Below are 71,826 nucleotides of genomic sequence, written 5' to 3' on the forward strand. Positions count from 1 at the left end.
GACTTTGTGCCTATTAATAGTCATGACTACAGTGATGTAGAGGTTGTAAACAATTCAGATGAAGATGACATAGCCAATTTGGTTCATGACTTAGGTGGTGGTCTAGATGATAAAGGGGATTTTGAAGTATCTGATGGTTCAGATGAAACTGATGTAGATTTAGAAGCCATCAATCAGTTAGCGATAGATAATACCCAAGAGCTATACCCAGGGTGTAAGAAGTTCTCAAAGTTGCATTTCTTAATAAGAATTCTTCACTTGAAATTGCTTGGAGGGTGGACAGATAAAAGTTTTGATATGCTACTAGATCTACTAATGGAGGCTTTCCCAGATGGCTTGGCATTGCCAAAAAAATTCAATGAAGCAAAGAAAGTAATTAGGTGTCTAGGACTCGGGTATATCAAAATTGATGCATGTGAAAATGATTGTATTTTGTTTAGGAAGGAGTATGCTAAGTATGATGCATGTCCCACATGTGAAAGGTCACGCTGGAAATCAAAAAGGATAAGTTTAAATGGAAAACGTGTACACAAGGTTCCATGCAGAGTTCTTCGTTATTTTCCAATAAAAAGAAGGCTTCAGAGGTTATTTCTGTCATCTAAGATAGCAAGTGACATGAGGTGGCATGATAAGGAGCGTATACAAGATGGATTACTAAGGCATCCTGCAGATTCACCTCTCTTGAAGGATTTTGACCAAAAGCACCCAGTGTTTGCTTCTGACAGTCGCAACATTAGACTTGCTTTAGCTATAGATGGTTTTAATCCGTTTAGGTCCATGAATGTTAGCTATAGCATTTGGCCTGTTATTCTCATCCCATATAACTTTGCACCATGGTTGTGTATGAAGCAAACGAATTTCTTTATCTCATTGCTCATTCCAGGCCGTAGATCTCCTGGTAGTGATATAGATGTTTATTTTGAGCCACTAATTGATGATCTGCTAGATATGTTTGTTGAAGGGGTGAGAACATATGATTCTGCAAAGCATGAGTATTTTCAATTACGTGCTGCAATAATATGGACCATATCTGATTATCCAGGCTTAGGGTACATTGCAGCATGTACTACATCAGGTGAAGTAGCATGTATTGAATGCCACTCATATACATGTTCTATACGATTGAAACAAGGTACAAAAAATTGTTATGTGGGACACCGTAGATTCCTGGGCCCAAATCATCCATATAGATTTGATCTAGATTCGTTTGATGGTAAAGTTGAGGACAGGCCAGCGCCTAGACCACTTTCTGGAGAGGAAGTTTTATTGCAAATAGAGAATATGCACACAATGCATGGGAAAGGTTGCCAACATAAAAAGAAAGCAAAAAAGAAGGAAGGGGAGCCTACTATCATATGGAAAAGGAGGTATATTTTTTTAGGCTTCCATATTGGTAGGATTTAATGTTACGACATAATTTAGATGTCATGCATATCGAGAAGAATGTGTGCGATAACATTGTCAACACCCTCCTAGGCATTCAACGGAAGTCCAAGGATAACTTGAAATATCGTTTGGATCTTCAGTCCCTAGGCATTCGAACTGAGCTTCATCCTATTCTAGTGGGTGACAAGTTATATTTACCACCAGCATCATATACAATGAGTGCGTCTGAGAAGACGTTATTTTGTGAGGTACTAAAAGGAGTAAAATTTCCAGATGGATATGCATCAGATATAAGAAATAATGTGGATGTGAAGGAGAAGAAGCTTGTTGGGCTAAAGAGCCATGATAACCATGTTTTGTTACAGTATTTACTCCCACTTGCTGTGAGAAGGATTTTACCAGAAATAGTTAGTGATGCACTGATTCGTGTGAGCAATTTTTTCAAGCAAATCTATTCGCCAGTTATTCGTATAAGCAATATGCATAAGCTAGAGTTAGAAATAGCTGAGACTCTAAGCATTCTTGAGACTATTCTTGCCATCCTTTTTTGATATTAGGGTACACTTAATGGTTCATCTCCCTACTCAAGTCAGAATTGCTGGCCCTGTTCAATTTCGTAATATGTACCCAGTGGAGAGGTAAATTTTAATATATTTTAGCAATAAATTAAACTTAGTTTTACTCAAAGGAAGGTTTAACATATATGCCATTTCTCCTTTATAGGTTTTTAATGAGATGTAAGGGCCATGTTCGCACTAGGAGTCACCAGAGGGGTCAATTGCAGAAAGTTATCTATTTGATGAGACTCTCACATTTTGTTCTCGCTATTTACATGGTGAAACTAGATTTAACCGGAAAAAAAAAGAAATGATGATGGCTTGGATGTTGATTTAACCAATACCACCCCTTTCTTCCATAACATAGGTCGTGGATTGGTTGGTAAGCGTAGTGTCACATTAGACCACAAAACATGGCTTCAAGCACATAGATATGTCTTGTTCAACTATGACCATATAGAGCCTTACTTGAAGTAAGTTGAACATTATATTTTATAATCAATATCATCCATTTATTTCATGATTACTAAATTATAATGTTTGTTTAGTAAACATATAGAATACCTTTACTCTGCTGGTCATCAAAATCAAAGAGCAATCAGTCGTTTACACTATGAGACTTTTCACGAGTGGTTTAAGTCACACGTAAGTATCTAGGAAAATGTTTATATAGAATATAGTTCCACATTATTTTTTTAGTGCAATAACAATCTTCAATATCATCAGGTGGAAACAACGAGTGAGGAAGTACCTGAGGAGATAACAATATTAGCTAAGGAGCCTAACATGGTTGCACATTCTTATGATAGTTATTCTATAAATGGGATAAATTTCCATACACATTCTTATGATGTGGGTAGGTCAGTGCAGTGTAGTGGTGTAGCCCTAGTTGCACATGCAACAAGTTTTGATGGGACAAACAATAATAACCCAGTATCAATGAACAAAACTTATTATGGTGTTATAAAAGACATTCTTGAGCTGAACTACCATCACCAGGGAAAAATAGTATTGTTCAAATGTGATTGGATTGATAACCGAGTACAAGACAAATGGGTCAAAATAGACAAGTTTGGGGTGACAATGGTCAACTTCAAGCATTTATTCAATACCGGTGACAAGGAATTAGATGAGCCATTTATTTTTGCATCTCTGGCAACTCAAGTTTACTATGTGCAATATCCTATTGATGTTGATTGGTTTGCTGTTTTAAAATCAAAACAACGTGACATGTATGATATATATGGAAGAAAGGCTAGCCAATAGTACAGAAATAGGTTCTTTCTTGCCAGATTTGGATGCAAACACACAAGTTAATGTATCTATTGGTGGTAGTTGTGTTAGGACTGATATAGATGGAATAATGATTGCCGAAAACCAACCTAGCAAGTAAGATATGTTTATATCTGTTTACGCAAAAATGTTTCATTTTATGTTGTAATCTCTTTGTCTTGATTATAATCTCTTTATGTCTTGATTCAGGAGGAAAGTTTGTAAGAGGAAGAGCAATGGGTAAAGAAACGGAGGTCAATGAATATGAACTACAAAGGGCTGCCAACATAAAAGAAAATGTGAAGAGGATGAGATCTCTTAATCTCCATGTACCTAGTACTATGGTTATTGGTTAATGAAGAAGCAAATGGATCACATCGAGCCAATAAGAAACATAAGGTTAATATATTTCCCTATTTAATAAGTTCATGTTTTTTACATTTAATTTAATAGTATAGTTATAGAGTTTTCAAAACCAAGCAACTTTCATGTGTTGAGATTTTCAAGTTTTGAAGAGAAATTTGGAGAAAATTGTAGATTTCCAACTTGATACAGTTTTGGTTCAGCTAAAAACAGTTTGCTTTACCTATTTCTGGACCCCTGTATGTTTTAATCTGGGGGCTTTTGGCAAAAGGTTGCTATAGTAAACTTGTAGAGTAACTATAGGAGAACAACTTTTATTAAGTGTTGAAGCTCTAAATCTATATGGAATTGGTATAAAAAGGAGCCTAAAGATGCAGTGTTCAGTTTGGAAAATCAGACTTCAATAAAAAAGCAGTGCTGCTGATTTTTCAGCCTGAAGCAGATTTGGGATACTCCATAAGGGCTAATCCATGTAGTTCTGGGCTATGAGTGTTGTACCAAAGTGGAAGCACATACTTTGGTGTGCAAGTTGGATTAAGGGTAATGCCACTAAAACCTGTTGGAACTGACAAAGATTCAATGTGCTAAATCAGAATTCAGACTTAGTCTTGTTTCAGCACATAGACATTGTGTGTTTGGCTCAACTTTGGAGCTCTCTAGTGCTTGATCCTTGGAGTATTAATGTAACACCCCGGGATCCACAAACGCCCCAGAATGCTACTAAACTACACCTCTATCATTCGTATATCAAATTTCGACAGCATCTCCTTTGAAAATTGCATAAACGGGGAAGCAACAAAGTATAAATAGATATCATGATAAGAAAACATAATCGACATTAATAATCTGCTAGCAATGAGAAGAAAACCATAACGACGTGAACTAAATTAATCAGTGCGCACAACTAGTTAGAAACAAACATCCTTTGACAAGAAGCTTCTAATTAAATCATGACTGCGCCTAAGAAGCGTTATTATGAGAGTGAAGGTGGATGTGCTGCTACTTCCCACTTCCCTGGATGAGCAACAAGCACCTGCATTGAGTAATGCAAGAGTGAGATGAAACATCTCAGCAAGCGAATTGTTTTGTCGAGATATTTAAACCACAAATTCAATTAATCAACATTTTAAAAGAATCACAATTAAGATCAGAAATATTTGTAGATATAGAACTCAGTAGTCCCAATATAACCAATACCATCTCATTTCCTCGAACAACCACAATATGTTCTATAACACTTCCCTGCGTCAACAAAACCTGCAAATATCACTTCAATGTATGCATAGGAATGCAAAGTGTAGGTACTCTGTATTCATACCTCTGAAGGTATAAAACCACATCATCTGCAAATATCACTTCAATGAATGCATATGAATGCAATGCATATGTTCTCTGCCTTGATACCTCTAAGGGTATGAAGCCGCATCATACCCATCCTCGGGCAACGTACGATGCTAAGTTGTACCGATACGGTCGGACCATAGGTCACGACCCAACTTCAGATGCAAGTGAATCATGCAATGTATACGACATGCCACATTTATCAATATACTTCACTTCCTACACATACAATACAACCGCAAATAATACTTCATTTACCTTCAGATACAATACCAACCTCAAATAATACTTCATTTACCTTCAGGGGTGTGAATTAATCTCAAGAGTCATACTCGAATCATAATCATCATCAATATATGATTGAGCATCAGTATAATGCAAGCAAGTAAAGCATCACCATAGAGTCCAATTATGAAAGAATCTGATACTTCTGAATATTAGAGTGTAGGCAATGGAAATAACAGGTCAGAACGGAAGCAACCACCGCTACATTCACTTGCCTTCATCGAAGAAGAAAAATGTACTAGTCATGATCCGGAGTGTAGCCACCGGCTAGCAGGCATAAAACTTAGTACAAAAATTTCACAAACATTTGCCAACAATCAACAAAACACTCCTACACTTGAAACCAAGACCCAGTGGAAAGACTCCCACCCTGAACCACATGCCACATAGCAGCAGCGCTGTTTGTTAATTTTGTATCTTTAAAATTAAAACAGTGGTGATATCAAACAAATACTCTAGGAGTATCTAAACAAAATACTCTACAACTTCGGTATTCAATGGATAATTAAATTCTGCCATCTATAAGTTCTAAAACATCTGACAAGATAACTGACTCAATCTGTTTTAGGCAGCAACATAGTTAACATCAAAATTCGATATCTCCCAAACTATTGAATCAAAAATTATGAAATTCTGCAGGCAGTAAGAACTTTTATCCCTCTACAAAAATCTCCAGAGTTGGAAGAGCCAATTCGGACATTTACTAGATGAAACTCACCAGTGAACAGACCCGCTCATTTTTGTCAGGCAAACAGGAACAGCCACAGTAAAACAAACATAACTGGAGTTTCACAAATAATATGAATGCACACTTTAACAATCTGGAAAACTTATGAAATTATCTACAACTTCTTTTACCAACCCACAGTTTGATTCTGTAAATAAAATTGCCTAAATCTTAAGAGAACAGATTCTGCACAGAATTATGAGACTGAAAAACTGCTATAGTAAAACTGCAATAACTTTCTGATCTGATGTCCGATTGAGGTGTTCTTCGCAGCCGCGGAAAGATCTACAAATTATCTACGACTCATATATAGACTTTTTATTTTTTGAGACCACTAAGACCACGGAAAACTGGCATGAACAGAAACTGTCAAATCTGCCATTCCGCAGAAAACTAAATTCGAGATCAAAACCTAACCCCACATCTAATCCAACCCCTAATCCTTTAATCCCCATGATCCACAACCTCCAAAAGCCAATAATTACAGGGAGGAACAAGGATTTCATCCATACCTAGGGTTTTCCGCAAGAAAATCTTCAAGAAGAGATGGAGAAGAACATCTTCTTGATCCTCTCTTCCTCTTCAATTCAACGTGCTCCTCCTCTTCTCGATCCTTGCTGTGTGGGGGATCTAGAGGTAGGAGGGAGCCATGGAGAGGGTAGGGGCGGCTGCCAATGGAGAGGAGAGCAAGAGAGGGAGGGGCGGCTGCAACCAATTGGGGAGAAGGAGAGGGGGTGGCTAGGGTTGGGGAGGAGAGGGGGGCTCCCATCCACCGGACCGAGATCAATGGCCCAAACTCGCTCTCCTTTTTGAGCTCCCGACCCCAGCGGAAAAAATGCCAAAAGATCTACTGTTTTCTGAGGAATGCATCCTGAAACTCCAAACCCCAATGCCACATAACATGAAAGAAAAGACAAAAGGAAGTTTAACTTCGTTTCAGAAAATTGGGGTATCACAAAAACCTTAATGGAAGATTAAAAATGATTTTGGAGATGCGGGGCATCGATCCCCATGCGTCTCGCATGCTAAGCGAGCGTTCTACCATCGAAACTACATACCCTGAGGTACTATTATGCTATAGCCAACATAATGAAAATGTCACATCATAAATATAAGCTCAACAGTTAGAACGGGTCGTTGTCCTGCTCCTCCTACAAACATTGCTACTTCATCGCAGCACGGCGATGGCGATACGATGTCGTCCGTGGCGATCAAGTCTCTAGACTGCACGGATGGAAACATGATGTGGTTCACGAAAAAGATTCGAGGAGAAAGAAAGATTTCTCTAGATTAATCACTGCATGCAATGCATTGCAATGACAGATTAAAAACTTAATGGAAGATTTAAAAAACATGATTTTGGAGATGCGGGGTATCGATCCCCGTGCCTCTCGCATGCTAAGCGAGCGTTCTACCATCTGAACTACATCCCCTGAGCTACTATTATGCTATAGCCAGCATAATGAAAACGTCACATCATCAATATAAGCTCAACAGTCAGAACGGACCATTCTCCTGCTCCTCCTACAAGCACTGCTACTTCATCGCAGCACGACGATGGCGATACGATGTCGTCCATGGCGATCAAGTCTCTGGACTGCACGGATGGAAACATGACGTGGTTGGCAAAAAAGATTTCTATAGATTAATCACTGCATGCAATGCAATGCAATGACGGATTAAAAACTTATTGAAAGATTAAAAAAACATGATTTTGGAGATGCGGGGTAACGATCCCTGTGCCTCTCGGATGCTAAGCGAGCGTTCTACCATTTGAACTACGTCCCCTGAGCTACTATTATGTTAGAGCTCAACAGTCAAAATAGGTCGTTGTCATGCTCCTCCTACAAGCACTGCTACTTCATCGCAGCACGACGATGGTGATATGATGTCGTCCATGGCGATCAAGTCTCAGGACTGCACGGATGGAAACATGACGTGGTTGGCAAAAAAGATTCAAGGAGAAAGAAAGTTTTCTCTAGATTAATTACTGCATGCAATGCAATGCAATAACAGATTAAAACCTTAATGGAAGATTAAAAAACTTGATTTTGGAGATGCGGGGTATCGATCCCCGTGCCTCTCGCATGCTAAGCGAGTGTTCTACCATCTGAACTACATCCCCTAAGGTACTATTATGCTATAGACAACATAATGAAAATGTCACATCATCAATATAAGCTCAATAGTTAGAATGGGTTGTTGTCTTGCTCCTCTTACAAGCACTGCTACTTCATCGCAGCACGGCGATAGCGATACGATGTCGTCCGTGGCGATCAAGTCTCTGGACTGCACAGATGGAAACATGACGTGGTTGGCGAAAAAGATTCGAGGAGAAAGAAAGATTTCTCTAGATTAATCACTGCATGCAATGCAATGCAATGCAATGACGGATTAAAAACTTAATGGAAGATTAAAAAACATGATTTTGGAGATGCGAGGTATCGATCCCCATGCCTCTCACATGCTAAGCGAGCGTTCTACCATCTGAACTACATCCCCTGAGCTACTGTTATGTTATAGCCAGCAAAATGAAAACGTCACATCATCAATACAAGCTCAACAGTTAGAACGGGTCGTTGTCCTGCTCCTCCTACAAGCACTGCTACTTCATCGCAGCACGACGATGGCGATACGATGTCGTCCATGGCGATCAAGTCTCTGGACTGCATAGATGGAAACATGACGTGATTGACAAAAAAGATTCGAGGAGAAAGAAAGTTTTCTCTAGATTAATTAATGCATGCAATGCAATGCACTAATGGATTAAAACCTGAATCGAAGATTAAAAAACATGATTTTGGGGATGCGGGGTATCGATCCCCGTGCCTCTCACATGCGAAGCGAGCGTTCTACCATCTGAACTACTATTATGCTATAGCCAGCATAATGAAAATGTCACATCATCAATATAAGCTCAACAGTTAGAACGGGTCATTGTCCTGCTCCTCCTACAAGCACTGCTACTTCATCGCAGCACGACGGTGTCGTCCATGGTGATCAAGTCTCTAGACTACACGGATGGAAACATGACGTGGTTGGCAAAAAAGATTCGTGGAGAAAGAAAGTTTTCTCTAGATTAATTACCTCATGCAATGCAATGCAATAATGGATTAAAACCTTAATGGAAGATTAAAAAACATGATTTTGGAGATGCGGGGTATCGATCCATGTGCCTCTCGCATGCTAAGCGAGCGTTCTACCATCGGAACTACATCCCATGAGCTACTATTATGCTATAGCTAGCATAATGAAAACGTCACATCATCAATATAAGCTCAACAGTCAGAACGGGTCGTTGTCCTGCTCCTCCTACAAGCATTGCTACTTCATCACAGCACGACGATGGTGATACGATGTCGTCCATGGCGATCAAGTCTCTGGACTGCACGGATGGAAACATGACGTGGTTGGCAAAAAAGATTCGAGGAGAAAGAAAGTTTTCTCTAGATTAATTACTGCATGCAATGCAATGCAATAATGGATTAAAACCTTAATGGAAGATTAAAAAACATGATTTTGGAGATGCGGGGTATCGATCCATGTGCCTCTCGCATGCTAAGCGAGCGTTCTACCATCGGAACTACATCCCATGAGCTACTATTATGCTATAGCTAGCATAATAAAAACGTCACATCATCAATATAAGCTCAACAGTCAGAACGGGTCGTTGTCCTGCTCCTCCTACAAGCATTGCTACTTCATCACAGCACGACGATGGTGATACGATGTCGTCCATGGCGATCAAGTCTCTGGACTGCACGGATGGAAACATGACGTGGTTGGCAAAAAAGATTCGAGGAGAAAGAAAGTTTTCTCTAGATTAATTACTGCATGCAATGCAATGCAATAATGGATTAAAACCTTAATGGAAGATTAAAAAAACATGATTTTGGAGATGCGGGGTATCGATCCCCGTGCCTTTCGCATGCTAAGCGAGCATTCTACCATCTGAACTACATCCCCTGAGGTACTATTATGCTATACCCAGCGCAGTAAAAACATCACATCATCAATATAAGCTCAACAGTTAGAACGGGTCGTTGTCCTGCTCCTCTTACAAGCACTGCTACCTCATCGCAGCACGGCGATGGCGATATGATGTCGTCCGTGGCGATCAAGTCTCTGGACTGCACGGATGGAAACATGACGTGGTTCGCGAAAAAGATTCGAGGAGAAAGAAATATTTCTCTAGATTAATCACTTCATGCAATGCAATGCAATGACGGATTAAAAACTTAATGGAAGATTAAAAAAACATGATTTTGGACATGCGGGGTATCGATCCCCGTGCCTCTCACATGCTAAGCAAGTGTTCTACCATCTGAACTACATCCCCTGAGCTACTATTATGCTATAGCCAGCATAATTAAAATGTCACATCATTAATATAAGCTCAACAGTCAGAACGGGTCGTTGTCCTACTCCTCCTACAAGCACTGCTACTTCATCGCAGCACGACGATGGCGATACGATGTCGTCCATGGCGATCAAATCTCTAGAATGCACGGATGGAAACATGACATGGTTGGCAAAAAAGGTTCGAGGAGAAAGAAAGTTTTCTCTAGATTAATTACTGCATGCAATGCAATGCACTAATGGATTAAAACCTTAATGGAAGATTAAAAAACATGATTTTGGAGATGCAGGGTATCGATCCCCGTGCCTCTCGCATGCTAAGCGAGCGTTCTACCATCTGAACTACATCCCCTGAGCTACTATTATGCTATAGCCAGCATAATGAAAACGTCACATCATCAATATAAGCTCAACAGTCAGAACGGGTCGTTGTCCTGCTCCTCCTACAAGCACTGCTACTTCATCGCAGCACGACGATGGCGATACGATATCATCCATGGCGATCAAGTCTCTGGACTGCACGGATGGAGACATGACGTGATTGGCAAAAAAGATTCGAGGAGAAAGAAAGATTTCTCTAGATTAATTACTGCATTCATTGCAATGCACTAATGGATTAAAAACTTAATGGAAGATTAAAAAAACATGATTTTGGAGTAGCGGGGTATCGATCCCCGTGCCTCTCGCATGCTAAGCGAGCATTCTACCATCTGAACTACATCCCCTGAGCTACTATTATGCTATAGCCAACATAATGAAAACGTCACATCATCAATATAAGCTCAACAGTCAGAACGAGTCGTTGTCCTGCTCCTCCTACAAGCACTGCTACTTCATCGTAGCACGACGATGGCAATACGATGTCGTCCATGGCGATCAAGTCTCTGGACTGCATGGATGGAAACATGACGTGGTTGGCAAAAAAGATTCAAGGAGAAAGAAAGTTTTCTCTAGATTAATTACTGCATGCAATGCAATGCACTAATGGATTAAAACCTTAATGGAAGATTAAAAAACATGATTTTGGAGATGCGGGGTATCGATCCCCGTGCCTCTCACATGCGAAGCGAGCGTTCTACCATCTGAACTACTATTATGCTATAGCCAGCATAATGCAAACGTCACATCATCAATATAAGCTCAACAGTTAGAACGGGTCGTTGTCCTGCTCCTCCTACAAGCACTGCTACTTCATCGCAGCACGACGATGTCGTCCATGGTGATCAAGTCTCTAGACTACACGGATGGAAACATGACGTGGTTGGCAAAAAAGATTCGAGGAGAAAGAAAGTTTTCTCTAGATTAATTACTTCATGCAATGCAATGCAATAATGGATTAAAACCTTAATGGAAGATTAAAAAACATGATTTTGGAGATGCGGGGTATCGATCCATGTGCCTCTCGCATGCTAAGCGAGCGTTCTACCATCGGAACTACATCCCATGAGCTACTATTATGCTATAGCTAGCATAATGAAAACGTCACATCATCAATATAAGCTCAACAGTCAGAACGGGTCGTTGTCCTGCTCCTCCTACAAGCATTGCTACTTCATCACAGCACGACGATGGTGATACGATGTCGTCCATGGCGATCAAGTCTCTGGACTGCACGGATGGAAACATGACGTGGTTGGCAAAAAAGATTCGAGGAGAAAGAAAGTTTTCTCTAGATTAATTACTGCATGCAATGCAATGCAATAATGGATTAAAACCTTAATGGAAGATTAAAAAACATGATTTTGGAGATGCGGGGTATCGATCCATGTGCCTCTCGCATGCTAAGCGAGCGTTCTACCATCGGAACTACATCCCATGAGCTACTATTATGCTATAGCTAGCATAATAAAAACGTCACATCATCAATATAAGCTCAACAGTCAGAACGGGTCGTTGTCCTGCTCCTCCTACAAGCATTGCTACTTCATCACAGCACGACGATGGTGATACGATGTCGTCCATGGCGATCAAGTCTCTGGACTGCACGGATGGAAACATGACGTGGTTGGCAAAAAAGATTCGAGGAGAAAGAAAGTTTTCTCTAGATTAATTACTGCATGCAATGCAATGCAATAATGGATTAAAACCTTAATGGAAGTTTAAAAATACATGATTTTGGAGATGCGGGGTATCGATCCCCGTGCCTTTCGCATGCTAAGCGAGCATTCTACCATCTGAACTACATCCCCTGAGGTACTATTATGCTATACCCAGCGCAGTAAAAACATCACATCATCAATATAAGCTCAACAGTTAGAACGGGTCGTTGTCCTGCTCCTCTTACAAGCACTGCTACCTCATCGCAGCACGGCGATGGCGATATGATGTCGTCCGTGGCGATCAAGTCTCTGGACTGCACGGATGGAAACATGACGTGGTTCGCGAAAAAGATTCGAGGAGAAAGAAATATTTCTCTAGATTAATCACTTCATGCAATGCAATGCAATGACAGATTAAAAACTTAATGGAAGATTAAAAAAACATGATTTTGGACATGCGGGGTATCGATCCCCGTGCCTCTCACATGCTAAGCAAGTGTTCTACCATCTGAACTACATCCCCTGAGCTACTATTATGCTATAGCCAGCATAATTAAAATGTCACATCATTAATATAAGCTCAACAGTCAGAACGGGTCGTTGTCCTACTCCTCCTACAGGCACTGCTACTTCATCGCAGCACGACGATGGCGATACGATGTCGTCCATGGCGATCAAATCTCTAGAATGCACGGATGGAAACATGACGTGGTTGGCAAAAAAGGTTCGAGGAGAAAGAAAGTTTTCTCTAGATTAATTACTGCATGCAATGCAATGCACTAATGGATTAAAACCTTAATGGAAGATTAAAAAACATCATTTTGGAGATGCGGGGTATCGATCCCCGTGCCTCTCGCATGCTAAGCGAGCGTTCTACCATCTGAACTACATCCCCTGAGCTACTATTATGCTATAGCCAGCATAATGAAAACGTCACATCATCAATATAAGCTCAACAGTCAGAACGGGTCGTTGTCCTGCTCCTCCTACAAGCACTGCTACTTCATCGCAGCACGACGATGGCGATACGATATCATCCATGGTGATCAAGTCTCTGGACTGCACGGATGGAGACATGACGTGATTGGCAAAAAAGATTCGAGGAGAAGGAAAGTTTTCTCTAGATTAATTACTGCATTCAATGCAATGCAATGCAATAACAGATTAAAAACTTAATGGAAGATTAAAAAAACATGATTTTGGAGTAGCGGGGTATCGATCCCCGTGCCTCTCGCATGCTAAGCGAGCATTCTACCATCTGAACTACATCCCCTGAGCTACTATTATGCTATAGCCAACATAATGAAAACGTCACATCATCAATATAAGCTCAACAGTCAGAACGAGTCGTTGTCCTACTCCTCCTACAAGCACTGCTACTTCATCGTAGCACGACGATGGCAATACGATGTCGTCCATGGCGATCAAGTCTCTGGAATGCATGGATGGAAACATGACGTGGTTGGCAAAAAAGATTCAAGGAGAAAGAAAGTTTTCTCTAGATTAATTACTGCATGCAATGCAATGCACTAATGGATTAAAACCTTAATGGAAGATTAAAAAACATGATTTTGGAGATGCGGGGTATCGATCCCCGTGCCTCTCGCATGCTAAGCAAGCGTTCTACCATCTGAACTACATCCCCTGAGCTACTATTATGCTATAGCCAACATAATGAAAACGTCACATCACCAATATAAGCTCAACAGTCAGAACGAGTCGTTATCCTGCTCCTCCTACAAGCACTGCTACTTCATCGCAGCACGACGATGGCGATACGATGTCGTTCATCGCGATCAAGTCTCTCGACTGCACGGATGGAAACATGATGTGGCTGGCAAAAAAGATTCGAGGAGAAAGAAATATTTCTCTAGATTAATTACTGCATGCAATGCAATGCAATGACGGATTAAAACCTTAATGGAAGATTAAAAAACATGATTTTGGAGATGCGAGGTATCGATCCTCGTGCCTCTCGCATGCTAAGCGAGCGTTCTACCTTCTGAACTACATCCCCTGAGCTACTATTATGCTATAGCTAGCATAATGAAAACAACACAACATCAATATAAGCTCAACAGTCAGAATGGGTCGTTGTCCTGGTCCTCCTACAAGCACTGCTACTAAATCGTAGCACGACGATGGCGATACGATGTCGTCCATGGCGATCATGTCTCTGGACTGCACGGATAGAAACATGATGTGGTTGACAAAAAAGATTCGAGGAGAAAGAAAGTTTTCTCTAGATTAATTACTTCATGCTATGCAATGCACTAATGGATTAAAACCTTAATGGAAGATTAAAAAAACATGATTTTGGAGATGCGGGGTATCGATCCCCGTGCCTCTCGCATGCTAAGCGAGCATTCTACCATCTGAACTACATCCCCTGTGGTACTATTATGCTATACCCTGCGCACTGAAAACGTCACATCATCAATATAAGCTCAACAATTAGAATGGGTCGTTGTCCTGCTCCTCTTCAAGCACTGCTACTTCATCGCGGCACGGCGATGGCGATACGATGTCGTCCGTGGCGATCAAGTCTCTGGACTGCACGGATGTAAACATGACATGGTTCACGAAAAAGATTCGAGGAGAAAGAAAGTTTTCTCTAGATTAATAACTGCATGCAATGCAATGCACTAATGGATTAAAACCTTAATTGAAGATTAAAAAACATGATTTTGGAGATGCGGGGTATCGATCCCCGTGCCTCTCGCATGCTAAGCGAGCGTTCTACCATCTGAACTACATCCCCTGAGCTACTATTATGCTATAGATAGCATAATGAAAATGTCACATCATCAATATAAGCTCAACAGTCAGAACGGGTCGTTGTCCTATCCTCCTACAAGCACTGCTACTTCATCGCAGCACAATGATGGCGATACGATGTCATCCATGGTGATCAAGTCTCTGGACTGCACGGATGGAGACATGACGTGATTGGCAAAAAAGATTCGAGGAGAAAGAAAGTTTTCTCTAGATTAATTATTGCATGCAATGCAATGCACTAATGGATTAAAACATTAATGGAAGATTAAAAAAACATGATTTTGGAGATGCGGGGTATCGATCCCTGTGCCTCTCACATGCTAAGCGAGTGTTCTACCATCTGAACTACATCCCCTGAGCTACTATTATGCTATAGCCAGCATAATGAAAACGTCACATCATCAATATAAGCTCAAAAGTCAGAACGAGCCGTTGTCCTACTCCTCCTACAAGCACTGCTACTTCATCGCAGCACGACGATGGCAATACGATGTCGTCCATGGCGATCAAGTCTCTAGAATGCATGGATGGAAACATGACGTGGTTGGCAAAAAAGATTCAAGGAGAAAGAAAGTTTTCTCTAGATTAATTACTGCATGTAATGCAATGCACTAATGGATTAAAACCTTACTGGAAGATTAAAAAACATGATTTTGGAGATGCGGGGTATCGATCCCCGTGCCTCTCGCATGCTAAGCGAGTGTTCTACCATCTGAACTACATCCCCTGAGCTACTATTATGCTATAGCCAACATAATGAAAACGTCACATCATCAATATAAGCTCAACAGTCAGAACGAGTCGTTGTCCTACTCCTCCTACAAGCACTGCTACTTCATCGCAGCACGACGATGGCAATACGATGTCGTCCATGGCGATCAAGTCTCTGGAATGCATGGATGGAAACATGACGTGGTTGGCAAAAAAGATTAAGGAGAAAGAAAGTTTTCTCTAGATTAATTAATGCATGCAATGCAATGCACTAATGGATTAAAACCTTAATGGAAGATTAAAAAACATGATTTTGGAGATGCGGGGTATCGATCCCCGTGCCTCTCGCATGCTAAGCGAGTGTTCTACCATCTGAACTACATCCCCTGAGCTACTATTATGCTATAGCCAGCATAATGAAAATGTCACATCATCAATATAAGCTCAACATTCAGAACGGGTCGTTGTCCTACTCCTCCTACAAGCACTGCTACTTCATCGCAGCACGACGATGGCGATACGATGTCGTCCATGGTGATCAATTCTCTGGAATGCATGGATGGAAACATGACGTGGTTGGCAAAAAAGATTCGAGGAGAAAGAAAGTTTTCTCTAGATTAATTATTGCACGCAATGCAATGCACTAATGGATTAAAACCTTAATGGAAGATTGAAAAACATGATTTTGGAGATGCGGGGTATCGATCCCCGTGCCTCTCGCATGCTAAGCGAGCGTTCTACCATCTGAACTACATCCCCTGAGATACAATTATGCTATAGCCAGCATAATGAAAATGTCACATCATCAATATAAGCTCAATAGTCAGAACGGGTCGTTGTCCTGCTCCTCCTACAAGCCCTGCTACTTCATCGCAGCACGATGATGGCGATACGATGTCATTCATGGTGATCAAGTCTCTGGACTGCACGGATGGAGACATGACATGATTGGCAAAAAAGATTCAAGGAGAAAGAAAGTTTTCTCTAGATTAATTACTTCATGCAATGCAATGCACTAATGGATAAAAACCTTAATGGAAGATTAAAAAACATGATTTTGGAGATGCGGGGTATCGATCCCCGTGCCTCTCGCATGCTAAGCGAGCGTTCTACCATCTGAACTACTGTGATACCCAATTTTCTGAAAAGAAGTTAAATTTATTTTTCCCTTGGGTTGTAGTTTTTTAGGAAGCATTCACCAGTAAAACAGTAGAATACTTGTTCGATTTGTGCGCTGGGGTCGGGAGCAGACGTGAGAGCGAGTTTGGGCCGTGGATCTCGATCCGGCGGTGGGGAGCCCATTAGTTCCCCCCCCTTAACCCTAGCCGCCCCTTCCCACTCACTCCCCCACCCCTTTGCCCCTCCCCCTCTCTCTTCCTCTCTTCCACTCTTGCAGCCGCCCCAATCCCTCTCCTTCTTCCCCAAGTGATTGCAGCACCACCCCTCAACCCTAGCCCCCCCCCCACCTCTTCCTCTCCAAGGTGGAGCCTCCCCGCTTGGTGTCCGTCGTGTGGGTGCGAGTCTTCCTTGGGAGTTTGGAGGGAGGAAGAAGGAAGAAAAGAAGGAGGAAAGGAGGAACCCAAGGTGATTTTCGTGATCATTTTGTTGTATTTGTGCTGCAATCCAATTGGTTACATGTTTACCTATGCGATTTGGTAGAGGTGCTGTCCAGAAATTTAGTGGGTGGACGAACAGCAGTAGTTCTAGGGATTTCTGGGAATTTTTCGTGGGCAATTAGTGGGGATCAGTGGGAGAATCATGTAGAGCTTTGTCATACCTTTGCAACGAGTACTTATGTGCTCGATTCGGAGTTATCATTTAGGAGATATCGTTGTTTGAATCCGGTTATGTTGCTGTCCAAAAAAACAGATTTTTCAGGTGGGTGAACAGCAGTAGTATTAGCAGTTTCTAGAAATTTTTCGTGAGTAATTAGTGTTAACCAGTATGATAATCATGTAGGGCTTTGTCTTATCTTTCCAATGAGTACTTATGCGCTTGATTTGGAATTATATTTTAAAAGATATCGCTGTTTAAATCCAGGTATGTCGCTGTCCAAAAGACAAAAAAACAGATTACAGGGTTCATCTTGTGGACTGTTTTGGGCTAATTAGATGTTGGAATTTAATTATAAATTGTATACAAAACTTGTGGGGAATTTTATGTAGATGCCTCTGGAGTTTTTGTTTGTTACCACTGCTGTCATAATTTTAAAGTTATGAAATTATTAAGCAGCGCCGCTGCAGTTTGGTGGGTGTGAGGAGAGATGTAACCCGCGGCGGGGTTTCAGTTTGTGCGTAGGTGCGGCGTCGCTTATGAGTCTGATTATGTGAAATTGGTGCACTAAGTTGTGTGTCAAAAACAGGTGGTGGACTTTCGGATCGTACTTAGGGATTTGCCCGAACTTCCGGTAAAGGCAAGTAAATACAGTGGTGGTTGCTACCGTTTGGTTTGCATCCTATTCCTTGTCATTGAGTATGCATAAGTTTTAATTATGTTAATCATTGAATTCTATGATGAAGTTTATTTGTTTGGAAGTATTAATTGTCAATTGTCTAATATTGTGGATGATCATAATTTAGTAATGATATATGTGGTTGATTCCCATCTTGGATAAAGTTGAAGTATCTTTTTGAATCACGTTATATGAAGTGTTGTAGGCATGACATGCACATCGCATCATCCATCTTGCATTTTGAAGTTATGTCGTGATCTTATGGTCCGACCGTACCGGTACATTTTTAGCATCGTACGTTGCCCGAGGAGGGGTACGATGCGGCTTCATATCCTTAGAGGTATGAAGGCAGAAGTCATCCTTGCATTTGCAGACATTAGCACTCATGAGGTATATATGAAGTGTGACATTACTATGTTACTATTGTGGTTTCTACCTGCGAGGTGTGGTGACTAGGTGTGTTGTACGTTGTATACGTGCTGCACCTTCATAATAAGAAGGTTGTGGAATCAAGTGGTGGTAAAACAATGTTCTTATGTGGTTAAACAGTTTGATATTATTTTACTTGCTGAGATGTGTCATCTCACTCTTGCATTACCCAATGCAGGTATTTAATACATGTTGGGAATGAGGGGAGTAGCAGCACGTCCACTTTCACTCTCACAATAGCGCTGCCCAGGCGCAGCCATGATTTAATTAGAAATTTATTATCAAAGGAAGTTTGTTTTTTTAACTAATCGTGCGCACTAGTTAATTCAGTTCATGTCGTATGTTTAACTTCTCTTTTCTAGCCGATTAATAATACTTAGTATATTTTTGTCATGATATATGTTTATATACTATTGCCCCCTCATTTATGCAATTTTGCAAAGGAGATGCTGCCGAAATTTTATATATAGATGTCAGAAGTGTTGTTTAGTAGCATTCCGGGGTGTTTATGGACCCCGGGGTGTTACAACTACATCCCCTGAGCTACTATTATGCTATATCCAGCATAATGAAAATGTCACATCATCAATCACTACAACCTTTTAGGCCTTCTGTGACATTATGATTATGTCACTAACTAGTGTTTATTTGTCATAGGTTGTATTTTGGTGACACCATTGTGACAAAAAGGACATCGTCACAGAAGGTGCGTGTTAAATGAACTACAATGACGATCATCAAAAAAATGTCATAGGTTTGGTGACGCATACCAGATTCGTCACAAAATCTATGACACTTTATTTCATCATAAGTGCCTTTGAAAATGTCACAATTTGTACTGTCGTGCATTGCCACATGGCTAATAGTGATGACGTGGTATGTGACGTGGCAAAATGTTTATGACAAAAATATTTGTCATAGATTTGATCGTGTGGCAGATGACATGGCAAAATTTCATCACAAATTGGAAGGTGGTGGACTGGTGGCCGCTTCTATGGCAATACATTTGTGACGAATATTTTCATCATAAAATATGATGACATGGCAGTGATGTGCCAAAGCATTTGTGATAGATACAATAGTCATTAGAAGGAACACATCATAAGCATTCATATCGTCAAGGAATATTACACATCACAACCAAAATATCGCATGAATTTGTTCGCTGCAAATATTTCTTGCTTCTTGATCTCAAGTTCATCCTAAAGTTGTTGAACCTTTGCAGAAATTGACGCTATGGAGCTTTTCTTGGATGCAGACCGAAGACCAACATTGCATAGGAACACACTGGAGCCCGGTACGATATTAGAAACAACTTTTGTAGGATATTTTGGTTGTTATCCATCCTAAATTGGTGCTACCATTATTTCTTCCATGTCAACCTAATATAAAGGTTAAAGGTTATTCATCAGTATAGTATACCAGAAGTTGCAAGTTGTGAGTACAAACATGAAAGGAAAACAAGCACTTACAATAGCTTTCTCAATATTTTCACTAAAACCTTTCTTTTTGTTGCAATGCATGTCCTTTAAAAGATCTATTGCACTAAGTTCAGCATCCTTACATTTTTCTTGCTTATGAAATGATATAAAATGAGTCCGGTGAGAATGAAGGTCTTAAAATAAGGTACAAGTTAGATTTCAAAATAACAATTCAAAATACATTTTAGATATAAATAGTGATAAAACATTTAAATAAAACAGTAAATGAAGCAGTCCTCAAGTAACATGCGTCAATAACAAAAATAAATACAATTCAACGAATAATTAGGACATCACAATCATATGTCAAGAAATAAAACATATGGTCCTGCAGTTGAAATGGGTGCAGCTTGATGAAACATAGTTTCATAACGGCCGTTTGGTGGCGCAGCATGCAGGATCAATTAAAGGGCAGGTTAGTAATTGCAGAGCAATGTATGTAAACATTTATTTTGCTATAAGTAATTAAACTGACGACATGCTTAAGGCACTCACATGTGTTTGATTTGTTTCTGTTTAAGTTTTTTATGAGGTGTTAATTTAGTAACTAAAACCAACTAAAATGAATTACCCTTTTGTCCAACTCTACTTGTCCCCTTAAAAAAATTTCGTTGAACTTAGCGAAACAAAGAATCTGCACAAAACATCAATTATGGTACAACAATTTAATTGAATGATTCAGGCTGTACCGCTGTAGAATGCAATTGTTTAAAAAGAATGGCTTTTGATGTTATGAAATGGTCAGATATCACATAGGACTTATTGTGCAATGTTGATATTATGGTGACTTAGGATTAGAACAACAGGTAAATTGATGAACCAAATGAAGCACGACATACTTGTAAAATAGGATTATCATAGATGAAGCAGGCAAACATTAACACCAATTTTTAGGGCAACAGGGTATTATGAGCGGGCAATAAGACGCATCCATGGAAGTAAAAAGATTACGCCAGCAGATAACTTGGTGAACCAAATGAAGCATGGCGTACTTATAAAACACAATCATCACAGATGAAGTAGACAGACATTAAACCAATTTTAGGGCAAAAGGGAATTAGAAGCAGTCAATCAAACACATTCTAGATTATAGAGGTTATGTAACGAAATAGGTAAGCACCATTACGATTTGCAGTGGAACAGGAAGTAAGCAACGACCAGTCAGTGAGATAGTTGAGGCTTTGTTGGATCCCATGCCAAAAATTCTTTTTTTTGTTAACGTGATTTTTTCCACGCTATAATATATAGTAATAGTAACGGCAACTAATAGCAAGTAAAATATATACATTGGGACGGGTTCTCGTGATGAGCTTACCATCTTACCAACTTTGCTAATAAAAAATATACAATTAATATAGAGGTTTGTGTTGTTCTATCCACCCCATAAATCATGATAAGGAGTTTGCTAGAGTCACCAGATGAACTTATCTAAGATTACTATTTACTATGCCGAGGTCTCAACACCCTTAGCCTAAGTACTCGTAGACTGTAATGATTAAATAAAGGTTGCTCATAGTTAAACTGTGTGGTGATGAGTCTTTCAACTAAATAGCTCTCAAGTAAAACAACTAAATTGAGGTGAGTACCGTTTCAAATGAGGACTTGGTTCTAGCTTACCTCACATTAATAGATGTAGGCAACCATATTTTCATGATGATAACATAGTATAATATCTGGATGCATGTTCAAGGCTATACTTTTTTTGACGTACTGAGTGCTTTGACAGAAAAAATGAGCAGATTGTTGTAAACAAAAAAACATGTTTGTAATGGCAAAACTGCATGCTCAGGGTTGGTATTTTTTAGTTTACCTGGTAGTCATCGCCAAGCTCCTAGGTGAAAGACTGAAAGTGTTGGATTAATGTGGGCTTGGCCCAAATTAATATTCAATAATAGTCAATGCTAATGGCCCACTTTAATGCTATGGTGTACTAATTATTTAGTACCATATTGGAAGTTCAAAGGACAAATCAATCAACTTAAGAGATGGCGTAGTAAGATGATACTGTGGTTGACCGCAATGAACTGCTATCACGCCGCACAGGGGAAACCCGAACAGTTCACTCCTGAAGAGGAGAGAATGTTCGACGTTGCCGATAACCTGTTTCGAGGCGCCGTGATTGGCGCTCTTGCCAACAAGTATGTTGATTCTTATCTAACGTGCACATCTGCAAAAGAGTTATGGGATGCATTAGATGAGAAGTTTGGTGTTTCTGATGCTGGTAGCGAGCTGTACATCATGGAGCAGCTATTTGACTATAAGATGGTGGAAAACCGTCCTGTAGTTGAACAGGCTCATGAAATACAGGCACTGGCTAAAGAACTCGAACAATTCCCATGTGTCTTGCCTGACAAGTTCGTGGCCGGCGGTATTATCGCTAAACTGCCACCTTCTTGGACGGACTTTGCTACCACTCTAAAACATAAGAGACAAGAGTTTAGCGTGGCTGAGCTTATTGGTTCTCTTGATGTTGAGGAGAGGGCGAGAGCAAAAGACACTCGTGGAAAAGGAGTTGAGACTTCTAGTGCCAATATGGTACAAAAGAAGAACTCCAATGCATCACATAATAATAAAAAGAAGAACAAGCAACAGAATGCCACGAAGCCCAAGCAGGCAGCCTCGTTCAAAAAGAAGAACAAAGGAGCTGGTTGCTTTGTTTGCGGGAGTACTGATCATTGGGCAAGCGCTTGTCCAGACCGCAAATTTAAGCAAGAGAAAAAACCAGCTCAAGAGAAGAAAACAGTAAACATGGTTGTTAGCGAGACTGCAGAAGGAACATCGAGGTATGGTAATCTTTTACCTACTGTTCTTTCAGTGTGTCAATCCCCTGAGTGGTGGGCTGATACCGGTGCTAATATTCATGTGTGTGCTGATATTTCTTTATTTTCTTCTTATCAGTGCAAAGGGACTGGAGCCTTGCTGATGGGGAACGGATCACATGCGCGTGTTCTTGGTGTTGGTACAGTCATTCTGAAGTTTACTTCGGGAAAGACGGTGCTATTGAAGAACGTGCAGCATGTCCCCTCCATCAAAAAGAATCTAGTTAGTGGCTCTCAATTGTGTCGAGATGGCTACAAAATTGTCTTTGAGTCTAATAAATGTATACTGTCTAAGTATGGAACGTTTGTTGGAAAAGGCTATGACAGCGGAGGCTTGTTCCGCTTATCTTTGCATGATGCGTGTAATAAGTCTGTGAACAATGTTGTTTCGAATGAGTCGTATATTTGGCATTCACGACTTTGTCATATCAATTTTGGTTGTGTCTCGCGGTTAGCAGATTTAAATTTAATCCCGAAATTTGATTTAGTCAAAGGTTCTAAGTGCCAGGTGTGCGTGCAATCTAAGCAACCTCGCAAGCCTCACAAGGCTGCGGAGGCGAGGAATTTGGCACCACTAGACTTAATACATTCCGATTTATGTGAGATGAACGGAATATTGACTAAAGGAGGCAAGCGATATTTTATTACTTTTATCGATGACTCTACTAGATTTTGTTATGTGTATCTCTTAAAATCAAAAGATGAAGCTTTGCATTATTTTAAGACCTACAAAGCTGAAGTTGAAAATCAACTCGAGAGGAAAATTAAACGGTTAAGGTCTGATCGTGGTGGAGAATATTTTTCGGGTGATTTTTCTGATTTTTGTGTGGAACATGGTATTATTCATGAGAGGACACCGCCATACTCACCACAATCCAATGGGGTTGCTGAAAGAAAGAACCGTACTCTAACTGATTTGGTTAACGCCATGTTAGAGACTTCAGGGCTATCTAAGGAATGGTGGGGTGAGGCGATCTTGACGGCGTGTCATGTCCTGAATAAAGTTCCCACAAAGAACAAAGAAATCACACCATTCGAGGAATGGGAAAAGAAGAAATTAAATATCTCCTATTTGCGCACCTGGGGTTGTTTGGCTAAAGTGAATGTGCCAATTAACAAGAAGCGCAAATTAGGACCGAAAACTGTTGATTGTGTTTTTCTTGGGTATGCTTTCCACAGCATTGGATATAGGTTTTTAATTATAAACTCTGGAGTACCGGACATGTTGGTTGGTACAATTATGGAGTCCAGAGATGCTACGTTTTTTGAGGACGAATTTCCCATGAAAGCTACACATGATACGTCTAATGATGAACCAACGATACCCCATGAGCATTTTATTCCGGTAGAACACACTGAGGAATCCCATATACATAATCATGTGGAAAATGACAATGTATCAACTCGAAAGAGTAAGAGACCAAGGATTGCAAAGTCCTTTGGTGATGATTACATTGTATATCTTGTGGATGACACACCAAGTACCATTGAAGAGGCATATTCCTCTCCTGATGCTGACTTTTGGAAGGAAGCAATAAGGAGTGAGATGGATTCTATTATGTCTAATGCAACTTGGGAGGTAGTTGAGCGTCCTTATGGGTGTAAGCCCATTGGAAGTAAATGGGTGTTCAAGAAAAAACTTAGGCCTGATGGTACTATTGAAAGGTACAAGGCGAGGCTTGTAATTAAAGGCTATTCACAGAAGGAAGGTGAGGATTTCTTTGATACTTATTCACATGTGGCTCGATTGACCACAATTCGTGTGCTACTTTCTTTGGCTGCCTCTCATGGTCTACTCGTCCATCAAATGGATGTTAAGACAGCATTCCTAAATGGAGAGCTAGATGAGGAAATTTACATGGAGCAGCCAGCTGGGTTTGTAGCAAACGGTCAAGAAGGCATGGTGTGTAAATTATTGAAATCTTTATATGGCCTAAAACAAGCACCTAAGCAATGGCATGAAAAGTTCGATAGAACTTTGACATCTGCCGGTTTTGTTGTGAACGAAGCAGACAAGTGTGTATACTATCGGTATGGTGGGGGCGAGGGAGTAATTTTATGCCTATATGTTGATGACATTCTAATCTTGGGGACGAGTCTTGATGTGATTAAAGAGACAAAAGACTTTCTGTCTAATAATTTTGAAATGAAAGATTTGGGAGAAGCTGATGTTATTCTTAACATTAAGCTACTAAGAGAAGGCATTGGTGGGATCACACTTGTGCAATCCCACTATGTGGAAAAGGTTTTGAGTCGCTTTGGTTTTAGCGAATGTGAACCTGCTCCAATGCCTTATGATCCTAGTAAGCTATTAAAGAAAAATCGAAGGATAGCTAGGGATCAATTGAGATATTCCCAAATAATTGGTTCACTCATGTATTTAGCTAGCGCTACGAGGCCTGACATCTCATTTGCTGTGAGCAAACTTAGTCGATTTGTTTCAAATCCGGGAGATGATCACTGGCGTGCTCTTGAGAGAGTTTTGCGCTATCTAAAGGGTACTATGAGTTTAGGCATCCATTATACCGGGTACCCAACAGTGCTGGAGGGTTATTGTGATGCAAATTGGATATCTGATGCTGATGAGATATATGCCACAAGTGGATATGTGTTTTCACTTGGAGGTGGTGCTGTTTCATGGAAGTCTTGCAAGCAGACCATCTTAACGAGGTCGACTATGGAAGCAGAACTCACAGCATTAGATACCGCTTCAGTTGAGGCTGAGTGGCTTCGTGAACTCCTTATGGATTTACCGGTGGTTGAAAAACCTGTGCCGGCTATTTCCATGAACTGTGATAATCAGACTGTGATAATTAAGATAAACAGTTCTAAGGATAATATGAAGTCGACAAGGCACATAAAGAGGCGTTTGAAATCTGTCAGGAAAGTGAGAAACTCCGGAGTAATAGCGTTGGATTATGTCCATACGTCTAAAAATCTGGCAGATCAATTTACTAAGGGGCTATCACGTAGTGTGATAGATAGTGCATCAAGTGAGATGGGCATGAGACCCACCTAAAGTTTATCATAGTGGTAACCTGTTCTATGTGATCAGAGATCCCGTGAATTAGAATGGTGAAACAAGCTAGTGGTAGACTGAGAGGAAAGACCCTTAATAAGGCTCATTTCAGATGCATATCTTTCCTTACTGTAAGGTAGGTTGGTGTTTACACCTTAATATGTTCCAAGTGGCTTTGTGAAGCAAAGATGTTGTCCTACAGAACATCTTTAGAGGAACATACCTATATGGGTTAACTGCTAGTCACAGTTTATGAGATCTGGGTGGTTTCTAGATACCCATGAAAGGCTATGGAGTTTGACTTATATGCTCCAACCAGAGGGGATGCGTTCAGCAATCTAGTACTGGTAAAGAGTTTAGATGAAACTCATTCCACGCAAAACTGCCAATTCAAGGCCTAGTCCATTGTGCAGTTGTGGTCAAGTGTAGTCTAAGTTCTAGGTGGATGTTCAACTTAACAGTCTCCATCGAAACACCAGTATATCAAACGTTTGAGATGATGAGAGCTTTTTGTGTGACTTAGCATTTGGTGGGGATTGTTGGATTAATGTGGGCTTGGCCCAAATTAATATTCAATAATAGTCAATGCTAATGGCCCACTTTAATGCTATGGTGTACTAATTATTTACTACCATATTGGAAGTTCAAAGGACAAATCAATCAACTTAAATAGGTGGACCATTGGTGCATCTATTGAGAAGTTGAGAAAAGGATGAAGGACTGCCACACACGCGCGCGCGCCGCCGCCGCCGCCGGCCGGGCCGGGCCGCGGCCGCGGCCGTGGCCCACGGCCATGGCCGTGGCTCGTGGCTCGTGGCTCGTGCCTCGTGGCTCATGGTAGATCGGACCTTGGTCCGAATATTCCTTTCAAACGGTTGCGCATTTTGCCTGGAGTGATGACCGTCATGATAACCGTCCGTTTCCTGTCTTATGGCTAGTAACGGACGTCAGTTACTGTCGTCAGTTTCCAGCTCTAATGCGCGACCGTTTCTGTCCGTTGTCCTTCTCCCTTCTTCTGACCGCCTATAAGAATGGAGAGGGAGGGCTCTTCCAGTCACGCGAATTATCTCACGCGAATTGCAAACAACACATTCTCGTCCCATCTTTTGCGAGCACAGAGAGTGGGAGAGCAGGCCTCCGAAATCACCGACCGCAGAGATACACTTGCACGGGTGTGCGGGCGATCAGATTTTTGGGGAGCGTCTTCGCGACTGCTCGCGTGATCTGTTTGTCCAGCTGCTTCGTTCGACGTCTTCCCGAGTTGACGCGTGCTGCTGTTCTTCTTCCCGGCGACCGGCGACCGTTCGAGGGACTGCACAGCGTACATCTTCCTGCACCGACTTCGTACGGCTACATCAAACAAACACACGAGATGTCTCGTGTGAATGGAGCCACTGGTGCCTTGAGCATCGGTCCCTCCGCTGGGTACACTCTGTTCTTCGTATTTGTGCATGTTTCATTGTTGTTTACTGCTTATGCGAGTAGTTATACACACATGCACATACATGTCATCACATATATCGCACTGATTTTCTGGATTAAATTAAAACTAAAAATGCCTAACTTTCTAACAGAAAGCACATCCTTGATGGCCTCGCCAGATGCGTGGTGATCGCCGCACATGATGAGGAGCATCACCGCCTTGGCCCATGTTTTGGCCTCCTCTACCTCGCCTACCTCATCCAGATCCTAAGAAAGGGGCACAACAGAAATCTGATTTGAGGCGGTGCAAGATCTTTACCTCGTGCAGAAAACCCTAGCCGCCAGTCGCCATCTGCAACGGACGGGGCGGAGGCACCCGAGAGCGAGGTGGCGCGGGATCCTCACCACGGCCTCACCTCATGCAGCAATGGCGTACGACGAGAGCCAATTGGTAGGAAAAACGTCGCATGCCTTGCTCTCCTCCCGGTTCTAGAGAGTGCAAGACAGGACCAGATGATTTAGGGGGTGTTTGGTTACACCCCGCTAAAATTTAGCCCCTGTCCCATCGAATGTTTGAACCTTCGTTCCGGGTATTAAATGTAGTCGGATTATAAAACTAATTTGTCAGCCGAAGATTAAAAGACGAGACGAATCTAGTCCAGTTGGTTGGATCTATATTTCATACTCCTATTTAAAAGTCAAACGCTTGATGTGACTCGGGCTAAACTTTAGCAGGAGCAACCAAACACCCCCTTAATCCCCTACTCCCCTCCCAGTTCCCGTTTTAGGGTTTAATAAAAACACAAACTTTCAAAATAGATCCGACAGCGGTAAAAAGGGAGACATGGAGTTCTGGTTGGGCTTTGTGGTGCAGGACTTTTACATATGCAAATAAATAAATTAATTAAGACAATGTGGCCATTCTAGTTGTGGAGCTTCGCTTCCATCTTTGTATATAATTAATATTTTGTGCAAACAATTCTATTACAAGGAGTTGAGTCTATTTTATAAAAAAATTATTAAATGATTAAAGAGCTTTATTTAAGGTGGAACTATTTATTTTCTCTCGGGTCCCAAATAAAATACCAATATATTTGTCCCTTTCTCGTTTTATCTTGATCGGCAACTATTTATTTTCTAATAATGTGAATTATTTTCTAAATAACATTATTTAAGGTCTAGCTATTAATGTAAAAATATCTTTTGAGACCCTAAACACTTTAAATGTGCTCGCATTTCTTTTGAAGTAAATTTTTTTTAAGGTCCACTCTTGTTCGAAGACGTCAGATAGGTTGGGAATTATACGATGTGAAACAAAATTGCCATTGCCTCTTTGCATCTATAAAACAAATATTTGACCATATGTGCATATCGGAAAGATTTGTCCTCGTGGACAAGTTAATATATTATGGGCTAATAATCGAGGTGATGGGAGGTAAAATTCTACAAATTAGCTAACTACTAGAGGTACTTTAATACAAATAGTTGAAAAATCAAAAAAAATTAATGTGTTACATTAATAAACACCTCATGTTGAACCCATTTAGCCTTGATGTGGACCTGCCGTTACATCAATTATATGTTATTTCATTTTAAAAAATATAATCACATATCAATGACGAATGAACTTGTCATACAATTGTCGTAATCTCTACTAACTATTAAGAACCAAGTGTAGACTGCCCCCGCCGAACCGCCTCCCGCCCGCCAAACCGCTCGCACGCCGCAATCCCGTAAATCCCGCTGCGGCCACCGCAGCTGCCGCGAACCGCCCGCCCGACGCATACCGCACGCTCACCCTGCGCGACCCGTAGAACCCGCAGTCGCTCCCGAACCAGCCCGACTGCACGACCGTAGCCGCCCCCGAACCATTGCCGCCGCCATGCCGCCCGCTCCTCCCCGGATCTCCTCACCATTGCCGCCGCCATGCCCGGATTCGCGCCCTACTCGCCCAGATCCGACCGCGATGCCTAGATCTGCGACCCGATCGACGGGTGCGGCGCGCTGTCCACACTCTCCCACCCGTCGTGCGTGCGTTCAACTCCCCCGGTCCCAGGTGGATCACACGTCCATCCCTGGGAGCGCCGCGGTGTTCGACCACGTGGGCACGGCGGCGCGAGGTGCGCAGCTACTGGAGCACCTCCTCGGCCCCGCGGAATTCGATGCGGCCGTAGGGCTCACCACGCTGGCCACGAGGGAGAAGGCGGAGGCTGCCCTCGACAAGGGAAACACGAACGAAGCGGAAGCCCTTCTCACCGAGGTTATTGGGTTCAATGCTTGTGGTGGTCTGCATTTGGTGCACATGAGCAGGTCTAAGCCGAGATTGGAAATGGGGGAAGCGTGGGCACCACGGAGGACAGCGACCTCTGCACCTTCTATGGCTTCCCCATGTGCCGCCCCTGCTACGAGTACAATCGCAAGGATGACACCCAGGCGTGCCCGCAGTGCAAGACCAACAAGCGCCACCAAGGTATGCCAGCCGCCGCCATTTCCATCTATTTCCATGTACTCCATGTTAATTAAAGTGCATCATGCTAGGCTTCAACAGCAACTGAAAGTCAGCCAGGTGGTTGTGTTTTAGTCGCTTGGAGCATGTAGTAATTTAGTGTTTGACAAATTTATTCAGATTCTCACCATAATCTTGCTCTCTTAGTGAATTGTACTCCAATTGTAGTGTTGAGTTACATTGCCCGCAAGAGCCGCAAGAGTGAAATTTGTTGGCTTCAACGATTCACAAAGGACAATAATCAAAGATGTTGTTCGCAATGCTTATGTTACTGTTGTCAGTTATTAGCTTTTTAAAACATGCATCTGTCAATGTGTCCTGTTTCAATAGGGTCTTATTATAGGACGTGATGCCACTGAATTAGGATGTTTGTTCTTTTGTTACCTTTGTTAAAAACATTAGATCATTCGTATTGTATCCTTCCTCGGATAAGAAATTTGTTCTACTACAAATATTCTCAACATGGCAGGGAGAGGTATGCTCCTATATTTCTTAATTTTGTGCATTGTGAAATGATTGTTCTAACAACATCAGTTTTGTGTTCTTCATATAATCTATCTCAGATTGCTCTGTGTTTTGCAGGTCTCGAGGTCAAGCCTGGACCCACTGTCAAGTGTGTGCTTGGACATGACTTTATCCTGCACTTTCCAGTGTAAATCTCATTGTAATGTGTACTTACTTTTCTCTGTTGGATTTGCTCTGTATACTTACTTGGATTTAATCCTGTAGGCTGCACTTAGGGAATCAAAGAAAAGTGAAAGTGCCATGTCAAAGTTGATGAATATCCTTTTTAACATTGATTTTTTATTAGTTTTATTTCATGTAAGACTGATCTAAACAATTTCTTTATGGAGTATTTTGTTTCCTTGACCTCATTTTTGCTTCTTGCCTCTTACATAATGGATCTTGATTATGAAGATGAAGAGAAGGAGCTAAACATTCCAGTAATCAAGGAAAATGGTATATAATTTGACAATAAACATTTTTTTCTTCAATGAATTCCGTGATGTATTGATACTATGTTTTCACAATCCTTTGCATTTGAAATCGTATGCTTTGTTTATTATTTGCGATAAGTTTCTATTGCTTGATTACAACTGAAGTGACATTAGATCCTCTGTTTGTTTTAGAATAGGAAATTTGGAAGTGTTCCTTCTATAAACACAAGCTCATGTGGCCGTCCATCAACCAAAGAGGAGATCAATGAAGTCCATCAAGAGAAGCAAAAGTTTGTTGAAGGAGAAAATAAAGAAGTCCGAGACCGCCGTGCCTGTCATATGCAGGTAAACGTTATGTTTACAAGTTGCAAATTTCGTTGACATGCACCCACAAAACTGATATGTAAATAAGTCAAAATTATCAGTCATCGATATTATTAATATGGTTTAGTCATTTATATCATGGTTGTAATGAGGCATTGAATTTTTTTCATACTTAATTAGTCCTTGTTTCTCCCCTAATAAGCGGCAAGACGTTCAACCAAGAACAGGAGGAGGTAATCAGCTCCAAGCCCATCGTCGTCATTCTGATCGACGAGCTCGAGCACCTCAGTACCCGCTCGCATCAGCTCTCGCGGAGGAGCTCTCCTCATCGCCTAAGTGGTATTTTGTTTTAAGTAATGAATGACGTTAGTTCAGTATGATTATCCCATGACTTAATGTTCCTTTCTTTTTTTTTCTTTGCAGTGACAACTACCTCTGCGATGCAAACCGTAGTGGCGAGCTACCAAACAATCTTTACTTGCTGGTGGCGCAGTTCTTTCTGGTGGAGGTCTGGGCTCTGGATACAATGGTAGTGAATTCATTGGAGAAAGGGGTTTTGTTTCCTTTCTTCTTTGGGAGGCAGAGTGGGTTGGAGCCGGGAGTCCCTGATTTTTAGTGCATTTTTTTGCAGAACAGCCACATGATATGCACTGTTTTCTATTGGTTGATGGCCCGATTTGCATTTTGTAGTGTGATACAGAAGTTGAACCCTTTAATATAAGGCACTTACTTTTGTTTCCTTTATCTAAGTTCTGGCCATCAAGAAATTAGGTAGTATTGTGATGTCATTTCAATCATCTGATGGCTTTGCTGAACTGGTCTCAAATATTTCAAAATTGCACCATTCGAATCTGAATGAGCTTGTGGGATATTGCGTCGAATATTGCCAACACTTGCTTGTGTATGATTTCCATATGAATGGATCACTTCATGATCTACTCCACATTTCAGATGACTACAACAAGCCACTTAGCTGGAACTCTCACTTCAAGATGGCACTCGGCTCTGCTCGTGCACTCAAGTAAGTGGAATTGAGGAAATAAAGTACATATTTTTTTTCTTAATATGGATTCACGAATTTTGGTATTGAATATGGGTGCTCATTAGTACTATACATGATTTTAGATATTGTAGAAATTTCCCTATCATTATTTAGTTATCAATCAGTCATAAGACTTTCTATCATAAGACTTCTGCCGGACATTTCTTTTACACTTATCTGATTTCCTTCCAGAACTATGACATTTAGAATTTATAATTGATATACTTGCTTTGTAAAGGGTAAAGACTTGCATTGTTGAACTATTCCATTGCAACAACTCACGTAAAACCTAGATGCCTTAGTTAAAATGAATATTAGATTTTCTATGAATTATTGTGGTAAAAATGGGTGTGGGTTGGAGGGCTTTGGAGATTTGATCTATGTTAATATCTGGTGCTTCCTTTGAATCCATGGAGGTGGCATTTTATCAGTAGGGACACATAGAAAATTCTATATACCAAATGTTATTAGGTACCGTTAAAAGAAACATGTGATTGTATTTCCCTCCAAAAAATTCGACCATAAGGCAAGGGCTAATTAATTGCTCTTGTTTTTTAAATCGAGTGCAACTGACTTTGGGCTGTAACTTTTGGTAGGATTCATTCTACCATGGTTTACCTTGAGGAACAGTACGAGCATGTGCAAAACTATAAATTTGACCACCATGGTACTTGATATGCAATCATGTGAAAGTATGCTCTTCTCTTAGTTTCTGGGATTTAGTTTATCTTAGCTGAAAGTAGGTTTCATTCTTTGCCTTGCAGCTGCATTTGATATAGATCAACTTTTCGAGTGCATGGGAAAGCTAAAAAAGTGGACAATCTATGAATATATTTATATATGATTTTAAGAATCACATGTGATGCTCTGAAAATTTTAGGAAGGTACGTAGGGAAATAAACTATTGGTGCAAAGACAATATTTTTTTTACTCTTTATTATCTAATTTGCATAAACTTGAACTCGAGGTATTTTGTCATGTGATGTGAAGTATATATACCTGTTTTGTACATTTTTATCTTAATAGTTCGTTGGATCAGCCAGAAGAGTTATCATTGAGTTGACACGCGCAGAGGAGGAAGAGGGCAAGTCGCCACGCGCAAGCAGTTCCTCATCGGGTACACCCCTCCCCCATGTCCTCGATCTACCTGCTCTGTTTAGAGTTTTGGTTGTTTGCCTTTCGCCTGCTCTAGCCAGCACCATGCTTATGGTGTTCAACGTTATGCGTGAGAGTTACTCAGTTTATTGTGTCGTCTACTGCTTAGGTTCCATGTCTCTTTACTGTGTCATTCTGTCAAGTGTAGCAGTGCTTGCATGCCAATGTACATCTTAACCTTGATTTAAATGATACTACCTGTTGTTCTGTGGAGTTGAAACTTGCAATGTTCATTTCTAGATCATGTAATTTGTTGATAATTTACAATGTGTCTTGCAGTTATGCAGACAGGACCAACTACTGCTGCATCAGCCTATGCAAAATTTGGGAAGACAAAGGTCATTGTATCTGTGTAAGTGCAGCATACTTTGGTATTACCGTTTCATAGTATGTTTTACATTTTTGGATAAGCAGTTATTATATCTGATAATTTTGATGTACGTTTGGAGCACAAAAGGAAAATAGTAAGTATAGAAATGACTCTATGTCAATTCTTATTAGCAAATTTGTACATGCCGTTATGTTTCTGCCGTGTTGATAGATAAAAAGAACAAAAATAGAGAGGTTACAGTGAATGAGTTCCTGCCAGCGAAAAAATGCCATCAACACGATCAAGTACTCGATAGGGTGTTTTCTTCCACATACAGTGCCATATATGTTACTAACTCTATACTAGCTTTGCTTTGATAGTATTCTATGTAGAGCAATTTCTTCCACATACAGTGCTATATATGTTACTAACTCTATACTAGCTTTGCTTTGATAGTATTCTATGTAGAGCAATAATTTGTGTTATCAGAACAGAGCTCACTAAAGTCGTTTGGATGTTATACTGCAAGGATTTGTGTGGCTCACTCCTCATTGAAAGCATCAGGAAGTGATCTCTAGGACTCTAGCTGCTTGATTGTGGATGCTACACCATTTTCTCAACACTTTATCCAGAGTACTGTAGTACAACCCATTCTTCCTTGTATTTTCTCCTTTCCACACATTCCACTCTATTTTATCTCTAATATTTGCAGTTCCTAATTAGTTTTGTCTGCAATAGTTGGATTCTTGTTTGACCCAGGTTTCAGTACTTTTTGATATTAACCCTTGATGTTGTTTGCTTTGATGTTAACGTATTGATGAATTTTATATCTGACTCTGATCTTATTTTCTTAAAGATAGAAAATTAGATGGCCACTTGAATTGTGTATACTTTGTTGGAGCATTGATTTGTTTTGATTGATATATTTAGAAACATGCTTTGTCATCAGTTTTGATGCAACACTACATTAATCAGATGAACATCACTTGCTAAAAAAGTTATGTTGAATCCAAACATGTTAATGCTTCTCGATGTATCTTATTCTTATATGTTGACTCCGTTGCAACGCACGGGCACTCATCTAGTTATAATGTAGAGGAAGCTATGACGATTTATTCTTATGACACACCCATATTGTCATAGACCATCGTCACAAATGGCATGTTAGCAAGAGTTATGACAGTTTTAATGACAATGGTTACTTTTTTGTCATTAAACATATATGTCTCGTCAAAATCGTCATAAATAGAGCGGTGTAGTGACAATTCCAACTAGTGTCATCAAATATTTGTCGTAGAAGGCCATATATGTTGTAGTGAATATAAGCTCAATAGTCAGAACGGGTCGTTGTCCTACTCCTACAAGCATTGCTACTTCATCGCAGCACGACGATGGCGATACGATGTCGTCCATGGCGATCAAGTCTCTGGAATGCACGGATGGAAACATGACGTGGTTAGCAAAAAAGATTCGAGGAGAAAGAAAGTTTTCTCTAGATTAATTACTGCATGCAATGCAATGCACTAATGGATTAAAACCTTAATGGAAGATTAAAAAAACATGATTTTGGAGATGCGGGGTATCGATCCCCGTGCCTCTCGCATGCTAAGCGAGCGTTCTACCATCTGAACTACATCCCCTGAGCTACTTTTCTGCTATAGCCAGCATAATGAAAACGTCACATCATCAATATAAGCTCAACAGTCAGAACGGGTCATTGTCCTGCTCCTCCTACAAGCACTGCTACTTCATCGCAGCACGACGATGGCGATACGATGTCATCCATGGTGATCAAGTCTCTGGACTGCACGGATGGAGACATGACGTGATTGGCAAAAAAAGATTCGAGGAGAAAGAAAGTTTTCTCTAGATTAATTACTTCATGCAATGCAATGCAATGCAATAACAGATTAAAACCTTAATGGAAGATTAAAAAAACATGATTTTGGAGATGCGAGGTATCGATCCTCGTGCCTCTCAAATGCTAAGCGAGTGTTCTATCATCTGAACTACATCCCCTGAACTACAATTATGTTATAGCTAGCATAATGAAAACGTCACATCATCAATATAAGCTCAACAGTCAAAACGGACCGTTGTCCTGCTCCTCCTACAAGCACTGCTACTTCATCGTAGCACGACGGTGGCGATACGATGTCGTCCATGGCGATCAAGTCTCTTGACTGCACAGATGGAAACAGTACGCGGTTGGCAATAAAGATTCGAGGAGAAAGAAAGTTTTCTCTAGTTTAATTACTGCATGCAATGCAATGCAATAACGGATTAAAACCTTAATGGAAGATTAAAAAAACATGATTTTGGAGATGCGGACTATCAATCCCCGTGCCTCTCGCATGCTAAGCGAGCGTTCTACCATCTGAACTACATCCCTTGAGGTACTATTATGCTATACCCAGCGTAGTGAAAACGACACATCATCAATATAAGCTCAACAGTTAGAACGGGTCGTTGTCCTACTCCTCTTACAAGCACTGCTACTTCATCGCGCACGGCGATGGCGATACGATGTCGTTCATCGCGATCAAGTCTCTCGACTGCACGGATGGAAACATGATGTGGCTGGCAAAAAAGATTCGAGGAGAAAGAAATATTTCTCTAGATTAATCACTGAATGCAATGCAATGCAATGACGGATTAAAAAAATAATGGAAGATTAAAAAACATGATTTTGGAGATGCGGGGTATCGATCCCCGCGCCTCTCGCTTGCTAAGCGAGCGTTCTACCATCTGAACTACATCCCCTGAGCTACTATTATGCTATAGCCAGCATAATGAAAACGTCACATCGTCAATATAAGCTCAACAGTCATAATGGGTCGTTGTCCTCCTCCTACAAGCACTGCTACTTCATCGCAGCACGACAATGGCGATACGATGTCGTCCATGGCGATCAAGTCTGTGGACTGCACTAATGTAAACATGACGTGGTTGACAAAAAATATTCGAGGAGAAAGAAAGTTTTCTCTAGATTACTTACTACAAGCAATGCAATGCACTAATGGATTAAAACCTTAATGGAAGATTAAAAAACATGATTTTGGAGATGCCGGGTATCGATCCCCGTGCCTCTCGCATGCTAAGCGAGCGTTCTACCATCTGAACTACATCCCCTGAGCTACTATTATGCTATAGCCAGCATAATGAAAACATCACATCATCAATATAAGCTCAACAGTAAGAACGGGTCGTTGTCCTGCTCCTCCTACAAGCACTGCTACTTCATCGCAGCACGACGATGGCGATACGATGTCGTCCATGGTGATCAAGTCTCTAGACTACCCGGATGGAAACATGATGTGGTTGGCAAAAAAGATTCGAGGAGAAAGAAAGTTTTCTCTAGATTAATTACTTCATGCAATGCAATTCAATAACGGATTAAAACCTTAATGGAAGATTAAAAAACATGATTTTGGAGATGCGGGGTATCGATCCCCATGCCTCTCGCATGCTAAGCGAGCGTTCTACCATCTGAACTACATCCCCTGAGCTACTATTATGCTATAGCCAGCATAATGAAAACGTCACATCATCAATATAATCTCAACAGTCAGAACGGGTCATTGTCATGCTCCTCCTACAAGCATTGCTACTTCATCACAGCACGACGATGGTGATACGATGTCGTCCATGGCGATCAAGTCTTTGGACTGCACGGATGAAAACATGACGTGGTTGGCAAAAAAGATTCGAGGAGAAAGAAAGTTTTCTCTAGATTAATTACTCCATGCAATGCAATGCAATAATGGATTAAAACCTTAATGGAAGATTAAAAAACATGATTTTGGAGATGCGGGGTATCGATCCCCGTGCCTCTCGCATGCTAAACGAGCATTCTACCATCTGAACTACATCCCCTGAGGTACTATTATGCTATACCCAGCGTAGTGAAAACGTCACATCATCAATATAAGCTCAACAGTTAGAACGGGTCATTGTCCTGCTCCTCTTACAAGCACTGCTACTTCATCGCAGCACGCCGATGGCGATATGATGTCGTCCGTGGCGATCAAGTCTCTGGACTGCACGGATGGAAACATGACGTGGTTCGCGAAAAAGATTCGAGGAGAAAGAAATATTTCTCTAGATTAATCACTTCATGCAATGCAATGCAATGACGGATTAAAAACTTAATGGAAGATTTAAAAAACATGATTTTGGAGATGCGGGGTATCGATCCCCGTGCCTCTCGCATGCTAAGCGAGCATTCTACCATCTGAACTACATCCCCTGAGCTACTATTATGCTATAGCCAGTATAATGAAAATGTCACATCATCAATATAAGCTCAACAGTCAGAACAGACCGTTGTCCTGCTCCTCCTACAAGCACTACTACTTCATCGCAGCACGACGATGGCGATACGATGTCGTCCATGGCAATCAAGTCTCTTTACTGCATGGATGGAAACATGACGTGGTTGGCAAAAAAGATTCGAGGAGAAAGAAAGTTTTCTCTAGATTAATTACTGCATGCAATGCAATGCAATAACGGATTAAAACATTAATGGAAGATTAAAAAAACATGATTTTGGAGATGCGGGGTATCGATCCCCGTGCCTCTCGCATGCTAAGCGAGCGTTCTACCATCTAAACTACATCCCTTGAGGTACTGTTATGCTATACACATCGCAGTGAAAACGTCACATCATCAATATAAGCTCAACAATTAGAACGGGTCGTTATCCTGCTCCTCTTACAAGCACTGCTACTTCATCGCGCACGGCGATGGCGATACGATGTCGTCCATGGCGATCAAGTCTCTGGACTGCACGGATGGAAACATGACGTGGTTGGCAAAAAAGATTCGAGGAGAAAGAAATATTTCTCTAGATTAATCACTAAATGCAATGCAATGACGGATTAAAAACTTAATGGAAGATTAAAAAACATGATTATGGAGATGCGGGGTACCGATCCCCGTGCCTCTCGCATGCTAAGCGAGCGTTCTATCATCTGAACTACATCCCCTGAGCTACTATTATGCTATAGCCAGCATAATGAAAACGTCACATCGTCAATATAAGCTCAACAGTCAGAACGGGTCGTTGTCCTGCTCCTCCTACAAGCACTGCTACTTCATCGCAGCACGGCGATGGCGATACGATGTCGTCCATGGCGATCAAGTCTCTGGACTGCACGGATGGAAACATGACATGGTTGGCAAAAAAGATTCGAGGAGAAAGAAAGTTTTCTCTAGATTAATTACTGCATGCAATGCAATGAATAACGGATTGAAACCTTAATGGAAGATTAAAAAAACATGGTTTTGGAGATGCGGGGTATCGATCCCCGTGCCTCTCGCATGCTAAGCGAGCGTTCTACCATCTGAACTACATCCCCTGAGGTACTATTATGCTATACCCAGCGCAATGAAAACATCACATCATCAATATAAGCTCAACAGTTAGAACGGGTCGTTGTCTTGCTCCTCCTACAGGCATCACTACTTTATCGCAGCACGGTGATGGCGATACGATGTTCTCTGTGGCGATCAAGTCTCTAGACTGCGCGGATGGAAATATGACATGGTTGGTGAAAAAGATTCGAGGAGAAAGAAAGTTTTCTCTAGATTAATTACTACATGCAATGCAATGCCGAATTAAAAACTTAATGGAAGATTAAAAAAACATGATTTTGGAGATGCAGGGTATCGATCCCCGTGCCTCTCGCATGCTAAGTGAGCATTCTACCATCTGAACTACATCCTCTGAGCTGATGATTTTACAATTAAGGTCCTACTTGTTGGTGTTGTTGCAGACCAAAAATCACCAGCTGGCAGCTATCACGCATTTGTGAAGAGACGCATAGAAGGCAGCAGACCACAACATCATCGTAGGACTCCTTCGCCAGCACCTCCAACTTAAGTCACGTCGGTTATTCCCATTATACATATATTGGATGAGATTTGAAAATATTTAGAAGAACTTTAACTTGTTTGGGATTTAAACCCATCTAATCTCACTTAATCCACATGGATTGGGAGCTAACCGAACAAGCCACGTGGACTAACTAGTTTGCCTAGATGTCATGTATGTCATGTGCATAGGGTTCAACATAAACCAAGAAAGAAATTAAGTTGGGGACTCAACCAAGTTTGGAGGAAAGACTAGAAATGGTGCTGCCAGTGGCACACCGGACACTGTCTGGTGCCCAGGTCAAGGCACCAACGAACTGGCCACTCTCGGGTTTTCTGAGAGGCGCTCCGCTATAATTCATCGGACTGTCCGGTGAGCCAACGGAGCAACGGTCACCTGCGTGCAACGGTCGACTACAAAAGTGAATAGTGAGCAGGCAGAAGTCAGAGTAGGAAGTCAGATCGCACCTGACATGTCCGGTGTACCACCGGACTATCCGGTGCAGCATGAGGACAAAAGACCTCAACGATCAACCGCTCCAAACCCCAACGGGTAGCTGACGTGGCACGCACCGGACACTGAGCATTGCCATGTGCGGTGCACCACTGGACTATCTGGTGCGCCATCGACAACAACGGCTAGAATAGTGGTTGGGGCTATAAATACCCCAAACGCCCTCCATTCAAGCCATCCAAGTTTTCTGACCTCAACATTCAATACAAGAGCAAAAGACTACACTCCAAGACACAATCAATAGATCAAACCCTCTCCAAGCCTCCAAATCAACTCAATTGCTTAGTGACTTGAGAGAGGGTGTTTTGTGTTCTTTTATTGCTCTTGTTGCTTGGATTGGTTTCTCCTTCTCATTCTTATTTCTCTAATTGCTTTGTAAAGCTAGCAAGAGACACCTAACTGTGTGGTGATCCTTGTGGGGTCATAGTGACCCAAGTAATCAAGTAGAAGCCTCAATCGGTCTGTGTGACCGATTGAGAGAGGTAAAGGGTTGGAATAGACCTGGCCTTTGTGGCCTCCTCAACGGGAACTAGGTTCTTTGGAACCGAACCTCAGTAAACAAATCACCGTGTTGACTTGTTGATCTTCACTTGATTTGTTTCCCCTCTTTCCTCTCTCTAGAAGTTTCTTTGCTCATATTGATTTGAGTTTGCTCACAAACGTTATCCGCATTGATTGAGCAACTCTAAGAAAGGAGAACTATCTTCCGCACTCCGATTTAATTCTAACGCTAACCCTGGCCTTAGTGCGTGTTTAAAGTTTGTAAATTTCAGGTTTTGACTATTCACCCCCCCCCCCTCTTTAGGCGACTTTCACAGGTTAATTAGCACGGGCGCGCGGCTAATTAATCAGCACAGGCAGGCAACCGGGCACGCGGTGATCCGAGCGCGGCGGGCCGCGTGCTCCCAACCCAATGCGCAATGAGAGGAAGCGAACGAGGAAGGGTAGGGTAGACGTACCGGAGGGGGCACGGTCGAAGAGGACGGGAGTGCCGCCGGCAAAGACGACGGGAGCGCCACCGGCAAAGAGAATGGGACCGCCGCCGGGTGGAGCTCGGGGAGCGGTGGATCCGTTCTGAGAAACGGGGAACCGAGGGAACCGAGATAAACAACCGTAACACCGCGCTAGTAAGGAAAATTCAACCGGAAGAGGAATCAAAAGAGGTCAGGTATCAAAAGACCGAGGCAAAACGTATTATAATACTTGGTCGTACCTCAGTTCCTAAAAGCCCTTCTATCGCGCTTCGCGCATTTGTGAAGAGACGCACAGCATCACCGTAGGCCTCCTTCACGAGTACCCCCAACTTAGGGCTTGTTCATTTTGCTTCCAATCCATGTAGATTGGGTGGAATTGAGTGAGTTTCAATCCCGAACAAGTCAAAATTCTTCGTAACTTTTTTCAATTCTATTCAATCCATATGAGATAGGAATAATCGAACAAGGCCTTAGTAGAATCAACCTGCGACAACAAAACACGCACTCTCTCTCTCTCTCTCCATCCAGCCATGGCCCATGGGTTTTTAAAGGGTTTCAAATTCTTGGTTCTCGACCGCATGATGCTCTATTGATTCATCAAGTTTCCAATCTCCAAGCCTGTCAACATATCTACCATCTCTCAGCTACCCATCATCAACGCCGCTCCTCGAAAATCCCTTGAGCGAAAGAGGCGCTTTCGACTATCGGATTCTTTGGACCGGCGGTAGATGCAGGGGTGACGGCAAGGACGGGCAGTAAGAGGTAAAACCCCCTTGCAAACACCTTCGCACTTTCCAGATTCATAACTACAATTGTTTTTTTTTTGTTGTTTTTTGTTTTTTTGTAGACGAACAGAGTGTGCATTATTTTTGTGACGAGAAGAGCATGCGACAATCCTGTGTTGCTTCGGAAATAAAAAAGAAGTTGCGTCACCGAAGGTACCAAGCTCTCGGCCTGATCTGATGTCCATGTTGTTTCATCTTTGGTGGCCGCCGCGGCGCAGCAGCCGACCAACTGCCAACCACGCACTAGTTTAACCGATGGCAAGAGTACGGCAGAACACTCCCAGTTTCATCCTGGCTGGCTCAGCAAAAGCTGACTCTCTCAAATCCATGCCTGCGAGCACTATTTTGCACGCACGGATTCACAGATACCAGCACAAGAATAGCGTTCCAATGCGAGCCAAACTGTCGCTGTATAAAAACAAAAGGCAAGCCAAACTGTCAATGCAGAACTAAATTAAAACATATATATATATCAAAAGAGACCTGATCCCCTATAATTTACGACCAGAAATGCTGCTAATGCTCTGCCCGTTTTACTTCGTCCAAAAGGGCTAATACATACACGACGCATAGGCGCATAGTTCTTATCTTCGAGCAGGCCGTCCACGAAGATGCTCATGTCGATGCCGGCGACGAACTCGGTGTGGTCATAACAAAGTTCTGTCAGCTACATCCAGGAAACTAAGTAAAGTTCTACCAACTCCGGAAGCATGTCACGAGGTCATCAGCCTGATTACATAGACTGAGAGAGGCCCAAAGGACCATCGACAAGGAACACAGTTTAAGTGTTTACAGCAGCAAGACAAGAACCAAAAAAGTACACTGCTGTCGCTAATTGGCAAGGCATCATCTTCCCAGAAAGGCCTTTCATCATCACATTTCTTTAATCAAGCCAAAATCCCTTTGGCCACCGGAACCCAGCCAAACCCCCCAGTCAAAGACTTCATTTGCAGTCCTTCGAATTAGAGCCTGTTCGTTTGTGGAGGATTGGACCAGGATTTATTCCAACTTATTAAAACTTATATAAATTAGAGAAACAATCCGGCCAGAAACCGTTTCGAGCCTCCAATCCGTGAAAAACGAACAAGACCTTAGCAGGCTTCCTTCCAGCAGCATCTTTCTTGCCTTCTCTGTCTCCAAAGCAGCCCAATGATTCAAACAAAAGCAGCATATGTAAGTCACCTCAGAGGGATCTAAAAACATTTTCTTATCGAAACAAGCTCTATTTCTAGTTTTCCAGATTGCCCATAGAATTGCACCACAACCCACCATCACCAAATTTCTAATCCCTTTACTAAAAGAGAAGATCCAGATTTCAAACAAGTGAGAGATGTCAGTCGGGGTGCTCGGCAACTTGAAAGCAATTTGCACAATTCTCCGGATATACTTAGCAACCGAGCATTCAAAAAAGAGGTGACTAGAAGCTCATCAATCCCAAGGAGCCCGTTGGCGTCATATTCCTCCCCACGACATAACTACACCCCTGACGGACGAGGCAAGCGAGGTGACGGTGAAGAGGAGAGGTCGACCGCGGAAGCCACCGTCGGTGCATAGGTGGAGGGGGCGGCTGGTGGAGCCTGACCAGGGGCCGGGGAATCGGGGAGAGGAGGACACAGAGGCCTGATTCTTGGGGACAGCGTGGAGAGGAAGGCTAGTGGAGCCGGCCTAACATGGATGACGCCGAGGACGCAGGCTCGATGGTGAGATCGAGAAGGAGGAAGGGGTGCAACGGGAGAGGGAAGACGTGGGAGGGAGAAGGTCGGGGCTTGAGAGGAACACAAAACCGCTTAGCGCTCATAGCGTCATTGGATGCAAGACTCGTGTCCGCGACCCTAGAGTGGTGTCCGCCCGTGTTTGGTGAATGCCCCGTGAAGCGCGGACGATGCTTCAAACCGGGTGGTTTTAATAACTCTGAGGCCTTGTTCGTTTGTGTCGGATTGCACCCGGAATGGTTCCCGCTAATCAAAATCTATATAAATTAGAGAATCAATCCGGTTAGGAATCGTTCTGACCCACCAATCCGATGCAAACGAACAAGGCCTGATTATTTTTCCATTTAATTTCTTTTTTAAAGCTAGTTCCAACCGAAGATTTGCAAGTTTGCCATTATTGGAAATTTGCTATTAGACCCACAAATCATAGACAAATATGGACCCACTAAACATAGGTTCAAATGGCATAATAGCAACGAGGTAACAAACTGAGTGGTAAAATATCTATTATGTCAGTTCTAATCGAGATCGGTACTAACTACTCATCGGCGGTTTGTACTGACCCAAATGGTCAACACAACAGTCGGTGGGTCTATCGATCAATCGGTTTAAGTGTTATCGACCGTGTTGGAGTAGGACCGACCGCGATGTTGGAGAATCGCTTGGTACCGACCAACCGCATGTTGTTACGTGTCGTCTTCTGATTGGCACGTGTCATTTTGATAAGTTCAAAAAATTCAAAATCAATTCAAAAAGTTCATGGAATTTTCCTTATAAATAGAGGGGGTTTAGGTGCATTCACCCCCCCAAACTCCAAATTCTTTGTCATATTTCTTTTTTCGAAAGCACGGCCCAAATTTTTATTAGATACGAAAGAGGAATACACTATCGAAAGAAATGAAAGCAAAGCACAAGGTAACAAAAGCCTCCCACACAATCAAACTCACTCAAAAAAAAGACCCTCCACACTCACTAACATTCATTAACACTTAAAAAGCAGCAGCAGTCGTCCGCTGCACGAAAATGTCTTCGTTGATGAGATAGGCGATTGCTGAGACTAACTTCTCCAAATTTTTGAAATGTTCTTCTATCCTTTCTTTCCAATTCTCCCACCAAAAATAGATCATGAGACCATCAAAACATCTGCATTCTTGCTTCATAACTTTTAGTTGAATTCTTTCTCCACCATTTATACAACGATCCTTGGCGGTCCACAGCTTGGAGGGCATTGCGATGGAAACAAAGGAGTAAAAGGTCCCAAACCCCCTAGGGAACACACAATCCTTAAAAAGATGGGCAATAGTTTTTTGCTCCTGTTTGCACAGCTTGCGAATTGGGTCATACAACCAACCTCCGAGCAATAAATTGTTTGTCGTGAGAATTTTCATGTGAAACAAAGTCCAAGCAAAGAAACAACATTTAGGTTTTGTTTTCGCCCTCTAAGTCGGTAGAAGCCTGAGCTTGGGCATGCTGCCCTGGAACTGGGCAAGGTAGGTGCTCTTAGCAGAGTATTCGCCATCAGGATTCCATCTCCATCTTATTTCATCCTCTCTGGTATGGTCCAAAGACACCTCATTAATGGCCTCCCAGATACCCACAAACTGAGCTCTCTAGTAGGGCTCTTCCTCTGCTAGCTCTAACTTTGGCTTTGATCTAGAAAAACAACCCCTTATTTTAAGAAAGGGCACCATATTTAGTTGGAAACACAACTCCTCCTATAGCTTCTTGTAGGATGTGGGTCCGAGGAAGAGAAAAACATGAAAGATGAGCTGATAGAAGCTCATTTTTCTAGCTCTCGCTCTACATATTTTTTGGATGAGCTCATCTCTCTTTTCTACAAAGAGCCCATCAAAGAGCCTCCTATTTAATAGATTTTTTCAAAAAGAGCTGTTGGGGGATTCTTTGGAGGAGCGTACCAAAGTGGGTCTTATGACCTTCCACTCTATATTTTAATACAGATGTTAGAAACTTTGAAACATTCATCGACTTGTTTGTCTAATTCACCTAACTCCTAGACATCACGATCGCTTTAGAAATGCTCTACCCGCGGAGATGTTGGTTGTGTGCAAGCACCTGTTCCTTTCCGGACCGATGTCCAACTCTCACCTGTGCACATTGAAGCCTGTCGGCTTGTTCGGCTGCTAGTTTCTACAGTGGCAGCTGCTGCAGCCGCCTGCTGCTTGCTGCTGTAGGAACAGTGTTTGTTTGCAGCTGCAGCTGGATGAAAATGGCAGCCGAACAAGCTGATGGATGTCACTGCCCTCTTGCACAGAACTTGCGCACCTCTCTTCTGTCATTGCAAAAGACACCAGAGACGTGAATTTTGTGACAGCGATGCTTTGGCCTCAACCATTCCAACTCCATAAGGTAACATGGGAAACAATTCAATTGTCATTATCTCCAGCTTAATAGCGTATATAACATTGTGTTCGATAAGAAGATATGATCATATCTCTATCATCTTTTGCTTATATAAATAGGTCCCTTGTACCTTGTATAACACACCACATTCTTGTGGTTTTTTTCTCTCTCATGGAGTTTTTTCCACATTAAACTTTGTATCTCTTTTTTCCCCTCTATGATTATAACAATTGGTATCTACAGCTAGTTTAGACACTTTATTCTCAGTCGCCGCCGCCGCAGGTTCTTCCTTCCGAAAACATATCGCTTCTCGCCACCGCCAGTTCATCTGCTTGCAATTCGTTTATCTGCGGGAGACACCGGTTATCAAATCTGCTACCGCCGTCCCTCGCGTGGGCCCTCCGTGGTCTCGTCAGCGCTGGTCTTTGTAGTGTCCTGGCCTCGCTGCACTACTCTGTTATTGGGTTTCGTCTGTCCTGCTGCGTCACTCTTCTTTGGAGATCTATTCTCCTCTTGCTGCCAAGTACCAACTATTGGATTCTACAGTCAAGATCGATTTTTGTGCCCGATTCAAATCAAGTAATCTCATGTGAAGTGCTTTTGGGATTTCGTGCCTTTCGAGGACCACCGCACAAGGGAGAAAATCACTCAAATTTTTTATTTCATAGATTGCACGTAGATTACTATTTCACTTCGAATTTCTTTATCTCACATAATAGATGTCGTCTAAAATTGATATTCCAAAGTTTGATGGCAAGATCAGTATTGCTATTTGAAAAATTCAGATAAAGGTTGTTCTTACTCAGTTATGTGTACGAAAGGCGTTGCAAACGCGACCTGCTAACATGGCTGATGATAAATGAGAAAATCTTAATTAAAAAGCTTTGTCCGTCTTATAGCTCAGTTTATCTCCTGGTATTATTACACAGTTAGTTTTAGCTTTTGTACCTCCTGTTAGTAACAGTCACTCTATTGCTCAAGATAGACCTAGAAGGAATATTGTTTTGCCACATCGATATTGTGACACTGACAGTATGGCTTATTATACTCTCATTGCTGCTCAAGAAACTAATGTTGCATTTGAACCTTCTTCTTATTCGGAAGCTATCTCATGTGATAATTCATCCAAGTGGTTAGTTGCTATGAATGATGAATTTGAGAGTCTTCAAAAGAATTCTACATGGAAATTGGTTGAGCTTCCTAAAGGTAAATCCTTTAAAGTGCAAGTGGATTTATAAGAAAAAGGAAGGTATATCTAGAGTTGAACCTACAAGATTTAAAGCTCGTTTAGTTGTGAAAGGTTTCGAACAAAGGGATGGTATTGATTTCAATGAGGTGTTCTCTCCTATTGTTCGTCACACTTCTATTTGAGTTATGCTTGCTATTGTTGCTTTATTTGATTTGGAGTTAGAGAAACTTGATGTTAAAACTGCATATTTCATGGAGATTTAGATGAGGATGTTTATATGACATAACCTCAGGGTTTTTCTGCTCCTAGTCAAGAGCACTTAGTTTGTCATTTGCAGAAATCTCTTTATGGTTTGAAATAAGCTCCTAGGCAGTGGTATAAGAGGTTTGACTCGTTCATGCTTGCACATGGTTATTCTCGAAGCAATTATGATCACTGTATTTATTTGAAACATTTCCCAAATAAATATTTTGTGTATCTACTGCTTTATGTTGATGATATGTTGATTGCTTCCCATGACAAGTCACTAATTGTTGAATTGAAGGCTCAACTTAATCATGAATTTGATATGAAAGATCTTGGACCAGCAAATAAAATTCTTGGGATGGAAATTTAGTATGATCGTCGTGCTGGTACTCTTTTTCTATCTCAGAAAAGTTTTATTGAGAAAGTTCTTGAAAAGTATAATCTCAGTAATTGTAAATATGTTGCTACACCATTTGCTTCACATTTTAAATTGTCATCGAGGCAATGTCCTGTTACTGAAGATGAGAAAGAATACATGTCTCACATACCATATACTAATGTTGTTGGAAATCTCATGTATGCTATGATATGTACAATACCCAATCTGGCTCATGCTCTTAGTGTGGTTAGCAGATTCATGCACAATCCTGGTAAAGAACAATGGAATGCAGTAAAGTGGATTCTTCGCTACTTGAAACGTACTTCTCATTTTGGATTATTGTTTGACAAGAATTCAGTGAAGGAAATTGGTGTTATGGGATTTGTTGAGAGATTTATTGATTCTGACTTTGCTGGTGATCTTGATAAGAGACGCTCCATATCTGGTTATGTATTTTCATTATGCGGTTCTGTGGTGAGTTGGAGGGCTTCACTTCAGTCTGTTCCTACTCTTTCCACTACTGAAACATAATATGTCTCAGCTACTTAAGGGGTTAAAGAAGCTATTTGGATGCAAGGTCTTATTTCTGAACTTGGTGTTCCTCAGGATGTCATTAAGGTTTATTGTGATAGTCATAGTGCTATTTGTCTGACCAAGAATGACATGTATCAATTCAAGACCAAGTATATTGATATCAAGTACCACTTTATTCGTGATATTGTTGTTGAAGGCAAGATTAAAGTGGACAAGATACATACTGATGAAAATCCTGCAGACATGCTTCCAAAGCCATTATATAATACCAAGTTCAAGCATTGTCTTGACTTGGTAGGTGTTCGTGGAGCTTAGCACCCTAGTGGTGTTTGGGGAAACAATTTTATAGATTTAGCGTCAAGGGGAGTTTTGTTAGATAAGAAGATATGACCCTATCTCTATCTCTTTTTCCTATATAAATAGGCCCCCTTGTACCCTGTACAACACACCACATAATAGATCTGTTTTCCCGTAGTTTTTTTTCTCCTCCACATTGTTAGAGTTTTTTCCACGTTAATCTATGTGTCTCTTTTTTCTCACCTACGATCCTAACACAATTATTTTCTAGCTTTGTGTTGCAATACTGCTTTCACAGTGCTCCAATGGCCAGTGTGCTTTCTAACTAATGAAAGATTTTACCTGCATCTCTCAATAAACAACCCGAAGCTAATAGCCCTTGGGAATGCAGAACACCCAACTTGTTACTGCAATATCCAAGCACACCAAAATCGTCTTCTAAGTGCAGCAATAAGCAGGGCAATGATATAATGAACTTTACATGATTACATGTTAATTATATTACCTATTCTTCATAAATCATGCAAAGTTCTTCAATTGAACCAAACTGAAAGGAAAATTTGAAGCCTATATATGGTAGGGGACATTCAATAGTGTTGTGGATGTGAAGAAATTTTTGTAAGAAAATGAGGAAGTATTAGTAAAGAGATTCTATGATTCAAGAGAAGATTATAGGAAGGAGAAGGACATAAAAATGGTGGATCAACCCCCTAAAATAAAGTAACACACATAATTTGTTGGAAAGCACGCTGTGGTTGGAGGCACACTTGGCAGTGACAAGAAGTACCAAATAGCTTCAATGGTTGAGCACCATGACCATATCATACAAGTGCTACGAGCTGACACTACAGGAAACGCATAAATTTTCGTGGGCCGGGTTATTTTCGTCGGCCGGCCCACGAAAATGCAATGTTATTTTCGTCGGCCGTCGTTACCGACGAAAATGTGGCTATTTTCGTGGGCTAATGAATATTTTCGTGGGCAGGCCCACGAGAATACGAAACTTATTTTCGTCGGCCTCGGGACCGACGAAAATGTGGTGTATTTTCGTCGGTCTCCGCCAGGCCCACGAAAATACGACCATTATTTTCGTCGGCCTCCAGAGGCCGACGAAAATACGTCATTAACCGACCATTATTTTCGTCGGCCTCCGGGAGGCCGACAAAAATAGTGTCCCTTAATCGTCCATCCCTGACTCAGCACGAAATCTCTTCGCTCGCGCCCCGCCTGCCCTAAATCCCGTCGCGCCGCCGCCGCACTCGCGCCCCACCGCCGCCGCGCTCGTGCCCCGCCTCGCTCCGTCGCGCCCCGCCTCGCCGCGCTCGCTTGCGCCCGTGGCCGTCGCGCGCACGCAAGCCCAGCGACCTCCGTCGTGCCCCGCCGCGCTCCGCCTCGCCGTCGCGCGCGCCTGCCGGCCCCGCCTCGCTCCGTCATGCCCTGCCTCGCCGCGCTCGCTTGCACCCGTGGCCGTCGCGCGCACGCAAGCCCGACGACCTCCGTCGTGACCCGCCGCGCCCCGCCTCGCTGTCGCGCGCACGCAAGCTCGGCGAGCTCCATCGTGCCTCGCCGCGCTCGCGCCGTGCCTCGCCGCGCTCGCGCCCCACCTCGTCGTTCTCTGCTCGGCGAGCTTCGTCGCGTGGGCCCGCCGTTCTCTGGCGCCCCGTAGCCGCCGTTCTCTCACGCAAGCTCGGCGAGCTCCGTCGCACGATCACCGAGCTCCGTCGCGCGCGCCCGCTGTCTGTCCACGCCGCCATCGCGACGATCACCGAGCTCCATCGCGCGCGCCCGCCGTCCATCCACGCCGCCCTCGTTCCCCGCGGTGAGCCTCCCTGTCTCCCTACTTCCACGCCTGCAATTTTGTGTTCTGAAATTATGTGTTTGGTCCAAATTCAGAGTTCTATCCATAGAGTTTTGGTTAATGATCATTATGCTACTAGAAGAAAAAGTAACCCAATAACTGGGCGGCAGAGGTCTGAATTTTCAGACTAGAAATAGTAACCAGAAGGAACTGAACTTCAGTGTTGGTGCTCAATGGAGATTTGGTGACAACTGCTACTTTCTTGTGCCCCTATCCTACATGGTGGCCATGCAATAGAAGTGTGGAACATGTAACCTTGTACTTCTTTGTGAGGTTCCCATTTAACCCAGAAACTCCACCCCTTTTTAGCTGCTTGTCATGGTGAGATATGGCACAAAACTGCACTTCCTATGTCATAGTTGATTCCCTGATCATCTCACCGTGTCACACCATTTAAAGCAGTCGTGCGTGCAGTTCAGACTCAGCTAGCTAGACCTACGCTGCTACTACTGCTACTACACTAGTCACTGTTGTACAGCGTACTACTACTACTACTACTACTACACGATTGTGGAATAAATTGCAGATCTGGCAGGGTGCAGTGCAGATCCACAGTCGGCAACCTCGCTTTTGCAGAGCGCGCACAATGGTTGTACTGTACAAAAACCCATCTCACCATTCCCACGCACCTAGTTTAAGAATAATTGAGTATCGATGAAAATAAGTCATTAATTTATATTAGTCATCTTGTCGTGTTGTGATTAGTTTAACTGTTGATTGCTTTAATTCAAATTCATATTTGTCTCCGAGATATTTTTTAATGTTTAGAGTTTAGTTTTAATCGTTAACCGTAGCGAACCGTATGCGTCACCCGTTCGGGAACGGCGAACGTCACATTGGCTTGTGAGGTTCGTCGTTCCGGAATTGTCCACGTATTTTGGACAGCCTGAGAGTGTAGGCCGATGCTTGTGATTTATGACATGTGCCTTACGATTGACGCGGAATTTCGGTTGTGTAACCCAGTTGTTCTCCAACGCACCATGTTCAGGCGTGTGCTTGGAGAGCAGCGGGGTTATGCTGCCGAAATTTCGCGGCAATCGTAGGCTACACGTCACAAATCACAAGCATCGGCCTACACTCTTGGGTGGGTTTAGGGCCTTTACCTAATAGGGAGTTCACCTAAGCCACAAACGATCGTTGATTTTCTTTGTCTTTTGTTTAGCCTTTGAAATGGACGGTGATCGGAGGGTGATGTATGACGGGTGGAGAAAGGATAGGGCACATTCGAATGAATGGATGGGTGTAACAAAGGCTTTTCTTGAGCACGCTTTCAAAGATGCAACGAGTCGTCTAGTGAAGTGTCCTTGCAATCGCTGCGAGAACAAGTGGCCTCAGAAGATAGAAGAAATGGAGAAACACCTTTGCAAAAGTGGGTTTATGCCGAACTACCTTGTATGGTACCGGCATGGAGAGTCTATTAGACACGTTGACGCGGAGGTGGAACTTGATGACGATCATGATAGGATGGACGACATGTTGCATGATCTTGGTAGGGATGTTGAAATAAACGCTGAGGAGCCGGGGCAGCTTCCACGCGATGCTCAGGAATTCTTCCGGCTACTCGCCGCGGGAGAAGAGAGACTGCACGAGCACACTCAGATGTCAGTTCTTGGGACTCTCACAAGACTAATGGCGATAAAGTCGAAGCACAACATTTCAAACAGTGCTTACAACGACATCGTCCAACTGATGGGCGAGGTTCTCCCGGAGAATCATAAGTTGCCAAAGAATATGTACTTCGCAAAGAAGGTGTTGGCTGGTCTTGGGATGACATATGAGAAGATCGACGTGTGTCCCAACAGTTGCATGCTATTCTTTGAGGAGGATGACAAGCTGGACCGTTGTAAGCATTGCGAAGCTTCTAGATATGTCGAGGTGACAAATGATGAGGGTGAATTGGTAGTTACGAAGGTCGCAGCTAAGCAACTTCGTCGGTTGCCCATCATTCCTCGGCTTTCAAGGTTGTTCCTCAACAAGGAAATAGCTCTGCATATGACGTGGCCAAAGAATGGTGTACGTCTCGTCACTGATCCAGACATAATGGTCCATCCGTCGGACGGTGATGCGTGGAAGGCATTTGACGAGTTTGATCCCGAATTTGCAAACGACCCTAGGAGTGTACGGCTTGGTCTATCGACGGACGGATTCACACCTTTCAATACCAGTGCAAGCCCTTACTCAATTGTCATATGCCTCTGTATATGGATAGAGATCGGTGGGATGATTTGGTTGAGTACTTGAGTTGGTACTTGCTAGACCATGAACACCCCCTCCTCCCACAGCTCACGTGGCGTGCGCGCCGCTGCTGCTAGCATGTGCCCCCCACGTGTCTCTGTGTAGTGCAGGGCCGTTCCTGAGATTTTAGGGGCCCTGGGCGAAAAATTATAAGTAGGCCCTTTTAACCCATAAGTAGGCCCTTTTAACCCATGTATATATATAATATCTACATATGCATATATATAATTATAAACATATATGTTGAAAGGTTCAAATATTATATTAACTAAATTAATAAAAACTTACTTGGCACATTGGATTATCTTATAAAGTTTCTTCGAACATTCTTTAATACAGAGACATTGAGTATGTTATTAATATCGACAAATACTATTTCAATCTTGATGATATGATATAACCATATATGTGGACGTAATCGTAGCTTGTCTCATATAACCGTAATTACTTGGCAAGAATTAGGGCACTTTGGAAATAGAAAATGACGTATACCGTATACTAGTAAAGTGTTCGTACATTGCTACGTTTTCTATTTATGATTAAGTATATAATATAAAACATAAAGACATGTGTGTTCTATTGGCTAAGTGAGTGTAAATGTTGGTTTAAAACCAACAACCATGGTTTGAATCCTCATTGTACATAATGTTGGCATTTTTCATTTAAATATAGAATGCACAATGACAGTGGAAATCATGGAATTAGAAAAATGGTGTTTAAATATACTGTAGTGTGGTGGTCCGTGTTGCTGTCGTAAGTCGCTGTCCATCCTCGCGCTCGACGGGTGTAAAAAATGTCAAGTGTCTCACGTCGGTTCTTCTGCTCTTTAATGGCAGCGGGCAGATGCAGCAGGAACAGTAGGATAACGCGTGTGTTTTGCCCAATTGCCCTAGGACGGATGATGAATTCCTTGCCGCAGGACAGATGCAGGCGAAAGGTGTAGCGCAGACGGGCTTTCTGGAACGCCGGCATTCCCATGTCTGGGCTTCGTAAAGTAAGTACTCGCAACGAATCATTTGGAATTTTGTTATTATACTAGGTGAGTGTCCGTGCATTGCAAAAAAATATATAATATCATGATAAATTATATACAAAATGTGTCTTATATTATTATAAGAAAATGTTTCATAATCTATTTGTGATCCTAGCCATACATAAATTTTGTTATTTTAGTTTAGTTGTTTCACTACTAAAATGCAACCATCAGTACCATGCAGACTTCAATATATGTCACGATTTGTATGGTCTCATCATTGAAGAGCACGTGTCACACCTGCCGGTAGAAGTTCCCTCGTATATCGTCAGTCACTAGGCACGCACCACCATACACGCTTGCTTAAACAAAAGGCAACTGAGTGTGTTTGCGAAGTGAATTAAAGCCAGACCGCCACAAAAGCTATCCCGACGATGTCGAGTGGTCATTGTTTCCGGTCCTCCTCTGTGTTACCTACGGCGCCGAGATGACGCCACAGTCCTTGATATAGTAGTCGTCGAACGCGCGCGACATGATAAGTACCGATGACTTTTAGCTGGGCTGCCAAATGAAGTGCACCCCGGGCTCATCAGCGAGGTAGTACACCTGGCCGTTGCACCACCGGATGTGTTACTCCTCTACATACATCTTGTTCGAGGACACTCACACAACGTCAACAATGGTCGTCGTCTCAGCGCACAAGAATTCATGGCCGGTCAGTAGCGACTTGCGTGGCAGGTTGGGCTTCAGGTGGATGATGAGCTCGACGGCGTGATGGCATCGTTGTCGAATGTGGTGCCCAAACAATCCGAGAGTCGCCGGCGTTGGCGACGACCATGAGGTACCCCTGTTTGACGATGGACAGAGCGATGCAGCTGCTCTGGACCGCGTCCAAGCGGTGGCTGCGCTGAAACTTGCCGTACACAGCAGCGCAAACGGGCATGTAGGACTGCTTCTAGATGTCGAACTGGCAGTCGTCAAGCTTCTTCTCGTCGTCGATGAGCGACACCAACACGAGTGTCTCCTGCTAGTGGTGTTTATTCGGGGTTTCCAAGTAAAAAACATGGATTCATCTTAGGCGTTGGTTTATGAAAATGACTCATAAGTCAGATCTATGGAAAAAAATATTACGGAGAATAAATGTCACACATGCAAAAAAAAAAAGAATTTAAGTTGAAAACATTATTCAAACAAAAGAAATTGCATGCAAGGCTCTTCTTTAAATACTACTCCCTCCATCCAAAAATATAATTCAAGAATTTCGATGATACTTATCTACTACTACACATTGTGCAAGGGTAGCAGGTTAGTTTCGGAAGAGATGTAGTAGATGTTTTTATTGTAATAGATGTAGACATAAACACATATGTGATGTAGTGGCACATTTGCTTGAGGGGTCGCAGGTTTTTTTATTTAATTTTAGCTAGGCGTGGGATGTACGTGTGAATGGAAATAGACTTTGCGGAGAGGAGAAAATAGAAAAACATAACCAGGAATAACAATGACAGAACAAACAATGATGGCAGAATATGGAATGACTGTTGTTTGTATTTCTGTTATCTTGACGTTTTTAACCATGCTGGACAGTCATCTACAGTTGAACGGCCTATCCTCACACGTTTTGACTGGGCTGGCCCATTCCCGTTCTTCTTCCAGAACGGATCGAGCTCACGTGCTCCTCGACGGCAATGCATCCGCCGTCGGACCCGAAGCTGATCATCCCTCTCGATGAGATCGTCAGCGACTTCGAGGGTGTGCTCGCGGCAGACTCTTGCCTCACTGCCCCAGCCCCCAGCACAAGGTGTGCCAACTCGAACTTTTCCCTCACCATTGCAGATGTGGACAACTCCTGGTTGGATTCACCACTAGAGCCCGAGGTACTCCCGGTGTTCCCTCCCTTTTCCCTCTTTAGCATTTGCACTTGGTAAATGAGGTGTATTTAATCAGTGAAAGTGATGACGAACTGCCATTGATTTGAAAACAACAGAAACCTGGCACGGGCGAGGCCTAAGGCAAGGCGACCCCCTATCTCCTCTTCTTTTTGTCATTGCAATAGATCCCCTGCAAAGACTCCTCGAAGTAGCAACTGAATTCGGAATGCTCACCAAGCTCCATGGTCGCTCGCCCGACCTGCGCATATCGATGTTTGCGGATGATGCGGTCATATTTGTCACGCCCACAAAAGGTGAGGTATCTATGCTTGCAAGGATTCTGGAACTTTTTGGTGAAACCACAGGCCTAAAAACAAATTTCCACAAGTCCACAGTAGTGCCAATCCAGTGTAACAACATCAACCTCTCTGACGTTCTATCTGGTCTACCGGCCTCGAGGACTTCCTTCCCCCTTAAATACCTTGGACTACCTTTGTCCATGAACAGACTCAAACGGGTGGACTTCCAGCCATGGATTGACAAAGTTTCTGCAAAGCTGAGTACATGGAGCGGGAAAAACCTTTCGGCGGCTGGCCGCCTCACGCTAGTCAATGCAGTGCTAACCTCGCAGGTCACCTATCTGCTCCTAGCCCTAAAACCGCCCCAAAGGGTGTTGGATTTCATTGACTCAAAACGTAAGCAATTTCTTTGGGCTGGTTCAGAGAGATTAACCGGCGGTAAATGCAAAGTCAACTGGGTCTGTGCAGCAAGACCAAAACAATACGGTGGTTTAGGCATTCTGCACCTTGGTTTTTTCTCGCGGGCCTTACGCCTCAGATGGTTGTGGCAGGAGGCCAAACTGTTAAATACTCAGAGGATAACGAAAGATATACCTTGCAATATGTTGGACAGGAGACTGTTTGCAGCAGCAACCTCAGTCAGGGTGGGGGATGGTAAGTCTTCTTTGTTCTGGGAAAGTGCCTGGCTAAGGGGTACGACACCTAGAGACACCTTCCCTTTGACCTACTCCATTTCTAACGGCAAAAATAGATCCATCCATGAGGCTCTCTCAAACAACCGATGGATTCAGGACCTACATTTTAATCACAATGATTTTTCTGCCGCGCACATACATGAATATTGTCAATTATGGTGCGAGGTAAATCAGCTTCGCTTAATGCACAATACCCCCGACCTTATCAAGTGGAAGTTTACTATGAGTGGCCAGTACACAACTCGGTCAGCCTACCAAGCGCAATTTTATGGCTCCACATGCAGGAATTTTAATAGTATAATTTGGAAAGCTTGGGCGCCACCAAAGTGCAAATTCTTCAGTTGGCTTGCTGTTCAAAATAGAGTTTGGACAGCAGACAGGTTGGCAAGAAGGGGATGGCCTCATAATCCGCGCTGTGTCCTATGCGCCTCATGCCCAGAATCTGGACTACATCTTTTTGCTGAATGTTGCTTCACCAGACATATTTGGGCTGATTTGAGTATTTGGGCTGCAATTACGGAGATCCACCATTCCTCTTGGCAACCTGTAGATTCGGTGCACCAATGGTGGTCGAATCTTGCAACATCCGCAGTGAGAAGCGTGAAGGGATTGCGAACCCTCATCATCCTCGTGTCTTGGACAATTTGGTGTGAGAGAAACTCGCGAATCTTTGAGCACAAAGAGAAGACCGTGACACAGACTATAGCGATGATTAAGGAGCAAATTCGCCTGTGGATTCTAGGAGGAGCAAAACACTTAGCAAGGCTGGTGTAGGTTTTGGGGAAGGAGAGGGGTTGGTTTTGGAACATTTGTGTCACCATACTTAATGTCTCATTCCCTAGTGTGATGTACTTGTATATTTTAGCCCTCGCTGGCTCTCACCTTCTTTTTAATATAACAGGCAATTCTCTTGCCAGTTTTCAAAAAAAAAAAACAACAGAAACGATAAAATTCAACCAAATAAAATTGCTAACAAACACAGTTTGTTCAGCACCTAAAACAATAAAGAACTAGCATGCATCAAGATGAACGCAGCACACCTATTTCAAATGACAAAGTAATTTTAGGATCGAAGAAAAATGCATATCATACATCACGACGCAGAGGTCTAGGAGCTTTCTTGGTAGCCTCGGCGTTCGCCTTCTCAATTTGAACAATCATCTCCAAAGCCGTCGCACTAGCATCATTGGCAGCTTCGGCGGCAGCACTAGCAACGAAGGCGGCTTTGCGTGCAACGACGACCCTTGCACGCCTGGCTGCAGCCAGCAAATCGCTTAATCGTCCGCGACAACAGGACCTTTGCCCGACTCCATGACAACGGGGAAGAAGCCACAGGCGGCGAGGAATCAAATGGTAGACGAGCAGAGGGGGAAGAAGGAAGAGCTCAGGTGGAACCCTAACGTACCTCCAGTGTGGGACCTGGATCCGTTTTGGAGGAAGAACGGGAATGGGACTCCTACGGGCCAGCTTAGTCAAAACGCGTGGTTATAAGCCGTTTAACAGTAGATGACTATCCAGCACGGTTAAAAGTGTCAAGGATAATAGAAATACAAAGAGTAGCCAGTTATAATAACAAAAATTTCAAATACTTCGTTGGGTAGTTATTTTACTAAGCCCAGACATCGGAATACCGGCGTTCCAAAAAGCTGAGCGCAGACAGTATCAAATGCGAATCACTACGGCTCTTTGCCGAGTTCTCGTCGTTTTGCCGAACGCTTTTTATCGAGTACTCGGCAAAGCAGTCTTTGCCGAAAGTCGTACTTGGCAAAGTCTAGATCTCGGTAACGACCACGTTTACCGAGAGCAAGACACTCGGCACAGAACACTTTATCGAGTGTCAAATTCTCAACGAACCTAGACGCTCCGCAAGGGGCCGTCACCAGCCGTCTATAGCTGACGGCCATTATCTTTGCCGAGTGTCGGGGACCATAATTAGGGGTACCCTCAAGGCTCCTAATTCTCAGCTGGTAACCCCATCAGCATAAAGCTGCAAAGGCCTGATGGGTGCGATTAAGTCAGGGATCAGTCCATACGAGGGACTCGATCGCGCCTCGTCCGAGTCTGGCCTCGGACAAGGGCAGCCGACCCCGGAGGATCTCCGTCTCGCCCGAGGCCCCCTCCAGCGGCGAACGTGTTCCCGGCTCGCCCGAGGCCCTGTCTTCGCCAAGAAGCAACCCTGACCAAATCGCCGCACCGACCGACCAAGTCGCAGGAGCATTTAATGCAAAGGTGGCTTGACACCTTTATCCTGACGCGCGCCCCCCAGCCGACAGAGCCGAAGTGACCGCCGTCACTTCGCCGCTCCACTGACCGGCCTGACAGAAAGACAGCGCCGCCTGCGCCGCTCCGACTGCGGTGCCACTTGACAGAGTGAGGCTAACAGGCAGTCAGGCCCGGCCGCAGGCACCATAGGAAACTCCGCTCCGCCCGACCCAGGGCTCGGACTTGGGCTCAGCCCCAGAAGACGGCGAACTCCGCTCCGCCCGACCCAGGGCTCGGACTCGGGCTAAGCCCCGGAAGACGGCGAACTCCGCACCGCCCGACCCAGGGCTCGGACTTGGGCTCGGCCCCAGAAGACGGCGAACTCCGCACCGCCCGACCCAGGGCTCGGACTTGGGCTCGGCCCCAGAAGACGGCGAACTCCGCACCGCCCGACCTAGGGCTCGGACTTGGGCTCGGCCCCAGAAGACGACGAACTCCGCACCGCCCGACCCAGGGCTCGGACTTGGGCTCAGCCCCAGAAGACGACGAACTCCGCTTCGCCCGACCCCAGGGCTCGGACTACGCCCTGACCTCAGCCGACGGTCTCCGCCTCGCCCGACCCAGGGGCTCGGACTCGACCTCGGCCACGGAAGACAGACTCGACCTCGGCTTCGGAGGAGCTTCCACATCGCCCAACCCAGGGCGCAGACCAGCCACGTCGACAGGAGGCGCCATCATCACCCTACCCCGAGCTGACTCGGGCCACGGGGGACAAGACCGGCATCCCATCTGGCTCGCTCCGCCAGATAGGCAATGATGGCGCCCCGCATACTCTGTGACGACGGCGGCTCTCAGCCCCCTTACGGAAGCAAGAGGACGTCAGCAAGGACTCAACAGCTCCGACAGCTGTCCCTCCGCCAGGCTCCATCGCTCCTCCGACGGCCACGACATCACACCAGCTGGGTGCCAAAATCTCTCCGGCTGCCACAACGGCATGTACTTAGGGCGCTAGCTCTCCTCCGCTAGACACGTAGCACTCTGCTACACCCCCCATTGTACACCTGGATCCTCTCCTTACGCCTATAAAAGGAAGGACCAGGGCCCTCTTAGAGAGGGTTGGCCGCGCGGGGACGAGGACGAGACGGGCGCTCGCGTGAGGCCGCTCGCTCCCTCTCCTGCGTGGACGCTTGTAACCCCCTACTGCAAGCGCACCCGACCTGGGCGCGGGACAAACATGAAGGCCGCGGGATTCCCACCTCTCTCATGCCGGTCTCCGGCCACCTCGCTTCCCCCCTTCGCGCTCGGCCTCGCGCTCGACCCATCTGGGCTGGGGCACGCGGTGACATTCACTCGTCGGCCTAGGGACCCCCCGGTCTCGAAACGCCGACAGTTGGCGCGCCAGGTAGGGGCCTGCTGCGTGCTGATGAACAGCTTCCCGTCAAGCTCCAGATGGGCAGTCTCCAGCAACCTCTCCAACTCGGGACGGTGCTCCGTTTCGGGAGTCTTGAGTTCGTGTCCCTCGACGGCAGCTACGATATGATACTCCTTCCACCGTCGTGCGACAACGACAATGGCGGCCGACAGCCCGCCCGCCGGCGGCGGAATCGACGACGTCTTCCCCGCGTGGTGGAAGAACAACATTCGAGCTCACCCTGTCCTCTCCCCCGCCGACGGAGGAGGAGGCGGGGCAACCAAGGCCAAGCAGGAGGCAGCGCCTCGTCGGCTGTCGAGCGAGTCGACGGTGCCAGCACCCCAACGGGGGGCGCACCGGGCATCGACCCCGCGCTTGAGACGAAGACAAGCGCCGTCTCCCCGCAACGCGCCGATTCCGGGCAAATGGACGACGCCAGCGCGCTCGCGAAAGGCTTGCTGGACGTCACCCTTGTACCTGAGATGACGGTGCAGTCAATCCCCGACGTGACCTCATCGCCGCCCGTCAACCAAGAGGTACCGACCGATTCCCATCCCACGTCTTTCGGATTCAGCCTCGACCCGCCTAGCGGCTTCGCTTTGGCGGGTGCTCTCGTAGAGGCGAGTCCAAACCCTCTGGGGTTTCGTATGCGGTCACCTTGGGACCGCCTGACGGACGTCTCGACCTACGGGCCCTCTGGGTCTGAGGAAGACGACGAGCCCAGCTTCTATTGGGATTTCTCTGGACTTGGCAACCCTAGTGCCATGCGGGACTTCATGACCGCATGCGACTACTGCCTTTCCGACTGTTCCGACGGTAGCCGTAGCCTCGGCGATGAGGACTGCGGCCCAAGTCGCGAATGCTTCCACGTCGATCTAGGGGGTCCCTCCGAAGGCAACCTTCTCGGCATGCCGGAGGATGGTGATCTCCCTAGGCCGGTGCCCCGCGTTGACATCCCACGGGAGCTAGCGGTGGTCCCCGTTCAGGCGGGGGCCATGACCCACAGCTCGAGCAAATCCGCGGGGTGCAGGCCAGGCTCGACGAGGGAGCAAGAGCGCTTGAGCCGATCCGCCGGGACGTCGGGCAGGCAGGGGCGGGCCAACCTCCGGCCGAAGAAATACGTCATCTGCCCCAGGGCCTCCAGCACCGCATCATCGGCGACGTCAGGGTCAGGCCGCCACCCGCGTCTAGTGGGGTCGGCCAGAACCTGGCGGCAGCGGCAATGCTTCTCCGCGCGATGCCGGAGCCATCAACCACCGAGGGGCGGCTCCGCCTCCCGAAGGCAGGGGTACCCCTCGGAACCTCATGCCGTGACTTCCCGGTTCATGCGGGAAGCCTCGGTCTGCACCGGGCGCACGCGCACCACAGCGCCTGCGGCCCCGGGTCGCCTCGGCAACGAGCACCATCACCGCGACCGTCGGGCCCACCTCGACGAGAGGGTGCGCCGAGGCTACCACCCCAGGCGTGGGGGACGCTACGACAGCGGGGAGGATCGGAGTCCCTCGTCCGAGCCACCCGGTCCGCAGGCCTTCAGCCGGGCCATACGACGGGCGCCGTTCCCGACCCGGTTCCGACCCCCGACTACTATCACGAAGTACTCGGGGGAGACGAGATCGGAACTGTGGCTCGCGGACTACCGTCTGGCCTGCCAACTGGGTGGAACGGACGATGACAACCTCATCATCCGCGACCTCCCCCTGTTCCTCTCCGACACCGCTCGCGCCTGGTTAGAGCACCTGCCTCCGGGGCAGATCTCCAACTGGGACGACCTAGTCCAAGCTTTTGCCGGGAATTTCCAAGGCACATACGTGCGCCCTGGGAATTCCTGGGACCTTCGAAGCTGCCGATAGCAGCCGGGAGAGTCTCTCCGAGACTACATCTGGCGATTCTCGAAGCAGCGCACCGAGCTGCCCAACATCACCGACTCGGATGTCATCGGCGCGTTCCTCGCTGGCACCACCTGTCGCGACCTGGTGACCAAGCTGGGTCGCAAGACCCCCACCAGGGCGAGCGAGCTGATGGACATCGCCACCAAGTTCGCCTCCGGCCAGGAGGCGGTCGAGGCTATCTTCCGAAAGGACAAGCAGCCCCAGGGCCGCCCATCGGAAGATGCCCCCGAGGCGTCAACTCAGCGCGGCGCCAAGAAGAAGGGCAAGAAGAAGTCGCAAGCGAAACGCGACGCCGCTGACACGGACCTTGTCGCCGCCGCCGAGTACAAGAACCCTCGGAAGCCCCCCGGAGGTGCCAACCTTTTCGACAAGATGCTCAAGGAGTCGTGCCCCTATCACCAGGGGCCCATCAAGCACACCCTTGAGGAGTGCGTCATGCTTCGGCGCCACTTCCACAGGGCCGGGCCACCCGCGGAGGGTGGCAGGGCCCGCGACGACGACAAGAAGGAAGATCACCAGGCAGGAGTGTTCCCCGAGGTCCACGACTGCTTCATGATCTATGGTGGGCAAGCGGCGAATGCCTCGGCTCGGCACCGCAAGCAAGAGCGTCGGGAGGTCTGTTCAGTGAAGGTGGCGGCACCAGTCTACCTAGACTGGTCCGACAAGCCCATCACCTTCGACCAAGCCGACCATCCCGACCATGTGCCGAGCCCGGGGAAATACCCGATCGTCGTCGACCCCGTCATCGGCGACGTCAGGCTCACCAATGTCCTCATGGACGGAGGCAGCAGCCTCAACATCATCTACGTTGAGACCCTCGGGCTCCTGCGTGTCGATCTGTCCTCCGTCCGGGCAGGCGCTGCGCCCTTCCATGGGATCATTCCCGGGAAGCGCGCCCAGCCCCTCGGACAGCTCGACCTTCCCGTCTGCTTCGGAACACCCTCCAACTTCCGAAGGGAGACCCTGACGTTCGAGGTGGTTGGGTTCCGAGGAACCTACCACGCGGTACTGGGGAGGCCATGCTACGCGAAGTTCATGGCCGTCCCTAACTACACCTACCTGAAGCTCAAGATGCCGGGCCCCAAAAGGGTCATCATTGTCGGCCCCACGTACAAACACGCGTTCGAATGCGATGTGGAGTGCGTGGAGTACGCCGAGGCCCTCGCCGAGTCCGAGGCCCTCATTGCCGACCTGGAGAGCCTCTCTAAGGAGGTGCCAGACGTGAAGCGTCATGCCGGCAACTTCGAGCTAGCGGAGGCGGTTAAGTCCGTCCCCCTCGACCCCAGCAGTGACGCCTCCAAGCAAGCCCGGATCGGCTCCGAGCTCGGTCCCAAATAGGAAGCAGTGCTCGTCGACTTTCTCCGCGCGAACGCCGACTTCTTCGCGTGGAGTCCCTCGGACATGCCCGACATACCGAGGGATGTCGCCGAGCACTCGCTGGACATCCGAGCTGGAGCCCGACCCGTCAAGCAGCCTCTGCGCCGATTCGACGAGGAGAAGCGCAGAGCCATCGGCGAGGAGATCCACAAGCTAATGGCGGCAGGGTTCATCAAGGAGGTATTCCATCCCGAATGGCTTGCCAACCCTGTGCTTGTGAGAAAGAAAGGGGGGAAATGGCGGATGTGTGTAGACTACACTGGTCTCAACAAAGCATGTCCGAAGGTTCCCTACCCTCTGCCTCGCATCGACCAAATCGTGGATTCCACTGCTGGGTGCGAAACCCTGTCTTTCCTCGATGCCTACTCGGGGTATCACCAAATCAGGATGAAAGAGTCCGACCAGCTCGCGACTTCTTTCATCACACCCTTCGGCATGTACTGCTATGTCACCATGCCGTTCGGCTTGAGGAACGCGGGCGCGACGTACCAGCGGTGCATGAACCATGTGTTCGGTGAACACATTGGCCGCACGGTCGAGGCCTACGTCGATGACATCGTAGTCAAGACAACGAAAGCCTTCGACCTCCTTTCCGACCTTGAAGTGACATTCCGATGTCTCAAGGCGAAAGGCGTCAAGCTCAATCCCGAGAAGTGTGTCTTCGGGGTGCCCCGAGGCATGCTCTTGGGGTTCATCGTCTTCGAGCGGGGCATCGAAGCCAACCCGGAGAAGATCGCAGCCATTACCAGCATGGGGCCCATCAAGGACTTGAAAGGTGTACAGAGGGTCATGGGATGCCTCGCGGCTTTGAGCCGCTTCATCTCACGCCTCGGCGAAAGTGGTCTACCTCTGTACCGCCTCTTAAGGAAGGCCGAGTGCTTCACTTGGACCCCTGGGGCTGAGGAAGCCCTCGGGAACCTGAAGGCGCTCCTCACGAAGGCGCCTATCTTGGTACCCCCAGCTGCCGGAGAAGCCCTCTTGGTCTACGTCGCCGCGACCACTCAGGTGGTTAGCGCCGCGATTGTGGTTGAGAGGCAAGAAGAGGGGCATGCATTGCCCATTCAGAGGCCAGTCTACTTCGCCAGCGAGGTACTGTCCGAAACCAAGATCCGCTACCCACAAGTTCAGAAGCTGCTGTACGCGGTGATCCTAACGTGGCGGAAGCTGCGACACTACTTCGAGTCTCATCCGGTAACTGTGGTGTCATCCTTCCTCCTGGGGGAGATCATCCAGTGACGGGAGGCCTCGGGTAGGATTGCAAAGTGGGCGGTGGAAATCATGGGCGAGACAATCTCGTTCGCTCCTCGGAAGGCCATCAAGTCCCAGGTCTTGGCGGACATCGTAGCTGAATGGGTCGACACTCAGCTCCCGACAGCTCTGATCCAGCCGGAGCTCTGGACCATGTTCTTCGACGGGTTGCTGATGAAGACAGGAGCCGGCGCAGGCCTACTCTTCATCTCGCCCCTCGGGAAGCACCTACGCTACGTGCTACGCCTCCATTTCCCGGCGTCCAACAATGTGGCCGAGTATGAGGCTCTGGTCAACGGGTTGCGGATCGCCATCGAGCTAGGGGTCCGACGCCTCGACGCTCGCGGTGACTCATAGCTCGTCATCGACCAAGTCATGAAGAACTCCCACTGCCGCGACCCGAAGATGGAGGCCTACTGCGATGAGGTTCGACGCCTGGAAGACAAGTTCTACGAGCTCGAGCTCAACCACATCGCTCGGCGCTACAACGAGACTGCGGATGAGCTGGCTAAAATAGCCTCGGGGCGAACAACGGTTCCCCCGGACGTCTTCTCCCGAGATCTGCATCAGCCCTCCGTCAAGATCGACGACATGCCCGAGCCTGAGGCACCCTCGGCCCAGCCCGAGGTACCCTCAGCACAGTCCGAGGCGCCCTCGGCTCGGCTCGAGGCACCCTCGGTTCGGCCTGAGGTACCCTTGGCCCCTGTTGGGGGCCTTCGGCTTCCGAAGGTCCTCAAAAACATGATTTAACAATGTTTTCTAAGTGAAATGTGTGAGCAGGTATCTTCGGAATTGGGTTACGAGTATATAAGATTATGGTCAAGACGAAGCTTGAGTGGGACGGAAGACGATTGTGACGAAGGTGAAGATCATTACGAAGCTATGCGCAGATAAGCTTCGGCATGACAATAGAAAAGGGGAACCGACTTAAAGATGAAAAGCCGAATCAGACCCTAAAGAATTACTGTAGAGTTGTTGACAAATATAAAGGGCACTAATGTAATTTTACACGGGCTGCGTCCCGTGCCTATAAATAGATGAACAGTACTCACGTACTGTTCACGCTGACTTGGCATTTGCTTTTGGCGTCACACTTGTATTTTCACTCTTTCAAGCCGAAGGTACATTTGTAATTTAATATTATTATCTGTATAAATAAGATAAATGAAAATATATTAATAATAATGTTTATGAAAGATCATATTACTTTCTGTACTTTGTATAAATGTTCTTCACTTCTCATCATGGTCATGAAGGCATGTCTTTCATAACCTTCGTCCTAGATTCATTATATCCGAAGGGAAATAATGACCCAAAGGACGAAGGGCTTTAACATTTAACATTTTATGTTGCCTTGTTCTTGATTCATAGCATTTGAGAACAAGTCCCCAACATTGGCGCCCACCTCCGGTGAACTCACTTCCATTTCTTGAGCTTCGTCATGCCGTCGAAAAAAGTTTCAGCTGCAGGGGCTACCACTCTACAGCCGCTGGACCCTAATCAGGACGTCCTTTCCCTCCGAGAGGCCCGAAGCCAGAAAAGGAAGGTTGTTAGTCCAACACCTCCAGAGGATGACTTGGATCAAGAGATCCAAAACCTGGAGATCCTTCAGCAACAGGTGCAGCGCAAGAAGGAGAAGATGGCTCGCCTAGCCGACCTTCAGAGACAGATAGATGAAGCTTCTGAAGAAGTTCGTCACCTTGCTCAAGATGATCAGAGCCGAAGGCCTCCACGCAGAGAGCTCCATCAGGAAGGCTTCCACAATGAGGATGACTGGTATGAAGATTTCCATCATGGAAACTTTGCTTTCGATGATGCTTCTCCCCTCTCAACAGAATTGCAGGCTACACCATGGCCCCAGTCTTACAAGCCACCCCAACTCCCCATGTATGACGGTCATACAGACCCGAAGCAATTCTTGATGAGCTATGAGGCAACCATATCTTCGTATGGTGGCAACACTGCAGTCATGGCAAAATCTTTTGTCATGGCTGTCAAGAGCGTTGCTCAGACCTGGTACTCTTCTCTTCGGCCAGGGACAATCACTTCTTGGCAGAAGTTGAAGGATATGCTGATAACTAGCTTCCAAGGGTTTCAGACGAAGCCAGTCACTGCTCAAGGTTTATTTCAGTGTACCCAGGACCACGAAGAATACCTCCAGGCGTATGTCCGAAGGTTTCTGCGTCTGAGGGCACAAGCACCAACAGTGCCCAATGAAATTGTCATTGAGGCCATGATTAAAGGGCTTCGGCCGGGACCTTCAGCGCAGTACTTTGCCAGGAAGCCACCACAAACGTTGGAGAAGCTGCTCCAGAAGATGGACGAATACATTCGAGCTGACAACGACTTCCGCCAAAGAAGGGAGGAAGCATTCAGGTTCTCTGAAATGACCAGGGGCTTCGAAGGAAGATTTCACCCGAGGCACGTTAGGTCAATTCATAACTCTGCTCAAACTGATGATCGAGGGAGTCAGCAGCAAAGGCCACAATACTCTTCACAAGCTTCGGGCCAGCATCAAAGTTCTTTTCGGCCGCCAGCGCCAAGGGGCAGAGGCGCCAAGGGCTTCGGGGGAAGGTTTGGAGACCAGCCAAGAAAAATTTACTGCCTATTCTGTGGGGAAGACAAGGGCCATACCACCAGGATGTGCCACGTTACCATCCAAAAACAGAAGGAAATAGCAGAAGTAGCAGCGCAACAAAGTCAGCCGAAGCAGGTCATGCATACTGCTTCGTATCACTCGCCTTATATTCCAGAATACGTAGGCAACCACTCTGCAGCTTCTGTTGCTTCGGCGAGCCAACCCCAAGCATCTTGGCAGCAGTCTCCACCGCCGACCCAGCGAGGGCAGCAGCCAGAAGGGAGTCAGCACAATCACCTTCAGAGGGATTTCAGAAAGGAGTCTGAAGCTCGCACAGTCAATAGTACTGTGCCAGAGTCGAAGCACATTTATTGACAAATATCCTACCTCAACAGCAGTTCTTTCGCATCTTTTCATTCAGTATTACCTTTTTGTTAATAAGGAACAATTATGAAGAGTTTAAGTGTCTTTTATCGAATTTCAATTTCTTATAACACTTTTGTCTTTTACCATAATAAAAATATGTCTTTTCCATAGGTTTGAGTTGCCGAAGCATATGAATTTATGGTGGCTTGAAGGACCTTTGTATTATCAAAAATTTGATTTAACGAACACAGTACAAATCGTTCGAAACAGTAAAAAGTCGTTCCTAAGGGAGCGCAGTGTAAGTTTTCTAAACCTACAGCGAAAAATAAGCGCTGATTCCGCTGAAAGTAAAAGGCGAAGAAGCTCCTATGGGAGGCTTACAGCGAAAAATAAACGCTGATTCTGCTGAAAGTAAAAGGCGAAGAAGCTCCTAAGGGAGGCTTACAGCGAAAAGTCAACGCTGATATAAGAAGTGTGTGTGGCACAAATATCATTTTGTATAACATAGCATCATCACATCATTTCGCATAACATAAGCATCATACAGCATGCTGCATGAGGAACACAAAGCCTTTTGGAAAAGAGATACAGTGTTGATCTTCAGAGAATATTTCGGAAAAGAGAAAATTGTGCTAAGGCACAAGATAAATCGACACGAAGTGCAGCTTCACTAGAGAAGCAACACAAAACTTTTTTATAGCTTCGGAGAATATTGCGTGAAGCTTGGATATTCTTCATCAGAGAAGTAAGCAAATTCTTGAGATATAGAAAAGATTTTCTTCACGAAGCATGAAAAGAAGGGAAGGTGTTTTTTCGCCGAAGGCTCAAAAAATGGTATGTATGCAAAATTTCATGCATCGTAAAGAATTAAGCTATAAATAGATTATATATTACATTCAAAGTTACAATATATTACACATGTTACGTTCCAAATGTTTCTACAATAGCATTCAATCCTCTTTAAGCACTATTTCTGCAGCTTCATTCAATAGCTGGTCGACAACCTTGTCCATAATGGCTTCGGCCATTTTTCTAATTTCATCGTCCCCCTTCGGGTGGGGGCCCGGAGATGCCTCAGCAGGTTCTGAGGAAAGAGAAGATACGGCTATATTACTATTGCAAACCGCGAACAACGTCTGGAATTAAAAATTACAATATAATAAAAAACACTAATTAATACCTATTTGCCCTTCGGGCTCTGTACTTTTCTCGGCAGCTTCTGCTACTTTTCTAGCATCGTGGATGCCTTTTTCACTCTTTTGAATAATCTCTTGCGCCATTTCTCGGCCGCCGTTGTCCCAGATGTCAGTGAAGAATTTTCCGCCGACCATGCTTGCTTCGGCTGAGGGGTCTTTAATGTCTTCGGAGGACAAGGTAGCTTCGGACTGCGCTAAAGATTTTACATGCTCACAACCTTTTTTCTCCAAAACAGTAGCAATTCCTCTAGCACTTGAAAAAGCACATATGTCACTTCGGCCATTCAGAATTTCCTCGAAGGCTTCAGCTTCGTGACTGATCCATTTAATCGGATCTTCAGGATTGCCCCTTGAGAAATTCTCTTCGCTAGAAAATGCGCCAACGCTGGCGAAGCTGGATTTTATCTTCTTAACACATTCTATGGATTCAACATAGCATTTTCTCTGGGATGCACGAAGCTCTTTAACATTTATTTCCAAATGATCGGCCCATTGATCATTAAGCTCTCGTTTTGTCTCTTCAAGTATACGTTCTTCTTTAGCTCTAGCTAGCTATTTCTGGAGATCTTTAATTTCCCGCCTTTGGGCTTCAGCTTGGGCCTTTGAGGTAGCTTCGTCTTCTTTTATCTTGTCCACCAGTGTAACCAGAATTTTATCCTTTTCCAGAGCTTCGTTCCTCAGCTTAATGACCTCTGATCGTAGGTTGTTGAGAGCAATATTATAGCTCTCGTCTTCAGCATTCTTTTGCGCTCTTAACACGTTGCTTAGTATTAAACCCTATATGTAAAAGAGTTGGTATAAGAATAAAAGAATGATTTACAAGTTATAAAATTTCCAAACACGCAGTTCTCATACCTTCAGGCTATTGTATGCAAGGCTATCCGCAAGATCCTCCTTTGTCATAGCGCATAATCCAGCTTCAAGCTTCGAAAACCCCATACTCCTAGCCATCTCCCGGCAGACGGATAATTCTTTGTTGTCAGGAAGGCAGTATAGGAAGTCATCCTCGTCTGTTCCATTAAATACTAGTGCCCCCTTCGGGTATTTCAATTCTCTGGCATAGTGACTAGCCTCATAAATCTCTTCTTCAGATAGTTTTTTCCCTGAAGCATGACGCACAATGTAATCTTGTATTTTGGAAGATGCTTCGGGGGCAGCGGTATCAATTTCTTCAACCAAAGTAGGCTCTGACATTTTTATTCCTTCGGTTGCCTTTGCAATTTTTGTTTCTTCTGCTTCCAAAAGTGTTACTTTGGTTGGTTCTGAAGGCCCGGTTTCAACTCCAGTCTGTTGCTTCGGAGCTTCGGCAACTGATACTTCAGCAAGCGCCTCAGAAGTTTCAGCAGTCTTCTTTGGGGTTGTGCTTGGAAGTTTAATTGTTTCCAAAACATCTAACACATTAACCATTCTTTTTCTTTTTGGGGTCACTATTGGCCCCTTTTTAATTTTTGCTGCTTCAATTTCTTCAGAAGGACTTAAAATTTCTGATATTTTCAATTCCTCAGCTGATGTTTTCGCTTCTTCCGTTTTTGATTCTTCCATCTTTTCTATCGACGGCATTTCGGCCACTTCTTTGACTTCTGTCTGTAGGGTTGGCTCTTTAGCTTCGGTGGCCGAAGAGGTCTCACCGGCGAACTCAGGCACTGTGGCCAGTTCAATATAACGTGGCCGGTGTGTGAGAACTTTTACCCTTTTCCTCTTCGGCGCCGGCTCACTAGGAGCGGCTGAAGTAGTTTCCTTCGCAGAAGAAGTACTCTTTCTTTTTTGACCACACACTGGATAGTGGTAGTCGGGGTACACGAACCCAATGGCGTCAAACACTCGGTTCAGTCTCTTCTTTTTTCGGCCTCCGAAGGCTGCTGACAATGCAGTATCTTCGGCCTTTGAATATACCCCAAGTAGTTCATCACTTACAGTTTCAATGCTTTTTAACCAGTCATCATCTGGCTCAACGAATTTATCTCCAAACTTAAAAGTATACTTCAGCCTGACTAGTCCACCTTCGTCGGCCTCTTTAATAGTCTCCTGCGGCATCTCCCATTTTTCCGCAAGTGGCCATACTCTGAAGGCAATATGTTCTTGGACCAAGTCCCTCGTCCCAATAAAAGAGCAAACAACTCCGAAGGCTCTCTGGCATTCTTCGGCTAATGCATTCATTTCCACCTTCGGCCTCCGCAGGCTGAAGCGTTGCCAGATAGGACGCATAATGATCTTCTTTATATCTTCCCGTAATGTCAAGTCATTCTTCACGTAAAACCATTCCGTCATCCAGTCACCAGGTCACCTCTTTCGAAAGGTCGGCACTGGGCAGCTTGATCCAGACCGGGAGCCGAAGCTGTAGCACCCAAAATTGTTGTGATATTGTTCCTTACCCCAGGGTTTTGTCTCGTATATCAATTCGTGTATGTTGCAGAAACTTTTCGCAACAGGTTCCAGGCCTTGGCTTCTGACGGCCCACACGAAGATATTCATCCTTATGATTGCTTCGGGGGTAAGTTGGTGAAGGTAAATTTCAAATATCTTCAGCACCTCTACAACAAAGCTGCTTAGGGGAAATCGTAGTCCAGCTTTCAAGAAGCTTCGAAATATTACGACTTCATTTTCCTCAGGAGTTCGACAACTCTTCTCTCCTTCGTCGGCCCTCACGACGGACAAGTCCCGGAAATATCTTCCCCTCATGTTGACAAGATGATTTTCTTTAATACTTGATTTGCCGAAAATCGCATGGCTTGGTCGCGAGGGTCGATCTTCGGAGTCTTCACCTCCACTATCCACATCATAGTTGTCACTATCGCCAGTATCTTTAGATAAACCCTCCAAGATTGCTTTAGTAATCTTCTCTGTATTAGTCTTCGACATTGATTGAAGAAAACCCAGATGCATCTCCTCAGAAAGACTTAGTTTCGAATCACCCGAATCACCAACAACTTTTTTACCTTCAGACATCTTTGCAAACGCTGAAAAACGCTCTCTAAACCGAAGCTTTAAAAATTAAAAGGCCAAGAAAGTGGTGTTGCGTGCAGGCTAAATGTTGGGTGAGTAAAAACG

The 71,826-nt window shown here is 44.6% G+C and overlaps 1 long non-coding RNA gene and 16 other non-coding genes across 17 annotated transcripts; all 17 read right to left on the reverse strand.

The window, feature by feature from the left end:
* Nucleotides 1-7,291: 7,291 nt before the first annotated feature.
* On the reverse strand, nucleotides 7,292-7,364 carry TRNAA-AGC (transfer RNA alanine (anticodon AGC)). Its single transcript has one exon. It is a non-coding gene; the product is annotated as a tRNA-Ala (tRNA).
* Nucleotides 7,365-7,983: 619 nt separating this feature from the next.
* TRNAA-AGC (transfer RNA alanine (anticodon AGC)) lies at nucleotides 7,984-8,056 on the reverse strand. Its single transcript has one exon. It is a non-coding gene; the product is annotated as a tRNA-Ala (tRNA).
* A 2,513-nt stretch (nucleotides 8,057-10,569) lies between these two features.
* On the reverse strand, nucleotides 10,570-10,642 carry TRNAA-AGC (transfer RNA alanine (anticodon AGC)). The gene has a single exon. It is a non-coding gene; the product is annotated as a tRNA-Ala (tRNA).
* A 2,509-nt stretch (nucleotides 10,643-13,151) lies between these two features.
* TRNAA-AGC (transfer RNA alanine (anticodon AGC)) lies at nucleotides 13,152-13,224 on the reverse strand. Its single transcript has one exon. It is a non-coding gene; the product is annotated as a tRNA-Ala (tRNA).
* A 677-nt stretch (nucleotides 13,225-13,901) lies between these two features.
* On the reverse strand, nucleotides 13,902-13,974 carry TRNAA-AGC (transfer RNA alanine (anticodon AGC)). Its single transcript has one exon. It is a non-coding gene; the product is annotated as a tRNA-Ala (tRNA).
* Nucleotides 13,975-14,646: 672 nt separating this feature from the next.
* TRNAA-AGC (transfer RNA alanine (anticodon AGC)) lies at nucleotides 14,647-14,719 on the reverse strand. The gene has a single exon. It is a non-coding gene; the product is annotated as a tRNA-Ala (tRNA).
* A 298-nt stretch (nucleotides 14,720-15,017) lies between these two features.
* On the reverse strand, nucleotides 15,018-15,090 carry TRNAA-AGC (transfer RNA alanine (anticodon AGC)). The gene has a single exon. It is a non-coding gene; the product is annotated as a tRNA-Ala (tRNA).
* A 671-nt stretch (nucleotides 15,091-15,761) lies between these two features.
* TRNAA-AGC (transfer RNA alanine (anticodon AGC)) lies at nucleotides 15,762-15,834 on the reverse strand. The gene has a single exon. It is a non-coding gene; the product is annotated as a tRNA-Ala (tRNA).
* Nucleotides 15,835-16,132: 298 nt separating this feature from the next.
* Nucleotides 16,133-16,205, reverse strand: TRNAA-AGC (transfer RNA alanine (anticodon AGC)). The gene has a single exon. It is a non-coding gene; the product is annotated as a tRNA-Ala (tRNA).
* A 299-nt stretch (nucleotides 16,206-16,504) lies between these two features.
* On the reverse strand, nucleotides 16,505-16,577 carry TRNAA-AGC (transfer RNA alanine (anticodon AGC)). The gene has a single exon. It is a non-coding gene; the product is annotated as a tRNA-Ala (tRNA).
* A 3,117-nt stretch (nucleotides 16,578-19,694) lies between these two features.
* LOC103654754 (uncharacterized) lies at nucleotides 19,695-20,270 on the reverse strand. The gene is made up of 2 exons (XR_566314.1): nucleotides 20,172-20,270; nucleotides 19,695-20,081 (listed from the first exon to the last, which is right to left on the reverse strand). It is a non-coding gene; the product is annotated as an uncharacterized lncRNA (long non-coding RNA).
* A 15,012-nt stretch (nucleotides 20,271-35,282) lies between these two features.
* On the reverse strand, nucleotides 35,283-35,355 carry TRNAA-AGC (transfer RNA alanine (anticodon AGC)). The gene has a single exon. It is a non-coding gene; the product is annotated as a tRNA-Ala (tRNA).
* Nucleotides 35,356-36,405: 1,050 nt separating this feature from the next.
* TRNAA-AGC (transfer RNA alanine (anticodon AGC)) lies at nucleotides 36,406-36,478 on the reverse strand. Its single transcript has one exon. It is a non-coding gene; the product is annotated as a tRNA-Ala (tRNA).
* A 296-nt stretch (nucleotides 36,479-36,774) lies between these two features.
* TRNAA-AGC (transfer RNA alanine (anticodon AGC)) lies at nucleotides 36,775-36,847 on the reverse strand. The gene has a single exon. It is a non-coding gene; the product is annotated as a tRNA-Ala (tRNA).
* A 299-nt stretch (nucleotides 36,848-37,146) lies between these two features.
* Nucleotides 37,147-37,219, reverse strand: TRNAA-AGC (transfer RNA alanine (anticodon AGC)). Its single transcript has one exon. It is a non-coding gene; the product is annotated as a tRNA-Ala (tRNA).
* Nucleotides 37,220-37,891: 672 nt separating this feature from the next.
* Nucleotides 37,892-37,964, reverse strand: TRNAA-AGC (transfer RNA alanine (anticodon AGC)). Its single transcript has one exon. It is a non-coding gene; the product is annotated as a tRNA-Ala (tRNA).
* Nucleotides 37,965-39,002: 1,038 nt separating this feature from the next.
* Nucleotides 39,003-39,075, reverse strand: TRNAA-AGC (transfer RNA alanine (anticodon AGC)). Its single transcript has one exon. It is a non-coding gene; the product is annotated as a tRNA-Ala (tRNA).
* Nucleotides 39,076-71,826: the final 32,751 nt, after the last annotated feature.

This window comes from Zea mays, chromosome 4 (genome assembly GCF_902167145.1).
Source record: "Zea mays cultivar B73 chromosome 4, Zm-B73-REFERENCE-NAM-5.0, whole genome shotgun sequence".
Lineage (NCBI taxonomy): Eukaryota > Viridiplantae > Streptophyta > Magnoliopsida > Poales > Poaceae > Zea > Zea mays.